The sequence below is a fragment of the Helianthus annuus genome, chromosome 10, assembly GCF_002127325.2.
Source record: "Helianthus annuus cultivar XRQ/B chromosome 10, HanXRQr2.0-SUNRISE, whole genome shotgun sequence".
Lineage (NCBI taxonomy): Eukaryota > Viridiplantae > Streptophyta > Magnoliopsida > Asterales > Asteraceae > Helianthus > Helianthus annuus.
This window is the reverse complement of record NC_035442.2, coordinates 154,883,765-154,955,853: the sequence shown is the minus strand read 5'-3', so window position 1 is coordinate 154,955,853 and position 72,089 is coordinate 154,883,765. Positions and strand designations below refer to the sequence as shown.

General features: G+C 39.5%; 3 protein-coding genes and 2 long non-coding RNA genes across 5 annotated transcripts in view; 3 read left to right on the top strand and 2 right to left on the bottom strand.

Annotated features, from left to right (window-relative positions):
* The window catches only part of LOC118482728 (receptor-like protein kinase ANXUR1), a 1,053-nt gene extending 1,015 nt beyond the window's left edge, over positions 1-38 (top strand). Inside the window, exon 1 of the mRNA XM_035978364.1 lies at positions 1-38. This exon is cut by the window's left edge and continues 1,015 nt beyond it. Within this exon, the coding sequence (XP_035834257.1) occupies positions 1-38 (38 nt within the window).
* A 6,911-nt stretch (positions 39-6,949) lies between these two features.
* On the top strand, positions 6,950-8,381 carry LOC110882953 (probable leucine-rich repeat receptor-like protein kinase IMK3). The gene is made up of 2 exons (XM_035978712.1): positions 6,950-7,436; positions 7,684-8,381. The coding sequence occupies exons 1-2, from the start codon at positions 7,148-7,150 to the stop codon at positions 8,043-8,045; spliced, it is 651 nt and encodes a 216-aa protein (XP_035834605.1). The 5' UTR covers positions 6,950-7,147; the 3' UTR covers positions 8,046-8,381.
* An 8,605-nt stretch (positions 8,382-16,986) lies between these two features.
* LOC110886099 lies at positions 16,987-17,843 on the bottom strand. Its single transcript, XR_002562620.2, has 2 exons — positions 17,723-17,843; positions 16,987-17,559 (listed from the first exon to the last, which is right to left on the bottom strand). It is a non-coding gene; the product is annotated as an uncharacterized LOC110886099 (long non-coding RNA).
* Positions 17,844-46,695: 28,852 nt separating this feature from the next.
* Positions 46,696-49,236, top strand: LOC110882951 (probable leucine-rich repeat receptor-like protein kinase IMK3). Its single transcript, XM_022130831.2, has 3 exons — positions 46,696-47,527; positions 48,044-48,541; positions 49,067-49,236. Exons 1-3 carry the CDS (start codon positions 46,696-46,698, stop codon positions 49,234-49,236), a joined length of 1,500 nt encoding a protein of 499 aa, XP_021986523.2.
* A 1,148-nt stretch (positions 49,237-50,384) lies between these two features.
* On the bottom strand, positions 50,385-51,458 carry LOC110886098. Its single transcript, XR_002562619.2, has 2 exons — positions 51,314-51,458; positions 50,385-50,956 (listed from the first exon to the last, which is right to left on the bottom strand). It is a non-coding gene; the product is annotated as an uncharacterized LOC110886098 (long non-coding RNA).
* Between the last annotated feature and the right edge of the window lie 20,631 nt (positions 51,459-72,089).

Below are 72,089 nucleotides of genomic sequence, written 5' to 3'. Positions count from 1 at the left end.
AAACGGTAATTAGCTACTTCGCTTCTTTTCTTTTCTAAAAAAAATTGATATGGAAATGATAAATCTAACTTTTTAATAAAGAATTCCAATTAGTGACATATGAGTGACGATGTGACATCCTCTTCTTCACTTTTAATATTATATATATAGGGTTAGGATCGTGTGAGAAACACTAAGCTAATTGAGAAACTTGAGAAGCATTCTGGACTACACAGTTTCCCTAAGCTTTTCGTAATATACACGTGTATAGTTTAAAATTGACTATATACATACGTGTAGAATTCAAGATTTGACAATATACATATAGGGGAAGGATCATATGAGAAGAAAATTATTGCAAGAAGAAATAAAAAAGAACGGGCATATTGGTACAATACTATTTTATTTATAACTCATCTCATTAATTCTTCTCTTTTTAATTAATTAGTCAACTAATCATTAATTATCCTACATATAATCTACAAAACCTACACATATCAAAATTTTCCTACATATACCCTACATATTATAGAATTTTATCCTACACACTCGAAATTTATCCTACACACCTCAAAATATATCCTACACAACTCATAATTTATCTTACACAACTAGTAATTTATTGTACACTTTAAATTAAGATGTTTTTTAATTTGAAAAAAATATATATATTTTGAAAATGAGTTACAAATTTAATTTAGTTAGTTATTAAAGGGGAATAATACAAATTAATGATATATGTAAGTTTACCAATATACCCTTATATTAAAATTAAATGCAAATATTAAATGAAGTAAAATGAAGCATTCTTATTGGTTGAAACTTCTTCTTTTTTTCTTTTTACAAAAAAATTATTCTCATTTGAACTCTCCACTATACATATATGTATATAGTCAATTTTAAATTATACATATGTGTATATTACGAAAAAATGTAGGGAAATGTGTGGTACAGTATGTTTCTCAAGTTTCTCAAATAAGGTGGACTTCTATTAGGATCTCTACCCTATATATAGGGTTAAGTTCATTTGTGAACAACCCCCTTTAAAGTAAACTGTGTGAACTAATCCTAGCTCTTAATTATCAATACACAAGTGCAAATCAACGGTCAAGATTTGATCAGGATTTGATGATGAAAATACACTAGTGTATTTTATGATTTGATGATGTAAATCAATGGCCAGGATTTGTTCACTCAGTTCGCAAATACACTAGTGTTCACTCAAGAACCCAACCACATATATTTATATATGTGTGTGTATATATATAGATATGTGACAAGAGTGTGAGAAGTGTAAGAAAGAGACCGATGATTGGTGATGACATATGGTGCTAATTATATTTTTAAATTAAGGGTAATTACTTAAATTCAATTAAATGATTTAGATAATGTGTAACTGTTTTTTGAGAGAATTATGGAAACTATATATTTGATTTTTATGTTCTAATCATGTTCTTCTTTAATATGTGATCATACATCTACTACCTAGTTTTTATTTAATCAGTGATGATGCTATCGTGTTTTAATATAGTATTTTTTGTTAATGGTGTTTTATCCTATTCTTGGGGTTATGTGATGTTTTCTGGTATTCATATGGTTTGGGTTGTCTTCTGGTAGCCTTTGATTTTGCGGTGTTTAACACATGGTTGATTGCTATTTAAATAGGTCTTGATGCGCAAAACTATAGTCCTGTTTTTTAAACACATGTTTTATTTATAATATGATTTCTTTACTACATAATAATTTCTATAATATGTTGGTATCTTATATCATTATTCATATTTCTTAAGATACTATCTATATCAAAGTATTTATTATGTCATTAATATACATAGTAGAATTTAACTATAATCCATTTGTTATACGAAACTTACAATCTATTTTTAAAAATACTTATGGTCTTATCATCATTAATTTTTATTTTTTAGTATTACGGTCTTATCATCAGTATCTTTATTTTCTAAACAATGCTATATAATAAGATGAATTATAGTGACTCAAAAGATGAGTGAAAACTTAGGAAAATATATTTTATAGCTGAAAATGTAACTTTTCTTTTTGTTTCACATTTTATGTAATAAATTATTTCAATGATAATGATTATATAAAAGTTTATTATTTACATTTTTTCGATATTCAACATGTGTAATACACGGATTTATAAGCTAGTTAGTATTTATAGTGACTGTTAAAAAAAAGTATTTATAGTGTGGGGTTGAGATCCTGTACAAACAGTGCTAATTATAAGAACCGTAAGAACAGATCTGAACCATTGTTAATTTAAATCAAGGGTTGATATTGATTATAAATAAAACTCTTATAATTAAAAATTACTACTAACAAATTAGGGGTAATTTTGTAAAATTGCTAGTCATTTGACCATTTTCTATTAAATACAAATTCCACCAAGGTTTTTTAAACTAAAATAACTTTTATATACTTCATTATTTTTTTTAAAAATATATACCATAAAATCAAGTATTTTTTTATCTTTAATATGAGTACCATATTGCTATACCTTTTTGTATTTATAAAAGTGTTTTTTAAAAAAAGTTAACAAAAGGTGTTTTATATTTGTGCTAATAAGGTGCTGATTATGTGTTAATTACAAAATAATACAAACAAACACCAAAAGTAGATATAATCAGCACATCTGGTGTGCTGATAATGGAGAACGATTGAAGATGTTGTGCTAATGTCGTTTATGTTGATAATAGAGAACGATTCGAGGACGATGTGCTGATAATGAAGAACGATTAATGATGTTGTGTTAATTATATAGTGTTGTGCTGATTATATTTTTTGTAATTATTTTTAATTAGTTATAAATAAATATGGTCAAAAAGTCTAAATTACCCCTAAACTAATTTTTTATTGATGGACACTTGTCAATTATGTATTGGTTCTTATGGTTCTTACAAACTTAAGTGTTTGTATTTGATCCCATTCCTTATAGTGTGTTCGTTAGGAAAGTCATTTATAGAAACTAGTTAGTTATTTAAAAAAAAATATATGTGACATATATTTGTGATATATAGCTTGAAAAATATTTTTTTTACACTTTTACGATTAAAGCCAGAAAATTATTTTTTTACACTTTTACGATTAAAAGATCTCCTGAAAAGTATACAAATAACCGATTTTAAAATATTGTTGATAAATCTGAAACAAAATTTGATGTCGATAGTTGTTTTTACGGTTGAATGGTCTTTTCCCCTCTTGTTTATCTCATATTCTACCTACAGTTATTTTTTATTTATTGAAATCTATAACTTTTTATGTAGCTTTATATCCATTGCAATTGTTGGAGTGCCTCAAAGTAAATTATTTTTCAAGTCCGGCATTTCTAATTTTTATTAGAATTATATAATTCATAGCGAATTCTTGTGTTATCATGAAATTCAGAATAAATCGTTTTTAGAATTTGGGTCGGGTTCATTTCAGAACTCTAAATAAACGCAGAACTTTCAGAACTTCAAATAAATAATTATTTTATATATTTATGGTTTTTTTTTATAATTTATTATATGTATTTTTATGATTACATACATGTCAAGAGTAGTTTACATATATGTAATAGTCAAATTATATATATATATATATATATATATATATATATATATATATATATAGGGGAAGGTTCAAATGAAAACCACTAGTTATTGTGAAAACTCGAAAACTAATTAAAAAAAGCCAAAAAAAAATACAAAATTTTTTTTTTTTATTTTTTTTTTTTGCAATCAAAATTTCGCAGGTTTTTTAATATAAAAAAAATTCAAAAATTTTTTTTTTTGTGTAGTGCACATGTGTAATACTGCACATATGTATGTGTACTACACATGTGTATTATTACACATGTGCACTACACAAAATTTTTTTTTTTTGAAAAAAAGTTTTTTTAATATATAAAAACTAGCGATTTTTATAAAAATAATTAAAAAAAAAAATTTGTGTGTTTTTTAGGCTTTTTTTAGTTAGTTTTCGAGTTTTCACAATAAAAGTGGTTTTCATTTGAACCATCTCCTATATATATATATATATATATATATATATATATATGTAATAACTAATTAGATATATGTAAAAACACGTGGTAAGATCAAATAAAAAGTTTATTTTGTCTAAGTAGGATGAGAAAGAATCTTAACCATTCATTTTTCAAATCAATGGCTAAGATGAAAGTGTAGGAGAAAGAATGAGTTCAAGGGGTATCTTGGGAAAATCCTATTTATGGACTTTCTCTCTCCACATGCAAGGCACATGCATATTTTTTGTACTAGATTTTTTTGTACTATATTTTTTGTACTACATTTTTTGTACTACATTTTTTTACTATATTTTTTGTGATAGATTTTTTTGTACTAGATTTTTTTTTGTATTTTAAAAAGACAAAAGGGGTGCCACATGTCATTTTCACTCCTATTTATAAGGATCAAAATGCCCTTGATTCCTACTTTTTAGGAGTACCACATGTCATCATCACAATCTTTCTTAGGCTACTTAGGCAAAATCCACTTTTTAATGGATCCTTCCCCGTAAAAACACTATTTACATGTATGTGTGTAACCATAAAATTACGTATTATTACTGATAACTTTTATTATTTTAATTATTTTTAAGTTATAGAAGTGATGTATACGAGGTTTGTCTAAAAATCTAAAAGCTAACGTTGTCTGTCATAACTCGTATTATTTATTTATTTATTTATTTTTAACATGCGAATAAAATACTAATATAATTAGGTTAAGTAGCTTAGACCGTGGGGTATGGTGGGGCGTGGGTTAGGGGCATGGTGCGACACGTGGACTATGGGGCACCCAAGACCAAAAGTCAATTTCAAAGGGGTATGGTGGGGCGGGGCTAGGATCGCTATGCCCTAGCTAACAAGCCAATAAGAGCCGGCCACATAGGATCGCTAGCATGTCCCACGCCCGGGCTTAAACTCCCGCCCAAAGGGCCACGCCCAAACCCAAGCCCACTCGGGGTAGTGACTTGGACGTTTCTCTCCAACCCACGCCCCATACCCCATAGTCTCATATTAACGATAAATAAAGGTTACGTTTTAAACATGCTGCTGGTGTGTGTACAATTATAATTACTTCCACTTAACACTAAATAACTTACAAATGTTAACCATTTGGATTATATGGATTGAACAAATGAGTTTCGGTTATTGTATAATAACAATAATAATATATAGATGTAGAGGATTATACTTAAATCCCCGTAATGGGCGCCCCAAAGCGGAGACCCATGAGGAACCGGGGTAAATTCTCCTTTCCCTTAGGTTGGAGGGTATGGTTGGAGCCCCCTTGGGCTTTATCAGTCCACACCTAAGTGTCACATAGGAGTCATGTCAGTCTGGGGGCTTTATCACGCCCCCCTTTAACTTGCAGGGTGTGGATGGAGCCTCCGTCATAATTACCTAATTATTTATTTATTTAAATATTTATTTTTTTGAATTAAATGGCAATTTTAAAATAACTAGAAAAAAAAAACAAAACATAATTTCATTAAAAAAAATAAAAACACTACAAAGTCATTAAAAAAAACACAAGGTACTAGAAAAAAAACACAACATATACTAGAAAAAAAAAACTACATATATTTTGCCCGAATTTATGCCTTTCAAGTATTCAAAAAATAAAAACACTAAAAAGTCATTAAAAAAAACACAAGTTACTAGAAAAAAAAAAAAAAACAACATAGTACATACTAGAAAAAAAAAGGGGAAATCACGAAAATAGCCAAGTCAGCGCCGTTTTTTCAATTTTGGCCAACTGACACGGCTCCCCAAGCCTTTACACGAATTCCAACCCGGCTTAAAAGATCTTCCCTCACGCCCAATGACCTTCTGCCACGTGTGCAGCTGCATTTTTTCTGCACCTCTGTCCATTCAGTCCCCTCTCTCTCTCTCTGTCATCTCCCTGTTTATTGTCAACTTCAAAGAAAGTCTGTCATCCACTTTGTTTGACCCAATTCAGTAGAGTTCTTCTTCACCAAGCATCACCACCACCCTCAACGAGCACCACCACCCTGCAACCAACCACCACCCTCACCGAGCACCACCACCCTGACCGAGCACCACCACCACCCTAATTGTATTATACATACAATACAATCCAACCGTCACCCACAACGAGCACCACCACCCTGCAACCAACCACCACCCTCACCGAGCACCACCACCCTGACCGAGCACCACCACCACCTGCCTTCTTCTTAACTTTGGCCATCGCAGCAACCGGTTTCGCCGTCGAAGCCACCTCGTAGTTGGGAGACGGTGATTGCTCCAACAAAAGAAACAGCGATTCGGCGGCTTTCTTGGTGACAAAAAGGAGAGATAGGCTGTTCAAATAGGAGAGAGGGGTATGATCCGTATGAAGACGGTTTCATTGATGAAATAAGAGACAGCGGTGAAGTTGTTTCGCGTGAAAATTTGAACACTCAAGATGAGGTTTTGTGTAGGCAACCGTCTTTAATTGATTGGTCGAATAAAACGATGGAGTTGGTGACCTCTAGTGTAAATTGGGATGAATCGGGTGAGGACGTATTGGTGACAAAAAGGAGAGATAGGCTTTCTTGGTGACAAAAAGAAGGGCAGAAAGAGGTGGGAGGGGTGATAGGCTGTTCAAATAGGAGAGAGAGAGAAAAAGGAAAGAGATGATAGCTGTTCTTGCATTTAATGAAAATAAAAGAGGAGAGAGAAAGGGTAAAGGCTGCAACAGGAATGAGTGGCACTGCACCATGAGAGGTGTCAAAAGGTGAGTGGCAATTGAGAAAAGTTCTCAACTTTTAACTTGAGCCGGGTTGGAATACGTGTAACGGCTTGGGGAGCCGTGTCAGTTGGCCAAAATTGAAAAAACGGCGCTGACTTGGCTATTTTCGTGATTTCCCCAAAAAAAAACCAATGGTAGCATACTGACAAACGTTATTCCAGTAGTGTGCATAGTAGTTCCACTGTTGATTATCTTCATTTTCTTTTTGTTGCTTGTTCTAGAAAAAGGAAAGAGCTAAACCAAAATATGTGGAAGGTGGCGTTGCCATAGCCCAGAAAGAGGCGGCACCCCCACAGGCGGATGCTGCCATAACCCGGGAAGAGGGGGCACTCCCACAGGCGGATGCTGCCAGAAAAACAAAACTGGAACTTGTATACTTTGATGATACAATGCGTTTTTCACTCAAGGATCTTTTGAGGGCATCAGCTGAGTTAATGGGGAAAAGTACTTACGGGAATTATTATAAAGCAATATTGGAAGATGGTGACGAAGTTGCAGTAATGAGAATGGGAGGAGAGTTAGTTAAAAATCAGAGAGAGGTTAAAGATGAATTAACTTTGCTCGGTGAAATTAGGCATCAAAATCTTTTGACAATAAGGGCTTATTATATGAGTAGTGATGAGACACTTTTCGTCTATGATTACATGCCCAAAGGAAGCCTTGCTGCTTTTCTCCATGGTAAGCAAATATGATATTTCTTTGTAAAAGGAGTAAACTAAAGATATTGATACGGCTTTAAAAGGATCTTTAGCATTCTTATTTTTCTCTTTTAATTTTAATCTAGAATTGCTAATTCTTGATAATTGTGTTTTTCACAAGAAGATTAAATAAAACCAGTAACTGCATACCTTCGTTATTTAGTATTATATGTTTGATGATATTTTAAACTCGTATTCAAGAAGTTGATTTTGCCAACTTAATGTAGATCGAAAAAGAACACCGGTAGATTGGTCAACAAGAATGAAAATAGCTAAAGGAGTGGCTAAAGGATTGCTTAGCCTCCACACCCATCACAATATAATCCATGGAAATCTAACATCAAGCAATGTTTTGCTCGATAACAACATTAACCCCAAGATTTCTGATTTCGGGTTCTCAGAGCTCATAACAATTGCTCCAAACTCAAATGTGAGTGCAACAGCCGGGGTTCTTGGCTACCAGGCTCCCGAACTTTCTAAACTTCCGAAAGCTGATACTAAAACTGATATCTACAGTTTGGGTGTGATCATGTTAGAACTCCTAACAGGTAAATCACCAGGAGAGGTGGAATTATCTAAATGGGTGTAGATGACTGTACGAGAAGAGTGGGTTTCTGAGGTTATCGTTCTTGAATTGCTAGGTAGAAATACTTCACTTGAAAAAAAGATGGACAAAATGTTGCAACTGGCTATGGATTGTGTTTCCACATTACCACAGGGTCGACCGGATGTTCACCTGGTTCTTCAGCAGCTAGAAGAGATTAGTTTAGAAACGGCCCCAAGTTCCAGTGATGTTACGTTATTTATTTATGTTTTTAGTATCTAAACTTTGATTTCTAGTTTGAGGGTATTTTTGTTATTTTCTATTATGCAAGGGGTATGATTGTAACTTTCATATCTATTTATGTTAAACGTATGAAGGAATAATACTAACAGATTTGGTGAAATTACCTTTCTCTTTAGCTTCTTTTCCTCTAAATCTGTTCAAACCCTATCAAGGGTATCAGAGCCGTTCCGACTCCTCATCGGAACACCTTGCCGCCGCCGCCATGACCCGCAACCAAGAAGTCGACAACACCCTCAAATCCCACGATAAGGCCATCGCTGATATCCAAACTGCCTTAGCCGCTTTGATGAAACAACAGGAGCAATCATCGAAGCAACAGGAAGAAATCTTGAAGGTTGTCCGTGACAAGGGAGTTCAATCGTCAGGCAGTTCCTTCGGGTCCTTCTCCGGCCCAGATGGTGACTCACGAACATCCAAACCATTCTGTATCGGTAAGATCGACTTCCCTAAATTTTCGGGGGACGATGTTGAGGGGTGGGTCTATCGCTGCGAACATTTTTTTCGATGGATGACACTCCTGATGACTCGAAATTACGTTGTGCTGCGGTTCACTTGGAAGGTGATGCCCTCCAATGGCACCGTGCCTACTTGAAGACCCGTAATGCCACGGTTGCCGAGGTCCCATGGGCGGACTATGTTCGTTCGATCTCTGCCCGTTTTTCTGATGCAATGTTTGAAGACCCTATGGAAGAGATTGCATCTCTCGTTCAACTTACTGATAACGCCAAGGGTCTACAAGAATATAATTCAGGTTTTGATCACTTGCTTAACAAGGTTACCGTTAGCGAACCTTATGCTGTTAGCCTATATTTGAAGGGTTTGAAGCCGGAAATAAAAGGGCCGGTAAAGATGTTCAAGCCTCAAACACTACGTGAGGCGTATGGGTTAGCAAGAATTCAAACTATGAACAACACATGCTTGATGAAACGTTTCAACGCTGTGGAGGATGGGTTGCAACCCGAAGATGTCAAAATAACACCTCCCGTTAATGGTTCAAAACTACCCTTGCTGCCAAGTCCAACAACCGAGCCATCAAGTTCTACACCAGGAATTCTTAGATCGAGGCGTTTGACGAGTGATGAACTTGAGCAAAAAAGGGCAAAGGGGGAATGTTTCTGGTGTACCGAAAGGTTCGTTCCGGGGCACAAGTGTAAGAAAAAACAACTCTACATACTTGAAGTGGTAGATGATGAAAAACAAGCAACGGAAGAGGATGAAGACAAGGTTCCTTGAATCACTTTTTGAGGACAAAAAGTGGGTTAAGGAGGGAGTATTGTTACGTTATTTATTTATGTTTTTAGTATCTAAACTTTGATTTCTAGTTTGAGGGTATTTTTGTTATTTTCTATTATGCAAGGGTTATGATTGTAACTTGCATATCTATTTATGTTAAACGTATGAAGGAATAATACTAACAGATTTGGTGAAATTATCTTTCTCTTTAGCTTCTTTTCCTCTAAATATGTTCAAACCCTATCAAGTGATGATGGAGGTGCTGGACCTTCATTAAGCTAGTGAAAATGGAGGTCAGTGATAGTGGAGATTGTGATTATATCATCCTTGAATCAAGATTTGTTTAGTTGTAAATACAAGTTTGAATATAATTTGTTTATCTATATGGTAATTCTTTAAAATTCGAATTATATCGTATTAAAGACACTTCATTTTGTTGACATGAATGCAACTTGAGGACCCTAAACGCTGGTAGATTGGTCAATAAGTATGCAAATAGTAAAAGGATGTTGGGTTAATTGGGTTTGTTTATGTCAAGGGTCAGTGGGTCAAACCGGTCTGTAGCTTGGCCAGTGGCGGAGCTTGACCAAAAGTTTCGAGGGGGCGTAAAGTAATGGGACCCAAAAAACTTTTTTCCTATCATTATGTTTAGGTTCGGGTCGGATTGGCTATTCGATTCAAATCGGGTCGAATAATAATAGTTCCAAATAAAACAAAGTGTATATTTACCAAACTACCCATCATTTATATACAAAGTTTATAAATATTTAGAATATACAATTTAGGAAAAATAATCTGGGGGGCGATCCTATATAATTTTAAAATTTTCAGACGAAAAATCAGAACCTGTACACTTCTAACCGAAATATTGGGGTGGGCGGGTGCACCCCCGAGCACCCACTATCCTCCGCCTCTGAGCTTGGCGGTCAAGAGACTATTTGGTCCATGGGTTAAAAGGTTTTTTTTTTTTAGCGGTGACTTTCTTTTTGAGTGACCCAATGTCACACCGCCTAATCGGCGGCCCTAGCCAAGTCTGTCCAGACTTACGTTGTCTTAACCGGGCCCGCGCTGGGTTGGCCAGACTTGGTTACGGCGTTCCCCTGAAAACCGTACTGTGACAACCCGTATTCCAGAACTTTTCTTTGTGTTTTAACACAACTTGTATGAACGTTACATGATTTATTGATGTGCTTGATTTCAATGTATGTTACGACGTTGTTATATTATGTGCTACGTGATTTTATGTGAAAGCTATGAGTATAGTTGCATAACACTTGTCCTAATCGCACAAGCCCTTTTGGGCCGTACACCTATCTCTCTCGGCTCACTATACTTGGCCGACTCGAGACCAAGGGCAGCCCATTAATGGGTTCGGCCCACTCCTTATGTGCATACATGAACCTTTAGGGGGTTTAGTTTTCTCATTACTTGCAAATCACTAACACACACATCAACCCTAATCGCCTCTCCCTCTCTCTCGTTTTCCTTTGAACCCAACGACAACTCTCTCTCTCTCGAAGACCTTCTCGGCTCCATCTTGTATTCTGGTTAGTGTCTTGTTAAATTGTTATGAAACATCAAGTTGTGATTGTTATGATCTATGTAATATCTAGGGTGCTATGCTAGTAAAATTATAAATGAAATTGTGCTCGTAAACCTGGAACATGTGTTTGATTTCAAGGTGGATATATGTCATGAAACTGTTAGGGTTGGCTTTGATTAGTTTGATTCGGATTGATAAGCAATAGGTTGCATGATAGTCTTTGAATTCGTTAATCACATGATCCGATCGTATGTTCCGTATGATATTGATTAGTTGTTCTTGAATTGATGATGATTACGGCGATATGAATATGTTTGAATGCTGATTAATGATTGATTTGATTCGGTTTGAAACTGCCAAAACTGTTAGCAAATGTTACGGGATTAATGAGCTGCAAATTAAGGAAATAAGGAAATCAGTTACATCTCCGGTCTCGACACGGGTTGCGAGTCGAGAACCCACAATCTCGACTCGAGACCACATCACCAGCACCCCATCAACACGACTCGAGACCGCGATTGCGAGTCCTGTTGCGACTCGAGACCTGACTTGAGACCACCCAGTCTCGAGTGATAAATGCATAAGTCGAGACCTTCTTAGTTGCGACTCGAGAACACCAAGACTTCTACTCGAGACCGCCTAGTTTCGACTCGAGATCTCTAGTCTCGACTCGAGACCATATACACGTGCACACTGTTTTGGACTTGCATGATGTTACGAGCCCAACTATTTGGGCCGCATACTTGGACTTTGCTTACTTACGTAGATGTTGGATGTGTATGTGCACTGTTGATTAACTGAAGTATTTATACGTGTGTGCCATGATAAATACGTGTATGCAAATGTGTGTAGAAAACCTACGTGCACTACCTAAATACGAACCTGACTTGTATGGTACAACTATGTTAGGACGTGGTTGACCACAATATAGCTTGATTGACCTTTCTGTGTATCTGCCGAGCAAACCAAGGTGAGTTCACACTCTTACCAAGGCATGGGATTCCCGGGGTTGGGAATGGGATTGATTGATTACTTGTACTTTCATCGTTACCGGAATACGTACCACTGACCTCGTTAGGGGAAGGTCACTTATAGATACAGCTAGACTAGTAATACCTGGGAAGCCCCCACTAATCTTCGCACACATGCCTGGAATGGCCGCGATACGAATACTAATCTTCGCACACATGCTTGGAATGGTCGCGATACAAATACTAATCTTCGCAAACATGCCTGGAGGGCCGCGATACAAATATAACTAGTCTAGATTACATGGGAAACCCCCACTAATCTTCGCAAACATGCCTGGAAGGCCGCGATACAAATATATACGATACATGGTTTATAAAACGAACACGTGAATTACGAAACGAATACTATAACTAAACAACCAACTGTGAACTCGCTCAACTTTGTTGTTGACTCGTTGTTACATGCCTTGCAGGTCAATAGGTACTCATGGAGCTTGCACTGGGAGGCGCGGTCGTTGTGGACATGGATCGTGGATACCATGTTAAACATTTACGACATTTCAAACTTAGTACTTACGTTTGGGTTTTCACAATTATACTTACTATGCTTTGTTTTGAACACCTTTCATATTGTTTGGTTGAATTATATTTATGACTTATTATGTTCAATATGATTGATGGCTTGATCCTGGTCATGCCACGCCCCCATGCGGTGGTACTCCGTGTGTGGATTTTGGGGGTGTGACACGTACTGCCTCCACACGAGAAGACTCGCTGAAGTAACAACCGGATGAAAACCGGGGTGTGGCTCAGGATCGAACCCCCCTCGGTGGGTTTGTTACCATCATTGCCCAATATCCACCCCAATATGACACAAGTGAGAATTGAACTTGAGTCTACATTGGAAAACCCAAGTCTTCTACCACTAAGCCACAAGTGAGGGGATGGTTAATAACATATTACTTGCATCTACTAAATTAGTTTCTTTGATTATTTAGTTTTGCTATATTACTTGCTCGAAAAGGTTTTAACCATGCAATTTTGGACGTGAAATCTTTGAGAGCTTTTGCTACAAATTAGTTTCTTTGATTATTTGGTTTTATTAGTATTAATTTTTAATTTAATGTGTGACTTGGTCAATGTGTTGACCGAGTAAGTAGGAGAGTACGTGGATTTCCTCCTTAGCTTTAGGATCAAGTTTATTTTCTTCTTATTTAATGTAAACTAGGATTAAAGAAGTTCGTCGCGTTGCGACAAATTTCTTTTGGTATTTAGTTTGTGTTTACATGTGTTTTGAAATCACTACGAGCGTGTTGCGAACAGAACTGCTGACAAGAATAAAAAGAAAATCTAGAAAAAAACACTAAAAGATAACCGAAAGAAAATCAACAAAAAAAATTGTATGGTAACGATGTTGTTCGTATGAAACCCGTGGTCAGAGATGAGCAAATTGTTCTGGATACCTGTACCAAATTTTCCGAACCGAAAGATCTTAAGTACCAATTTGGTACCGACTTTTGGCGTTCCTGTTACCGCTTCACTACCGTTTTTTTACCTTCATATATAGGTACCGTAACCGGTATTTTCGTTATCAGTACCGATTCTGTATCGGTTGGCACCGAGCTCATCCCTACCCCTGAAACTAAAAAAGAAAAAATTAAAAGTTGAAGAAAATCAACAAAAAAGTTGTACGATACCGTTGTTCGTACGGTAACCGTGGTCAGGGATGAGCAAATGGTACCGGGTAGCCGCACTTAATTTCCCGAACCAAAAGATTTCCAATATCAATTCGGCACCAACTTTTGGCGTTTTCTGTATTAGTGCCGGTTTTTACCTTCATGTAATGATAGCGAACAGGACCGTACCGGTATTTTCGATACTAGTACTGGTTCGATACCGGTTGACACCAAACTTATCCCAACCCCTGATATTAAAAAAAGATTAGAGTTAAAAAGTAAAGAAAATAACTGTTATTATAATATGAAAATAATAAAAGTATTAAAAAACTATATATTATTATAATATTAAAATTACTATTTATTTCAATTCGTTTATTACTATAAAGTAGTAATAGTAATAGTAATACTAATTGAGATAAAGAAGCATGTATATGTATGTAAAACAACTAAACAACATACATACATGTAGATCCTTACACAAAAGAAAAAAAATGGAAAAATAAAAAATTTTAAACACACACATACATCAATAGAAACCTTCATATTTAGATAAAAAGTTGATGGTTTTCAAAGGGAAAATAAGCTGGTATATTAGCACACGTTTGATTTCTTTCAAAAGCAAATTTACACTAAATATTTTCAAAGAAAACAAAGCTAAAAAGATTTACAGGAACTCCAATGGATAACAACATCACCTTCGATTTTTATACAATCTCTGAAATCATGTTTTTACACCAACCCATAAACCCCCACTAGGGTTGGTGCGACGAGACCAACAATGATAGTTACGATTAGTAATCCCTGATGTCGTCATAGTAGGATGTTCAAATAGGGTAGAAGTAGTCGTCAAGGTCGCCGTCACCGTTGCCGGCGAATTGGACAAGGAGATGGGAGGGTTAGGGTCGGTCGATCTATGAATTAGGGTTGTGCAATATGAAGAGTTTGAAACCAAGAAATGGTATTTGTTTTGAGTTTTAATGATAATAAATTTGATACCGGTAACGATACCCGATACCATTTGCTCATTACTTAGTTAGTTACTATTCATTCAAGTTGTTTTATTAAGTGAGTTACTATTCATTCAAGTTGTTTTTTAATATATAGGTAATTCTGCCATTAATGAAGTTCGTTTTTGCGGCAAACAAAAATCCTTAATGTAAATTCTGCCATTAATGAAGTTCGTTTTTGCGGTAAACAAAAATCCATATTTGTAAGAGTGGACGCCATACCACTAGACCAATAAGTCATGGGTGTCGGTACAACTCCTAACTTGTATAAATGTTTATTATGATTTCTCATTGGTCTTATGTAAATCTTTATCACTTAAAATTATATTCTAGTATTCATTAAAAACCCAAAACAGCAAATTACAAAAAAACGGCCGGTAAACGGGCAACAGATAGAGGTGATAATTTTGTCACTAACAACAAAAATTAAAATATATATTGTCTTAAAATGACTTGATAATACTAATATCACCAAAAACAAAAATTAAAATATATGGCAATCATCCTGTCATTACTTGTTTAGGCTATCATAGTTGGAATTAAACATTTTCACAATGTTTTTAAAAACCGGTTTAAACCGGCCGGTTGTACCGGTTAAACTACCTGGTAGTGGTGGAGTGGTTAGGGAAAGACAACATGTTCCTTGTTACCCAGGTTCCATTCCCACTCTCCCCATTATTTTCTGCGGCATCCAGGTGAAGGGCGGATACGGGTGGCGCCAGTTCGTCTTGGATGGAGGCGAGGTTTTACCGATTATTCCACTGTCGTGCTTTCGGGCGGGTGGAGGTCGAGTTTCCGCGCATCTGGGAGAGCCAAGGGGCTAGCGGCGGTCTAGTAGTCAACCTTGGCCACAGTGCCCGGTGTCACGGTGGTCGGCACGTCATTCATTGTCGTTCAAAAAGAAGTTGATATAAAATTTTTAGAAGTATTGTATATAAGCCTTAGATGGAAGAATGCAACTGAAAATGTAAAGTAGAGAATTAAGCTTTGGCTTTGTTTAAAATACAAAATCATATGAATCTCTTACGAGATTCAATAGAGGATAGAAATCATACAATGTAAATGAGGCAAGAAACCTTCCCTGAATATATATGCATCTACTAATAATATATATTGTACCAATAACTAACATATTACTTGCAGGGAAGTCAGGTAAGAATGAAAACACACTGTTTTAAAAAGTATTGAGTTGGTTTGGGTCAAGATAGGTTGTCACCAAAATCGGCTCAGGTTAAAATCTAACCATTTAGAAAACTTTATAATATGACATAAGTTAATAATTAAAGCAACTATATCTAATAACAAAATCAATTACCCACAGGACCTCTGTGCTATAATATTGAGCACAGGCTGATCTCCATGACCTTATGAGACAACAAATCTGCATAGATTCACTGGTGTTCTCGGTACAAAGTACCGATCCCGAAAATCATAAAAAATGGTATTGTTATCGATACCGAAAGTGCTCCGTACGGTACGACATTTGAAGGTAAATCAACTTAAAATACCATCATCATAAAGTGGGTACCGAATTGGTATTGAAAACAGTTCGGTACATTAAATTCGGTACCGTTACGATACCAGTTAGGTTTTCATACCCGTTACCATTTGGTCATCCTTATTCAGTATTCACCACCAATAAAAAAAAAAAGCCTATGAAAGAGTAGCTGATGAGGGCATAAATCATTTTACGTCAGAGCCAAATTTTTGGTATAAAAACGTATAATTGATAGGTTTAGTTAATTTTGATTTTCTGTTATCAATTAAATATACATAAGCGGTTCAACTTAACCACTGCTTCATACTTTGGCTTATATTGTTTGCAAAACCATTAGTGCAATCCTATTTTCATAGTCAAAAACATCAATTGTGGTAATTCTAAACCAAGGACTTCAAATAAGACCACACTAAATATCATATGTTTTTTTCCGCATTGGCACTAAAATTTATTGACATGTGATAGATTTAAAGCATAATCTCCCACAAAGAATATAAGAACCTTTGTGCTTCAAATTAAAAGGAACATTTTGAAAGTAGCATACTCAATAACAATGCAAATCATAATCAAATAACAAATTCGAACAAGTATCTATTCAAATCAGAACCAAATTTATGTTCTGTTAATTCATAAGAATGTATAACTAAATAATAATTTCATAGTCAATTCCCAAAACCAAATGATAAACAGTACAAACTAGCTAACTCTACCATCTTGAAATTGTTGACAAACATCAATATACAAGCTATTACTTGACCAAAATAGATAAAATTTATTTTATTTACAAAGAATTACTTAAACTCGTTTATACAAAACATCAAATTATTTAACTAATAAATACATCTTGTTTTTGATATCATCAACTATGAAGGTAGACTAGCCCATTATTACGGCATATCTTGAGACGTTGTGTCCATGTTAAATAATGGAGTTTAAGTAATGGTTTCGGATTCCGTTAGATGCATACTCGTAAACAAGTATCTTCTCACCATCCTCGTCACAAAATCACCATCCTCGTCACAAAATCCAAGAAGAGAGATAAAGATGTAAAATTCTAAGGAATGTAACGGAAAAGCATCATGATCTCCTTCCAAAACTCAGGGTCTCATTGTTCAAATTCATGATTCAATACGCTTAATAGCAACCCTGTTTCGGCCCTTAGAGTGAGCAGCCTATCCTTCATACACATTTCCAAATCCACGGCTCTAATAACCTTTTTTAACTCTTCCAATTGGATTTTAAGATATTCAAACACTTTCACAACGGAATCCATTACTTGTGGATCATACAAAAATGATAGAACTCGAATCAAGCGTTCCAATCAACTGAAAGTCAAGAATTTGAAAGAAATGCAACGTAAGAATCACACAAAAACGGTTTATGTACGAGAGGAAATGAAAGATAATTATCAAACTTAATTAGAGACCCTTTACACAACTAATGAACCGAAAACAACATCAAAATCGCAAATTAAACATAGTTACGTACCTCTGGTTGATTAGTAAACATAAAATACCAACAAGCTGCCGATTTCAGCAGCGGAGAGAGGTTTGCATAAAGTAGGGTTGCGGCTACTTTTCTGGTTTGCAGCATAGGAGAAATAAAACCTAGATGCTCGTTCTATAATAAAAATAAAGCCTAGAGGCAATGGGCTTCTACCAACAAAAAGAAATCAGTCTTTCTGGGCTGGGTTGGGCTTGGTAACTGGATCAGTGCAAACAGATTTCGGGTATGTTCAGGTAGGGTTTGGGTTTGGTCAACAAAGTAAAGAACCGAATAGGTAGGAACTGATTTCGGGTATGTTGATAGCTACAACTTATATATTGAATTTTGTCCTAGCCAAAAACTACATTAAGTTAATGAGAGATATTTCCATGGCAGTTTATTAGGTCTTTAGCAATGTTTTAAAAACCGGTTCAACCCAGACGGTTGTACCGGTTCAACCCAGCCGGTTGTACTGGTTCAACTCAACCGGTTGTACTGGTTCAACCGTTAGGTAAAACTCGTTAAACTGCCCGATACACCCGGTTGAACTTTTGATACACCCGATTGAACCGTTTGATACACCCGGTTAAACCGCCCGATACATTAATCTTTAGTTATGATTTTTTATGTGAACCAACACCCTCTCTAATTTAAACTAGTTTCACTATTGAAAAAGTGATGGATGGGAGTAAATGTGATGAAGTGAACAAATAAAATACGGACATAAGTTTCTTCTAAAACTTTAATGATTTGCATATATAAGCATCATCAAACTCTACTAGTAATAGAGTTTAACTAGCGATTGCCGCCTACTCACCTAATCTCCCATCATTACCAGGTGTCGCCGAAACTAAATAGCGAGGGAACACCAGATCTCTTTCTTATCCACCGCCAGCTCAATTGTCCATGCTAGAAGATACTAAGTTGATAATGCCAGGTTAGCCTACTTGGTAGAGACTCTTGTCCTTTAAAGGGAGGTTTGGGTTCAATCCCAAACAAAGAGTAGTTTAGAATTAAATTTAGTGTAAATTATGAGTGAGTAAATATTCTAAATCCAAAAAAAGAATGAATAGCAGTGTGTGAAAGCATTTATTGTCTAAAGTCAAACAAAGAACCTACAGGTGTAAGGAGTGGTTAAATAATTGAGAGTGACAGACTAAAAAATCAACCAATCAGAGTGCGTCACGTCAATCAGTGAAAAATGTTTAAACTTTGCTGAAAAGTGTTAGCAATAATTTAGACACTTGCTAAAGTGGTAAACTTTAAAAAAAATGGTGTGATTGGTTGAAAGATTGCATGGACCCCACCCCACCACACACACTCTTCACCGCATCGACAACCCACCACCGATTTGGTAAAGTTTGAGCGGCAAACTAGTGTTGGTGATGATGCACAAATACACATACACACATACACATGCTCTACGGATCTTGTCCCAACTTCATTTTGAAATGCATGTGCAACACCTTCAACGCTTTCTTGTCAGTAGAACAAGTATAGTTATATTTAATTTTTTAATATTAAATGCATTTACTAAGGTAATTAGTCATGTAAACATATATACCAGCACTCTTCATTTAACTTAAGCACACACAGAATACAACAGCTTTTATGTTGGCTCTTACATTATATCTCCTTTTAAGTTTTCAATTTCAGTCGATTAAAACACTTCACTCCCTTTTACTTGATCCACAATAATGGCGTCCTTCATGAAAGAGTTTGAACATCTTAAAATCCATCTTGAAGACTTAAAAACAAGCCACCAACAATTTTGGTAGCAGAGTCATTGGAGTTGGTGGATTTGGGGATGTGTACGAAGGTGAAGTTTCTCACTATAGGGGGAGAAGCAAGGTTGCTATTAAGCATTTGAATAGTGTTAAAATACATGTATAATTTCAGTATAAATGTGCTCCTTATTTATAAAACTTTATATAAGTTGTTTTGTTCGTTAACCATTTCCTTTTAATTTGTTTGTGAGGTTGGGCTCCCTGTGTCTCGGACTCGTTCCTGCTGGGCTTCCGTTCCTTGGGCCTGTAGCCGTTAAAGACAGTTCCTGGTGGGCTTCCTTTCTTTGGGCTTGTAGCTGTTGAGGACAACTCGTGTCTCGCTGGTGTGTTTAGGGTTTAGCCCATATAATGGGCAGATGGTTCCGGCTTTCAATCATTGAAGCATTTCATCCTTCGTGCTCATCATTCTCTACTCTCTTAAAATACCCTATCCTCACAAGTTAGTTCGTGAGTCTAGGGTTGTTTACCTTCTCCCGTATTAGATCATCCAGTTGGAGGTCTTTGTTCACTGTTTGGCTGTTAATCTGTGCCGACTGATTTGTTCTGGTTTTTTGTATCTGATTCATCATAATAAAAGTTTGATTATCAAGTTCTGACATGGTATCAGAGCCCCAAGGTTGATTTAGGGCTCTAGTTCTTCTTCCGCTGCGGTGCAAAGCTCCGGCTTACCTTCTCCTGTCCGATCTAGGGTTTTCATTATCTACGGCGTTCTGTACTCGGATCCCTGTTTCTGGAGTGATTCTGCTCAGAGGAGACGGTGTAGATCTGGGAGTGTGAAACCCTAACTTCTAGGGTTTTGAAGCTTGTGGTTGGTCGCTGTGACGGCGCTACTTCTGAAACCCTAATCTGGGGTTCTCTTCTGTTTGGTAAAGAAGAACCTCGTTGGTCTCTTTTAAGAGCAAACCAACAGGTTTTATCTCCGGCTCTCTGGTCAGTGTATGCAACCCTAAGTGAAGGCTGTATACCTGATCCCTTTGACGTGCACCCACTGTGCGATCGTTCCTTCTCTTTCTCTTTACTTTCTATTGCATCATTGTGTTTTTGTGTCTAGGCATCCTTGATACCGGGCTAGGCTAAAACCGGTTTGATTATTGGGAAACAGAGAGGGTTCACTCTGTTGCATTTGTGTCTGGTCTGTTGTGGTGTGGCTCCCTGGTCATTGTCTGCGGAGGCACCTTTTGAGTGATGAACCTCTGATCGGACCTCTGTCCAGGTTTCGCCTTGAGTCTGTTTGTCTTTCTTGCCTATCCTGGTTGCTTAATTGTACTGGTTGGTTAATTTGTGTTCTTGTCTTGTCTGACCTGTTCTGTGCTTACTGTCTGTTCTATTTTCTGCATTACTGATCTGTCATTATGCCTGATAAAACTGAATCTTCTGTAACGTTGGTTAGCAAGTTACAAGTTAGATGCCAGTGACCCCTTATATCTTCATGCTAGTGATTCAAGTGGTCTCACAATTGTTAGCATAAAACTGAAAGGGACTGAGAACTATGTTGTGTGGTCCAATGCTATGAAACTTGCTCTAATGGCTAAAAACAAACTAGGCTTTATTGATGGAACTTGTAGTAAGTCTAAAGATGATGATGTTCTTGCTAGTCAGTGGGATCGATGTAACTCTATTGTGCTTACTTGGATTTTGAACTCTGTTTCTGATGAACTATATGTTGGCCAAGTCTATTCTAAACTTGCCTCAGAAGTGTGGGATGATTTAAAAGACACATATGATAAAGTTGATGGGTCAGTTGTATTTAGCTTATATCAAAAAATCAACTCTGTTAGTCAAAATGGGTCTAGTGTGTCTGAGTATTACCACAAAATTAATACTATGTGGAAACAATGAGTTCAGTCAATTAATCAAACTTATGCAATTTTTAATGGGGTTAGATGACATTTATCAACCTGTTAGAACCAATCTGTTGACAAGGGATCCTTTACCAACTATCAAAACTGCGTTTTCTATCATCTCTAGAGAGGAATCTCATAGAGGGTCCAACAATGGTTCTAAGGTTCCCAATGTAGGATTTGCAGCTAAATCTAACAATTTCAATGATAACAAGAAAAAATTCAATAAAGGTCCCAACCCAAATTTAAAATGTTCTCATTGCAACAAGATTGGACACACAGTTGATAAATGTTTTGAACTGAATGGTTATCCTCCAAACTATAGATCAAAACCTACTCAAAGCAGCTCTCAGTGGGGTAGGTCAAACAATGCTGCTAGTAGTGGTTCTAGTCCTTCTTTGAATAATACTGTGAATGATAAAAATTCTAGCTTTTTGAACTCCCTGACTGCTGATCAATTTTCTAAGCTGCTAGGTTTGCTAAATGAGAATAAAACTGATGACCCAAATAAGTCAAATGTTGGAGGTAAATGCCTTAATTCCTTCTCTGAATATAAAAATATTTTCTGTTTTAACTCGAAACTTTTCTCTTCTCAAAAACAAAACTGGATTATTGATTCTGGTGCAAACCAGCACATGGTTATGTCCAGTGATAATATGTTTAATCTGGTTGATGTGTCTGAATATAATATTACTGTTAAACATCCCAACGGTACCGATGCTAAAGTTACTCAGATTGGGTGTTTTAGACTTTCTGACTCTGTCATTTTAAAAGATGTGTTTGTTGTTCCTGAATATTGTGTGAACCTTATTTCTGTGTATAAGCTAGCTAAAGACAATAAGCTTAAGGTTGTGTTTGATGAAAACTCTTGCTATATTCAGGATTCATGCTTAAAGAAAACCCTGGTGACTAGTAGGCAAACTGAGGGTTTATATTTCTGTGGTAACTCTCTAAGTTCTAGTTTTTCTTGTCTAAGTATGGCTGAAAAAGCAAAGCTCTCGCATTCCAGGCTGGGTCACCCAGCTGAACAAGTGTTAAAGGTTCTTCAGCTTAAAACTGAGTCCATGTCTAATCCTTGTGATATATGTCACAAGGCCAAACAGCATAGGTCACCCTTCCCTCTCAGTGACCATCAATCGACTAAGGTTGGGGACCTTATTCACTTAGATGTTTGGGGTCCCTACAAGGTCACTAGTGTGGAAGGATACAAATACTTTCTTACTATTGTGGATGATTTCAGCAGATCTGTTTGGGTTTATCTGATGAAATCTAAGTCAGAAGTTTTTGAAAATATAGAGAGTTTTTACAACCTTGTTAAAACTCAGTTTGAAGTCAATATAAAAATGTTTAGGAGTGATAATGGATCTGAGTTCACCAATTCTCAAATGACTGCTTTTGTTAAACTAAAGGCTATCATTCATCAAACCTCCTGCACCTATACTCCATGTAACTCCCCGTGTTTTCGAATGTCAAAGTCAAAGTCAACTTTGACTTTCTTTGACTGTAGATAGTCGATTTTGTGTTTTAGTTGTATTATGTGGAGTAAGTGTTGTAATCAGCAAGAATCGAAGTAATCGAATGTGTTTTAATGCGAACCGATGTACGACTGTGAATGATAGGAAGTAACAATGCGATAAAGTTAACCAATCAGTAATCAACCGATCTAACAATCAATCGAACTCGAGGCTCGAATCATGCGAATTTTGGTATTATTATATGTGTGTGTGCCTTATGTGTTACTTGTGCGTGCTTACTTTATGATTGGTGTGGTATTCAAACAAATCAATCGAAAATCGAATCGAAACTCGAAAAACAATCGAACTCAATCGAAACCGACATCGAAACGTGACTCATAGAAGATTGTATGTTAGATATAGTGGTTGGGATTAAAAGTAATTTGACTAGGAACTCTATCGTATCCGTATCATCGTTCATCGAAATCGAAACGTCGAAAATCGTCGCAAAAATACCCGAAGTGCGTGGCGGATCGAACAGGAAGCATCCTGATCGAACAGGCCAGCCGATCGGCTAGCACCTTGCCAGCCGATCGAGCAGCCCACTCGATCGAAGTTCCCAGCCGATCGGCAGCCACTTTCCTCTTTTGGAAGCCTATAAATAGGGTTGTCATTGTCCTACTTTCCATTTTTGGAAAGCTCTGACCGAACCAGCTATCTTCTTCACCTTTTCTCAGATTTCTCTCCATCCCGGTAAGTTTTCACTCTAATTCTTGTACGATCTTGATCATTACTTGATTCTACACCTTTCTATCTTTCAAAACTTGGATTCTAACCGTGAAATCACCAAGATCTAAGTGTTCTTGGGTGATGTCATCATGGTGTTCTTGAAGAACATCATGTTTTGGCCTCATTCCACTATGATTAGCTTAGATCTAACCGATTTCCACATAAACAAGTTAAGATCCAGCATAGATCTAAACATTTTCATGATGTGAAGGATTGAAAGAAGGATTTCCAACTTTCTTTCAACTCTTTTACACTCAATGCTTTCAAATCAATAGAAACGGAGCTTGAACCGGCTAACCAATCCTTCTAACAGTTAAGGGGTTCAAGATTCGGATTCTGTATACAAGGTTAACCCGATATCGGTTAAACTCTTAACCGACATTCCGAACCGTTCACCGGCCGGACTTGGGTGATTCCTGTTCGAGCCCAGGGAACAAGTAGGGACGAAGGTTATCATAGTTCAACATGTTGTCAAGCTACCTTAAAAGAATGACAAATAAACAAACAACCAAGTGTTAGACGAAAGGCCGACCAGGTCAGAATGCTGGCCGAACGGCTAGGCTGTTCAAATAGCCCAGCCGATCGGACATACCAGCCGATCGACCGGGCCAGCTGATCGGCTAGCACATGGTCCCACATTTCCAAACTTTCGAAGTATAGTATTGACGAAGTAATGTTCAACCAAATGGGTCGCCCGATTGGTAAACATTACTGTTCGGATCATGAGATACTATGCTTCAACACTTGACCATTTTCACAACTCGTTCGTAGTAGAGAATGTCAGCCGATCGAACAGACTGTTCGATCGAAGTGACATTCAGTTGGGGACTAACTTGAAGCTCCTAGCCGATCGAGTGAGCTAGCCGATCGAACGACTTGAAAAGGTAGGAACACTTCAGTGTTCTCAAATACTGCAACAAAAACTTCAAAAGTTCAAATCCTCTTACACAAACACACTAGAGGAAGAAACAATCCACTCGAATGGTTCAGCCGATCGAGCCAACCGGCCGATCGAACAGGACTGTCCGATCGGATATACCAGCCGAACGAACAGGCCGTCCGATCGAACCTGCCGTTCGATCGACCAGCCCATTCGATCCATCCATACTTGTTTACTTTTCCGCGTTACTTATCGTTATGCTATCGAACTATTCAGGATAATCCTACTCTCAGCGCTCCCTTCAATCCACAATCAATCACTGTGAGTATACTCGATCCCTTTTTGCTTTTAGCACTTTTGGGTGTTACATACGTTACCTATCAAATCACAATCAAACACAAACTATTTGAACGCTAACCAAATTGCATGTGCTATTTGACTAAATGAATGTTGTTTATTATGTTTACACGTGGAGTGCTATCTACCTGCCTTAGCAACATAGTACTATAGTTTGGACTCAGCACCCGTTCACACGGGGGTTGTTAAGGACAAATACTTGCATGGATTACGGTGGTAATCATGTATTGCGAACCGTCTCGGACGGTCAACCCGCAGTCGTTGGTACCGATGGTCCCATGTCGATAATTAACATGCATCGCTTTCCTCTGTGTACGTGCCTGGTTATGCGTAAACTATTCGAACTCTATATGCTATTATCAAACTTGTGTGCTCACCTTTACATTTCATGTATTGACTTTATTTTAACGTATGTGACAGGTAATTAGGATGCTTACTTGCTAGGAAAGCGGGGCAATAATAAAGCTTTAGAGCCCATCTAGCAGTTGTAGGTCGTAGCCTACATAGGGGTCTCTAGAAGCAAATAAACTATAGCCATGGAGCCGTTGGAGTTGTTCGATCAAGCATCTATGGCATTAGTTGTCTGTAGATCTTGTCCGGACGAGTCTTAATGACTCTGGGCAGTACTTTTAAACATTTGGTTTGTAATAAATTGAATCTGAGTTGTCGAAGCAGTACTATTTGTTTAGTTGTATTCTATGATAACTTGTTTATTTATTTGGGATACGGTATGGGACGTATCACTTAACTGAATTTATAATAATAGTTGTTGTGGAAACTTCTGGACAATCTGTTTCGCTCAGTGCCGCGCCCCGATGATTCCGCCATCGGTTGGGGTGTGACAGATTGGTATCAGAGCCATAACTATAGGGAATTAGGCGGACACGACCTAGTCCGGGTCGCTGTCTTAGAGACCTAGACTATAGTTAGGAACCATCAGACCCAGTTTATGTGCTTTATTCTGTAATCCTTCACAACCGCTGCACTCGAAGTTTTAACTAACGTTAGGCGATTCAGTCAGGAATAGGTGTGAAAACCGCAAACTCCCGACTAAATTGGCCGACATATGTCGATTTTATTCATTTGTTCATGCTTATCCTATTATTTTCACTTTCATATAATGAGAATTATACCAAATCAGGAGTGAAACCCTTATTTTGATGAAAATTCTTCTTAAATTTACTAAAAACAAGGAAGAAATTGCTAAGCCAAGGGGTGAGACCCTAACCTTAGCAGTTTGTTCTAAACTCTATCTATCTCACCAAGGCTTCGACGGACTCCAACAACCTGAACCCACAAGTATGACCTAGGGAACGCGTGTGGAATGCCCGAGAATCGAGACAGAAACACGACCTCTAGAGTCGAAAGTGATGACAAGTTTACTGTGAATAGTCGAGTTGCCTTGGTTAGTCGATGTCTAGTAGCCGCAGACAATCTATCCCTCGATTTTTATGTGTTTCGATTCTGAGAACCGCAACCGCCTACTCTGATGACTCGTTGATTTTATGTATTTACGTGTGCTTCTCTGTTTAGTGTTTATGTTTGCTTTCTCTGTTTTATGCTTATGTTTTGGGATATTATTCGATTCCTCTATCTAAACAACACACAACTTGTATTGTTATTCTACCCCTAATCGACACCCAGCTACTGCAAATCTAGACGATATCATACTATGTTATGCTATACGACTAAGTTAGGCTATCTGCTAGACGGGATCGCTGTATGACGACACTCGACTTGAAAGGATAGGTTTCTGTTTTCTGATTACATCTGTGATTAAATGTCTATGTGCCTCTGTGCTTCTGTGCTCTATGTAATTTTGTGCTTCTGTGATTCTGTATACTTCTGTGCTCTGTGATTATATGTATCTGTGATTACGTGCCCATATGTTACGTAATATGTGATTCGACGTGATTCTAAGCTTTAGTAGTCTAGACGTGTGAGGTGAGATTCGATTTCGTTGTGTTGAGTCCTGTGACGATGTCTGTTGCAGACAATGTCGTCGTCTGGATCACGTCAACGTCTGACCCACCAAGAAAAGAAAGACCGACGTCTCGCTGCTATCATCTCCAAAACCGTGGCGAAAGCTGTGAGCGAGGTATATGAAAACGCTAGCAAGTCGTCAGAAGAATCCCGAACTGAGATCTCCAAGGATTCAAGAAAGGCTGCTTTCAACTTCAAGCAGTTCAAGGCATGCGGACCAAAAGAGTTCACTGGTGAAGATGGTCCAACAACCATATTTCACTGGTTTGACGCGGTCGAAGTCACTCTGCGCCAAAGCGGATGTCCTAAGCATCTCCGTACTCTCAATGCTACAGGCGTCTTCCAGTCCCGTGCTCTAGACTGGTGGACAGCCGAACGAAACAAGCGCGGAAATGATGCAGCTTACGGGCTATCATGGAAGGAGTTGAAAGCGATCATGATCGAAGAATTCTGCCCTCCTCATGAACGCCAAAAGCTGGAGGACGAGTTCTGGGGAATCAAGCAGAAGGATGGAGACAAAGCTGCTCTCACTGCTCGCTTCAAGCAGCTTAGCATTATCTGTCCTGATCAAGTCAAGACCTCCGATCAAGCCATCAAGAAGTATATCCGAGCCCTACCCGACTGTGTAGCCGACTTTGTCCACGCCGCCAAGCCAGCAACGATTGAAGAAACCTACCTACTCGCCGCTGAAATCAACGATAAGCGAGTCAAGTCTGGTTTCTGGGATAAGCAAACCAAGTCTCTGCATCAAGCTACTGCAACACCCACCGATACACCTGCTCAAGCCTCCAAGTCATCGAGAAGGAAGAAGAAGCACAACAACAACAGCTCCAGCAACAAGAGCTGTGCTGCCGCAACCACTGCTACTCCTCTGCAAGCAGTACCAGCTCAACAGCAGCACCACCAGCGTTCAGCTCCAGTGATCAATGCACCGCCAGCGAAGCGTGCATACACAGGCCCTCACCCACTCTGCTCGACATGTTCATATCATCACCCAGTAGGTCTAGCTTGTCGTTTTTGCGCTCACTGTAATCTTTACGGTCATTTCACTACGAACTGTCGCTATGGTCCTCGTCAAGCTCCAGCTCAAGCTACTGTCAACCAAGCTCTACTCCCTGCCCCTCAAGGCCAACAAGCAGCTCCAGCACCAGCAGTCAATGCTCGAGTTTGCTTTGCATGTGGTGACCCTAACCACTTTGCAAACAGGTTCCCGAACAGGGTGGTTAAACAAGAGCCCCAGCAGCAACAACAGCAGCCTCAGCAACAGCAGCAAGCAGCCCATGCCCGAACCTTCAACATCAATGCCCGTCAGGCTCAGGCGGATAGCAATGTGGTTAATGGTACGTTCCTTGTGAATGGTATTTATGCATCATGTTTGTTTGATACTGGAGCCGATAACTGCTTTGTGTCATTTGAATTCGAGAAGCTCCTTAGTCGTAAGCGCTCATATCTATCCTCGTCATTCGAAGTCGAAGTTGCCACAGGGAGAACTATTGCCGTTGACTCAGTACTCCGTGATTGTACTCTCGAACTCAACAATCACATCTTTCCAATCGACCTTATTCCAATGCAACTCGGAAGTTTTGATGTCATAATCGGCATGGACTTTCTTCGTGAAAACCATGCTGAAGTTGTGTGCTTTGAAAAGATGATTCGATTCTCGCTCGCGAATGGTGATCTCCTATGTGTATACGGTGAAACAACTTCGAAAGGTCTTAAGCTTATGTCATGTATTCAAGCCAGCAAGTATCTCCGCAAGGAATACCGAGCCTTCTTGGCCAACATCGTAGTAGCGGAGAAGGGAAAGAAAAAGAAAGCTGAAGTCAAAGACGTTCCAGTGGTTCGTGAATTTCCTCAGGTGTTCCCTGATGATCTCCCCGAACTACCGCCAAGTCGTGATATCGACTTTCGTATCGATCTCATTCCTGGAGCTAACCCCATTGCCAAAGCCCCGTATCGACTCGCTCCATCCAAAATGCGGGAACTCTCGAATCAACTCCAGGAATTACTCTAAAAAGCCTTTATTCGCCCAAGCACCTCTCCTTGGGCGCGCCAGTCCTTTTCGTCAAAAAGAAGGACGGGTCGTTCCGGATGTGCATCGACTATCGGGAATTGAATAAGCTGACCATCAAGAACCGATACCCTTTGCCCCGAATTGACGATTTGTTTGATCAGCTACAAGGTGCAGCATGTTTCTCTATGATCGATCTACGTTCAGGATTGATGTGTGTAAAATGCAACATATAAATCACATCAATTAAGGCATAAAACTAACCCTTTTTAAGTACTAATGTTGGAAAAAGAGTGTTTTTGTCTTCCTTTTGTATTTTCAGGATGAAATGAGCTCAAAATCACAAAAGAAGCAAAAAGACAACTAATTCTACCATAAATACAAGAAAAGGAACAAAAGTGGACTGCCCGGACCCTCAACGGCACCTCCCAAGGCAAAGGAGAAGAAACAGAGTCTGAACACGCCCGTGTCCAGCGAACACGGGGGCGTGCCCAGGAAGCAGCAGAAAAGACAAACCAGTAGAAGCTTCCATTGCCCACCACGGGGCCGTGTCCAGCGGGCACGGGGGCGTGGTGAAAGTACAGCAGGCGCATTAATTGTAATTCGCAATTACAATTAATGAAGTGAGAGAATGTCAGACGGGCACGGGGCCGTGTCCAGCGGACACGGGGCCGTGTCCAGCCTTCTGTTCAGCCTATAAATAGAGGAGCTTGGCTTCATTCTCTCTCATCCCTTGGCACACCACCTCTCTCACACTTCATCCACCACCCACCACCACCATAACACCATCATCCACCACCATCATCCATTGTCCATCGTAGAGTGTGTGAGTCGTCTCGGGATCCAATATTGATCGTAAGAGTTCTTGACAATCAAGGCCATGTTTGCCTAAGTCTCTTACATCACTTGGTGAAGACAAGTGTTTAGTATAATACTTTTTATTTTTAATCTTTTGCACTTTTTATTTGGTTTTGTATTAATGACTTTAATAACTAGTTACTTATGTTGAAGGTGATCTTTCCTTATCGTTTGTCCGTGGTGTCTTGGCATTATTTTACTGTCTATATAAAATAAAAGATTTTCACCATTCATATCTCCACGGTCTATATGGAGGTATGTTGGCTACCTGGTCGGGGGTTAAGGGAACAGTTTGGTAAGGGTCTTGCCCTTGTTCAGCGTTTAGAGGTCCTGCTTGGGACCTGGGTCAAATTTAGTAGGATCTCCTTCAATACCCATAGGTATTGGATGGCGGGGATCCAAACTCTTTGACCCCCTCATAAGTTAACTACTATTAATACTATAACCCGGCTATTTAGGACTGTATCCCTGCTGACTCAGACTACTTAGCCGAGGGTAACGTCACCGCCAAAAGCGGGGCCTACCACAATTTGCATTAATAACTTAATTCATTATCTTTCAATAATCCGACCCTTTAGGATTGTATCCTTGCTGACTCAAACTACTGGGTTGAGGGTACCGTCGCCTTCAAAAGAGGGGCCTACTACAATAACTAAGATAATCTCTTAAACAAGTGCAAAAGTGCAAAAATAATCAAAGGTTATACTAATACACGTGTCGGATCCAAGTGATTCATCTTGTCTATCTGTTTTTATTTTATTTTTATTTTCAGCATTTAGTTAGTTTTTATTTTTCTTAGTTTAAAACATTTTTCTCACTTTTTGATTTGATTAGACGTTGAGGATAAACCGGTATTAAAAGCTCTTGTGTCCTTGGACGACCTCGGTATCTTACCAACACTATACTACGTCCACAATGGGTGCACTTGCCCATATGTGTGTTTAGTGTTAGTGAATATCGTGTTTTATAAATTTAAAACTTGGCTAAAAGTGTAAAAAGGGGCTTAAATACTCATAAAAAATATAACACACTTCACGCACATCAAGGATACCATCAGTTGCGGATTCAAAAGACTGCTTTTCGAACCCGTTATGGCCATTACGAATTTGTTGTTATGCCCTTTGGTCTAACCAACGCACCCGCGGTTTTCATGGATCTGATGAATCGCGTGTGTAAGCCATACCTTGACCGTTTCGTCATCGTGTTCATCGACGATGTCTTGATTTATTCCAAATCGAAGGACGAACACGCGCAACATCTGCGTTTGGTTCTCGAGTTACTCCAGGGGAACCAACTCTATGCCAAGTTCTCCAAGTGCGAATTCTGGTTGGAGGAGGTTCAGTTTCTGGGTCACATAGTGAATAGTCGAGGTATCCATGTCGATCCTGCGAAGATTGAAGCTGTCAAAAGCTGGATTACGCCTAAGAACCCGTCAGAAGTTCGTTCTTTTCTCGGACTAGCGGGCTATTATCGACGATTTATCGAAGGATTCTCCAAGATCGCTGTGCCGCTTACCGCTCTTACCCATAAGGACAAGCCTTTTGTGTGGGGAAAAGCACAAGAGACTGCCTTTCAAACCCTCAAGCATATGTTGTGCAACGCGCCGATTCTTACACTGCCCGACGGAAGCGACAACTTCATTGTCTACTGTGATGCCTCTAACCTTGGTCTCGGCTGTGTTCTCATGCAGCGAGACAAGGTTATAGCCTACGCATCTCGTCAGCTCAAGATCCACGAGAATGACTATACAACCCATAACCTCGAGCTAGGCGCGGTTGTCTTTGCATTGAAGATTTGGCGATGCTACCTGTATGGCACTAAGTGTACAATCTACACTGATCACAGGAGTTTACAACACATCTTTAATAAGAGAGAGCTTAATATGCGTCAACGCCGATGGGTAGAACTTCTCAACGATTACGACTGTGAGATTCGTTATCACCCAGGCAAAGCAAATGTGGTTGCTGACGCTCTCAGCAGAAAGAGTTATGTGCTCAGTACTCGAAACATCCAAGCACTGCACAACCTCGAAACCCTTATCCGCGAAGCCCAACATGCTTGCTTTAACGAGCGTACATTGAAGAAAGAAAGGATCTACCACGATGGAGCTCAGTTAGTAAGCAAATCAGATGGGATATTCTATTATCTGGACCGAATTTGGATCCCTAAGCGGACCGATTTGCGAAAGATTATCATGAACGAAGCCCACAAGTCCCGATATTCTATTCATCCCGGTGCAGATAAGATGTACCAGGACCTGCGTTATAAGTACTGGTGGCCGGGGATGAAAAGGGATATCGCTCTGTACGTTGGAAGCTGTTTAACTTGTGCAAGAGTCAAGGCCGAACATCAAAGACCTTCTGGTTTACTCGAACAACCGCCGATACCTATATGGAAGTGGGAGAGTATAGCTATGGATTTCATAACGAAGCTCCCGCCCACACCATCAGGTCACGACGGTATTTGGGTCATAGTGGATCGTCTCACGAAGTCAGCCCACTTTTTGCCGATACGAGAAGGCTACAAGGTGGAACGACTAGCCCAAATCTACACCGACGAGATCATCCGTAATCATGGTACGCCTCGTGATATCATTTCAGATCGCGACGCTCGGTTCACTTCGCGATTGCGGGAAACGTTTCAAGCGGCCCTTGGTACGTCGCTTAATCTAAGTACTTCCACCCTCAAACCGACGGACAGACTGAAAGAACGATCCGTACTCTTGAAGACATGCTCCGAGCGTGTGTTATAGATTTTGGTGGTAGTTGGAACAAACACCTGCCATTGGTGGAGTTCTCGTACAATAACAGCTATCATGCCAGCATCCAAATGGCACCTTTCGAGGCTTTGTATGGTAGAAGATGTCGATCGCCTATTGTGTGGCACGAGATCGGTCACTCGCAACTAACCGGTCCCGAGATTCTACAAGAAACGACTGACAAAATCCACTAGATAAGAGACAACTTGGTAAAAGCTCGGAACAGACAGAAAAGGTACGCCGATAAAAGACGCAAGCCCCTTGAATTTGAAGTTGATGACTACGTACTCCTAAAGGTATCGCCTTGGAAGGATGTAGTCCGATTCGACAAGAAAGGGAAACTCGCGCCTCGATATGTTGGACCTTTTAGGATTCTGGAAAGAATCGAAAAAGTCGCCTACAGACTCGAATTACCAGAGGAACTCAGTAACGTCCACCCGACTTTCCATGTCTCTAACCTCCGAAAATGCCTCGCTGATCATGATCTAATCGTACCACTTGACGATCTTCAGGTCAACGAAACGTTACACTTCGTGGAAAAGCCTGTCGAAATCATGGATCGCCAAACCAAGCAGCTCAGGCGCTCTCGCATCCCGATCGTGAAGGTCCGATGGGAAGGCAAACGAGGCGCGGAGTTCACTTGGGAACTCGTAAGCGACATGAAGGCCAAGTACCCGCAGTTGTTTAAATAAATAGATCTGAAGCATCAAATTGGTAAATCACGGTGTCGTGTAGCCTTCGAGCCTAATTTCGGGACGAAATTCCCTAAACAAGGGGAGGCTGTAACACCCTGTGTTTTCGAATGTCAAAGTCAAAGTCAAAGTCCAAGTCAACTTTGACTTTCTTTGACTGTAGATAGTCGATTTTGTGTTTTAGTTGTATTATGTGGAGTAAGTGTTGTAATCAGCAAGAATCGAAGTAATCGAATGTGTTTTAATGCGAACCGATGTACGACTGTGAATGATAGGAAGTAACAATGCGATAAAGTTAACCAATCAGTAATCAACCGATCTAACAATCAATCGAACTCGAGGCTCGAATCATGCGAATTTTGGTATTATTATATGTGTGTGTGTGCCTTATGTGTTACTTGTGCGTGCTTACTTTATGATTAGTGTGGTATTCAAATAAATCAATCGAAAATCGAATCGAAACTCGAAAAGCAATCGAACTCAATCGAAACCGACATCGAAACATGACTCATAGAAGATTGTGTGTTAGATATAGTGGTTGGGATTAAAAGTAATTTGACTAGGAACTCTATCGTATCCGTATCATCGTTCATCGAAATCGAAACGTCGAAAATCGTCGCAAAAATACCCGAAGTGCGTGGCGGATCGAACAGGAAGCATCCTGATCGAACAGGCCAGCCGATCGGCTAGCACCTTGCCAGCCGATCGAGCAGCCCACTCGATCGGAATTCCCAGCCGATCGGCTGCCACTTTCCTCTTTTGGAAGCCTATAAATAGGGCTGTCATTGTCATACTTTCCATTTTTGGAAAGCTCTGACCGAACCAGCTATCTTCTTCACCTTTTCTCAGATTTCTCTCCATCCCGGTAAGTTTTCACTCTAATTCTTGTACGATCTTGATCATTACTTGATTCTACACCTTTCTATCTTTCAAAACTTGGATTCTAACCGTGAAATCACCAAGATCTAAGTGTTCTTGGGTGATGTCATCATGGTGTTCTTGAAGAACATCATGTTTTGGCCTCATTCCACTATGATTAGCTTAGATCTAACCGATTTCCACATAAACAAGTTAAGATCCAGCATAGATCTAAACATTTTCATGATGTGAAGGATTGAAAGAAGGATTTCCAACTTTCTTTCAACTCTTTTACACTCAATGCTTTCAAATCCATAGAAACGGAGCTTGAACCGACTAACCAATCCTTCTAACAGTTAAGGGGTTCAAGATTCGGATTCTGTATACAAGGTTAACCCGATATCGGTTAAACTCTTAACTGACATTCCGAACCGTTCACCGGCCGGACTTGGGTGATTCCTGTTCGAGCCCAGGGAACAAGTAGGGACGAAGGTTATCATAGTTCAACACGTTGTCAAGCTACCTTAAAAGAATGACAAATAAACAAACAACCAAGTGTTAGACGAAAGGCCGACCAGGTCAGAATGCTGGCCGAACGGCTAGGCTGTTCAAATAGCCCAGCCGATCGGACATACCAGCCGATCGACCGGGCCAGCCGATCGGCTAGCACATGGTCCCACATTTCCAAACTTTCGAAGTATAGTATTGACGAAGTAATGTTCAACCAAATGGGTCGCCCGATTGGTAAACATTACTGTTCGGATCATGAGATACTATGCTTCAACACTTGACCATTTTCACAACTCGTTCGTAGTAGAGAATGTCAGCCGATCGAACAGACTGTTCGATCGAAGTGACATTCAGTTGGGGACTAACTTGAAGCTCCTAGCCGATCGAGTGAGCTAGCCGATCGAGTGAGCTAGCCGATCGAACGAACCGTTCGATCGAACGACTTGAAAAGGTAGGAACACTTCAGTGTTCTAAAATACTGCAACAAAAACTTCAAAAGTTCAAATCCTCTTACACAAACACACTAGAGGAAGAAACAATCCACTCGAATGGTTCAGCCGATCGAGCCAACCGGCCGATCGAACAGGACTGTCCGATCGGATATACCAGTCGAACGAACAGGCCGTCCGATCGAACCTGCCGTTCGATCGACCAGCCCATTCGATCCATCCATACTTGTTTACTTTTCCGCGTTACTTATCGTTATGCTATCGAACTATTCAGGCTAATCCTACTCTTAGCGCTCCCTTCAATCCACAATCAATCACTGTGAGTATACTCGATCCCTTTTTGCTTTTAGCACTTTTGGGTGTTACATACATTACCTATCAAATCACAATCAAACATAAACTATTTGAACGCTAACCAAATTGCATGTGCTATTTGACTAAATGAATGCTGTTTATTATGTTTACACGTGGAGTGCTATCTACCTGCCTTAGCAACATAGTACTATAGTTTGGACTCAGCACCCGTTCACACGGGGGTTGTTAAGGACAAATACTTGCATGGATTACGGTGGTAATCATGTATTGCGCACCATCTCGGATGGTCAACCCGCAGTCGTTGGTACCGATGGTCCCATGTCGATAATTAACATGCATCGTTTTCCTCTGTGTACGTGCCCGGTTATGCGTAAACTATTCGAACTCTATATGCTATTATCAAACTTGTGTGCTCACCTTTACATTTCATGTATTGACTTTATTTTAACGTATGTGACAGGTAATTAGGATGCTTACTTGCTAGGAAAGCGGGGCAATAATAAAGCTTTAGAGCCCATCTAGCAGTTGTAGGTCGTAGCCTACGTAGGGGTCTCTAGAAGCAAATAAACTATAGCCATGGAGCCGTTGGAGTTGTTCGATCAAGCATTTATGGCATTAGTTGTCTGTAGATCTTGTCCGGACGAGTCTTAATGACTCTGGGCAGTACTTTTAAACATTTGGTTTGTAATAAATTGAATCTGAGTTGTCGAAACAGTACTATTTGTTTAGTTGTATTCTATGATAACTTGTTTATTTATTTGGGATACGGTATGGGACGTATCACTTAACTGAATTTGTAATAATAGTTGTTGTGGAAACTTCTGGACAATCTGTTTCGCTCAGTGTCGCGCCCCGATGATTCCGCCATCGGTTGGGGTGTGACACTCCACAACAAAATGGTATTGTGGAGAGAAAACACAGACACCTGTTGAATATTGCTAGAGCTTTGCTATTTCAATCCAATGTTCCTCTTAGGTTCTGGTCTGAATGTGTTCTGACAGCATCTTACTTAATTAACAGGCTTCCTTCTTCTGTGTTACATGGCTGTTCTCCTTATGAAAAATTGTTTGGTTTCAAACCTTCTCTTGATCACTTGAAAAACTTTGGTTGTCTTTGCTACTTCACTGTTTTAAACAATCCTGATAAACTTGAAGAAAGAGCTGAAAAATGTGTATTTATGGGATACTCCAATCTTAAAAAGGGATATAAGGTGTGGAGTCTAGAACAGAAAAAATTCATTTTCTCCAGAGATGTTAGTTTCCATGAAACCACATTTCCTTTCAAAAATGAATCTCATGCTATTCTAGAAGGTCCAAATAACTTAAACCAATTAATTTTTTTGACAACTATGAATTTTCAAGTGACCTAAATCCCAATGATGAAGAGAAGGTCACCACTGACTCACCTACCATGACACAGCAACACAGTGATGAGATTGAATCACCTATGGATAGTGATACTCAGCAATCATCAGGGACTGATGGTTCATCTGAGAGTAATGAGTCCCTAAGGAATGAAACTGGTCCTGTGAGGGCTGAGTCTAATAGTGTTAATGACGAGTCAAACCTTCCTGAGGGTACCATCCCTACTAGAAGGTCCTCTAGATCCTCAACTGCCCCAAAAAGATTTAAGGACTTTATTGTTGGAAATGCTAGATATAACTATGATAAGTATGTTGATTATTCTAGTCTGCCAAAAGAAAATGTGTGCTTTGCTGCTAATATTAATAAACTTGTTGAGCCTTGTACTTATAAAGATGCTATTAAAGATAAACGGTGGGTAGACGCTATGAATGATGAATTATCTGCCTTGTATAGGAATAACACGTGGGATATCGTTGACTTACCTAATGGGAAAAAACCTATTGGGTGTAAATGGGTCTATAAAGTAAAATACAAATCAACAGGGGAAATTGATAGGTTTAAGGCTAGACTTGTTGCGAAGGGATTTAATCAACGGGAGGGAATAGATTTTGAGGAAACCTTTTCTCCCGTTGTTAAAATGGTCACTGTAAGGTGTGTCATTAGTATGTCTGTTCAGAATAACTGGCCGTTATATCAACTTGACGTAAACAATGCTTTTCTATATGGCAACCTCAGAGAAGAAGTCTATATGTCGTTACCTGATGGTCTAAGTGTTGAAAAACAAGGTAAAGTGTGTAAGTTAAACAAGTCTTTATACGGTCTGAAACAAGCTCCACGTATGTGGAATGAAAGACTGGTTCAGGTGCTGGTTAAAATTGGCTTTAATCAGTCCAAATGTGATCATTCCCTGTTTATTAAATCTGTTAATTCTGTGCTTATCGTTCTTCTTGTTTATGTTGACGATATTGTGTTAACCGGAAACAATGACGATGAAATAAATAAGGTTAAACATCTTTTGAAAACTGAATTTTTAATAAAGGATCTCGGTTTATTAAATTTTTTTTTTTTTGGGAATTGAAGTGATAAAAACTGTTGATGGTGTGTGTCTTACTCAAAGAAAATATTGTATGGATCTCTTAAATGAATATGGGATGAGTGGAAGCAAACCTTCTAGCTGTCCCATGGAGCAAAATCATGTTTTGACTAACCTAACGAAGAAAGAGTCACAGATTGTTGACGTAACTCAATACCAAACACTGATAGGTAAACTCATTTACCTATCTCACACTAGTCCTGATATTTCCTACTCTGTGCAGTATTTATCCCAATTCATGCATAAGCCTACAGAGGCTCATACTCAAATTGCTTTCAAGGTACTACGATATCTGATGTGCGTGAAGTGTAGTATATTTTAGATGTATATTTAAGCCCTTTTTACACTTTTAGCCAAGTTTTAAATTTATAAAACACGATACTCACTAACACTAAACACACATATGGGCAAGTGCACCCATCGTGGACGTAGTATAGTGTTGGTAAGATACCGAGGTCGTCCAAGGACACAAGAGCTTTTAATACCGGTTTATCCTCAACGTCTAATCAAATCAAAAGGTTAGAAAAATATTTTAAACTAAAAAAAATAAAAACTAACTAAATGCTGAAAATAAAAATAAAATAAAAACAGATAGACAAGATGAATCACTTGGATCCGACACGTGTATTAGTATAACCTTTGATTATTTTCGCACTTTTGCACTGGTTTATGAGATTATCTTAGTTATTGTAGTAGGCCCCTCTTTTGAAGGCGACGTTACCCTCAACCCAGTAGTTTGAGTCAGCAAGGATACAATCCTAAAGGGTCGGATTATTGAAAGATAATGAATTAAGTTATTAATGCAAATTGTGGTAGGCCCCGCTTCTGGCGGTGACGTTACCCTCGGCTAAGTAGTCTGAGTCAGCAGGGATACAGTCCTAAATAGCCGGGTTACAGTATTAATAGTAGTTAACTTATGAGGGGGTCAAAGAGTTTGGATCCCCGCCATCCAATACCTATGGGCATTGAAGGAGATCCTACTAAATTTGACCCAGGTCCCAAGCAGGACCTCTAAACGCTGAACAAGGGCAAGACCCTTACCAAACCGTTCCCTTAACCCCCGACCAGGTAGCCAACATACCTCCATATAGACCGTGGAGATATGAATGGTGAAAATCTTTTATTTTATATAGACAGTAAAATAATGCCAAGACACCACGGACAAACGATAAGGAAAGATCACCTTCAACATAAGTAACTAGTTATTAAAGTCATTAATACAAAACCAAATAAAAAGTGCAAAAGATTAAAAATAAAAAGTATTATACTAAACACTTGTCTTCACCAAGTGATGTAAGAGACTTAGGCAAACATGGCCTTGATTGTCAAGAACTCTTACGATCAATCTTGGATCCCGAGACGACTCACACACTCTACGATGGACAATGGATGATGGTGGTGGATGATGGTGTTATGGTGGTGGTGGGTGGTGGATGAGGTGTGAGAGAGGTGGTGTGCCAAGGGATGAGAGAGAATGAAGCCAAGCTCCTCTATTTATAGGCTGAACAGAGGGCTGGACACGGCCCCGTGTCCGCTGGACACGGCCCCGTGCCCGCCTGACACTCTCTCTCCTCATTAATTGTAATTGCGAATTACAATTAATGCGCCTGCTGTACTTTCACCACGCCCCCGTGCTCGCTGGACACGGCCCCGTGGTGGGCAATGGAAGCTTCTACTGGTTTGTCTTTTCTGCTGCTTCCTGGGCACGCCCCCGTGTTCGCTGGACACGGGGCGTGTTCAGACTCTGTTTCTTTCTTTTTGCTTTGGGAGGTGCCGTTGAGGGTCCGGGCAGTCTACTTTTGTTCCTTTTCTTGTATTTATGGTAGAATTAGTGGTCTTTTTGCTTCTTTTGTGATTTTGAGCTCATTTCATCCTGAAAATACAAAAGGAAGACAAAAACACTCTTTTTCCAACATTAGTACTTAAAAAGGGTTAGTTTTATGCCTTAATTGATGTGTTTTATATGTTGCATTTTACACACATCAAATACCCCCACACTTGAACTTTTGCTTGTCCTCAAGCAAAACTCTTTAAATGTGGCTTACACTCCCAAATGGAATAGGTAGAAGAGAAGTTTTTTTTTTTTTTTTTTTTTTTTTTTTTTTTTTTTTTTTTTAGCTTGTCCTAGAGTGTCGGGAATCCAAGGTTTTTATAGGCTTTATTTTTATTTATTTACAATCCTATTCGTTATGATTTATTTTGAACTTTTCATAAGATAAATTACTTATTGGGCATAGCATGCCTTATTAAAATTCCATTTATATACAAGTTCACATACCTCACGGGAGATCACTCAACACTCGGCCGAAGGTGTATATTTTAGTGAATCACTCGAGAGCGGCACGGAACTTACGTCTTTCCATAGGCTTGCCAAACAATCAATCCTCCTCCTTTTTAACTTTTTACCTTTGTAAATATCAAGAGGACTTTTTGGGTGAAGGTTTGGGTTTAAAGGTGGGTGGTTGGTTAGTGGTTAGTAAAAAGGGCGAAAATCGTAGCAAGTGTCGGTTTTCGTAAAATACCTTGTTTTTAGTGACCTATTATTTTTGAAGTATTTCTCAAACAAGCTTTTTATAGCCTTTGTTTGTTTTTGACTTCATCATCATTTTTTTTTGTCACATAAAAAGGTGAGTTTACGAAAAAGCGAACTTGTTACTAAAAAAAAATAAATAAAAAAAGTTTTTGGTGGGTAAAAAGGGGTTTTGGGGTAATGAAATGAAAGGTTTAGGCTCAAAAGGGTTTTCTTAGGGGGATTTTGGGTAGGTAAAAAAAATGAAAAATAATGGTTTTGAAAGAAAAATGGTTAGTCCTAATGCCTCCATCATTTACTTACTTGGGTTTAAGTTGGTAAGGACCGGGAATGTATCGTCGTGGCAAGTTCTAGATTTGTAAGGACCGAGCGGCTATTCACACAAGAAACGAAAAATGAGCATTTAATCTAAATATGTGTATTTTTTATGCTCAATAAAGGCTCAAAACTCACTTTTGTGGGAATGAGTTTTTAATGTGACCAAGCATATATAATCGAATTTTAAACTAGACTTGTTATGCCGTTTCATAATTTTCTTATGTTGGTTCTTTTTTTTTTATCACGACGCTATCGGTTGTAAACTTGTAAAAATATAACCTTTTTAGAACTTGTTATTCCCAACTTAAACTAAGAGAAGTAAAAAAAAATGAAAAAAATGAAAAAGTTTTTGAAAAAATTTGGGGTGTTTAGCGGTTCCAATAGAGTTTTGTGTAAGGCTTGTGTTTAGGATTTTGCAAAATTTCAAGGTTTTAGCATCCCCCCCACACTTAAGTTACACATTGTCCTCAATGTGTCCAAAAATAAAGTTTTTGGTTGATTAGAATGTATAAAAGTGTGTTAAAAAGCAAAGATTTTTGTTACTGGCATCCTGGACACGGCCCCGTGGTCAAGTGCCAGTAACAAAAATTACAGAATTGAAACAGAAGCCTGGACACGGGGGCGTGTCCGCTGAACACGGCCCGTGTCCAGTTACCTGAACTGGGTGATTTTTCTGCAGGGGCTCAGCACGGGGCCGTGTTGGTTGGGCACGGCCCGTGTTGAGCCTTCTGTGATGGAGATTTTTGTCGGGTTGCTCTGTTCTTCGTGCATGGTTCCATTTTTTCTCGTTCCCTTTTTCATCCATTACCACCATGAGTGTGTTTTATTCTCAAAACAACCATCAATCATAAAAACCATCATAACATTGCAAATCATAGAGAGACATTACATAAAGATAAAAGTTATATAGATATTAAACTTATGGAGTTCTAGCCCTACGTTTTATTTTAATTTAGCAAAATTTCCAAGAAGATACTAGTCTTGGTTAGATAAGGCTTTGTAGAATTCCTCCTTTCGAGTGCGGTTCTCCTCATATGTCGGCAAGCCACTCCTCTACCTCCCTTGGAAGGAGAAAAGAGGGTTCGCTTGCATTGGTTTGAGGAGTTTCAACTTCCGCTGGAACTTCTTGTGGGTTTTCCATAGGAGGTTCTGTGGGAAAGTCTCCCCACCCGGTAGGGTTGTTAACACCGAGTGCTAAGTTCCAGTCTTGTTGTGGGAGGACTGGTTCCATAGGGGGTGCTACCAAAATGTTTAACCTTTGGTGCAAAAGGTTAATTTCTTGGAAGCTGCTTTCAAGTCCCATTGTAAGATCGTTAATACGGTCAATAAGGACCTCCTCCACTGACGTCATTTCGTCGAGAGCTTCCCTTAGCGCTATCACGTAGTGTACAAGTGTAGCTTCAACGGAAGGCCTCCTTCCCCTTCGGCTGTTTGAGGAATGAACGGATGATGTTTCGCTGTTTTCACTCGCCATTCTACGAAAAATAAACCAAAAGCAGTTTATATGACGAAACAGTTTCTGGACACGGCCCCGTGCTCATTGAGCACGGCCCCGTGTTCATCTTTCTGCAGAATTTTGGAGCAAGGAATCTTGGGTTTTTAAGTTATTTTCTGAGTTTATGCAAGCCTTTTGACAGTAAATAACTTTAAACAGTGTTACATAACATGTTTTTACCAAGATTCTATGATCAAAACTCATTGTTCCCTACCACAAAGATTGAAAATTCAAACTTTTCATGGTAGTTCTTGAAGAAAGATGAAGAAGAAGGAAATGTCTAGAAGAGGAAAGGACAAGATGGGTTGTTGGAAACTTCTTTTAGACTTACCTAGGATTGTTTGAGAGAAGATTCCTTCAAATCTCTGTCCCCAAGTTGGTCCAAATGTGCAGGATTTTTGGCTGCATTTATAGAAAATGACAGCCTGCTGAACACGGCCCCGTGTCCGCTAGACACGGCCCCGTGTGCAGATGAAATTCTGACACAGTTTGTCCGTATTCTGACGTTCTGATAGAGGGGAATCTTTTGATGGACACGGGGGCGTGTTGGCCGGGCACGGCCCCGTGTCAGAAAGCTGTCTTATGAAGTTTTGTCTTTACTAAGGAGCTAATCTATATCGGGTGGCTCTTGACTTGTTGGAACAACCCCATAGTGCCTAAGATACCTTAATTGTCCTATACTAAGGCGAGAACGCAAGAGGTTGTCGGTGAGGGTAATTCCTATTTTCATTCTAGGTGGACAAGTCCAACCCTTTCCCGGGCTCTCGTTAAAGAAGGTGTATGCCGAATCGCTCAGGTCTATGTATGCATCGAACGAAGTCGATGGGGAGTCCTTCACGGCACAATCGGCACAGGGACGACTATCGTCCGCGTCTTTTCTAGGTAAGAAGGTATTTTCGGGAGCAACGAGGTTGTCGGAATGCGGTTCCAACATTTCCTCATGGTCATCATCTTGAGATGGATCTAAAAAATCCTTCCTAAGTTCTTTTGACCAATTGAGAAGTAGTTCTTCTAGTTGAAATAGCTCGTCAAGGAGCATTTCTCCTAGAATATCTGGCTGGGCGCATTCGAGGGAGAAATAGTGCTTATTTTTACTTTCGCCTCTCTTAAGGTTACAAGGAATCGGTGGGTCTATATAGTGGGGCCTATAAGTGAGGAAAAAACATTTTAATTCCTCATGTTCGCCTCCACATATTCGACACCACAAACCATAAGAGTGCCGAAAGTAAAAAGAATTACTATCACTCATGTTTGTGTCAGAAATTACTAACCGCTGGGATCTAACGGTTCTGTTTTCAGTAACTGAACCTTGGGCACGGGGGCGTGTTGAGTGGACACGGCCCCGTGTTCAGCCTACTGTCTGACTTAAAACAGGATTGCCAGTTCCAATGATTGAGCACGGGGCGTGTTCAGCAGGCACGGCCCCGTGTTGAGCTCTGCAGAAGCTAAAAATCTAAGAAAAAAAATCCTAAAAATTAAAGAAAAATAAAAATATGATTAGGCCGTTGATTCCTAACTTTCTTAAAATCCTTGTGTCCCCGGCAGCGGCGCCAAAAACTTGATGTGCGTGAAGTGTAGTATATTTTAGATGTATATTTAAGCCATTTTTACACTTTTAGCCAAGTTTTAAATTTATAAAACACGATACTCACTAACACTAAACACACATATGGGCAAGTGCACCCATCGTGGACGTAGTATAGTGTTGGTAAGATACCGAGGTCGTCCAAGGACACAAGAGCTTTTAATACCGGTTTATCCTCAACGTCTAATCAAATCAAAAGGTTAGAAAAATATTTTAAACTAAAAAAAATAAAAACTAACTAAATGCTGAAAATAAAAATAAAATAAAAACAGATAGACAAGATGAATCACTTGGATCCGACACGTGTATTAGTATAACCTTTGATTATTTTCGCACTTTTGCACTGGTTTAAGAGATTATCTTAGTTATTGTAGTAGGCCCCTCTTTTGAAGGCGACGTTACCCTCAACCCAGTAGTTTGAGTCAGCAAGGATACAATCCTAAAGGGTCGGATTATTGAAAGATAATGAATTAAGTTATTAATGCAAATTGTGGTAGGCCCCGCTTCTGGCGGTGACGTTACCCTCGGCTAAGTAGTCTGAGTCAGCAGAGATACAGTCTTAAATAGCCGGGTTATAGTATTAATAGTAGTTAACTTATGAGGGGGTCAAAGAGTTTGGATCCCCGCCATCCAATACCTATGGGCATTGAAGGAGATCCTACTAAATTTGACCCAGGTCCCAAGCAGGACCTCTAAACGCTGAACAAGGGCAAGACCCTTACCAAACCGTTCCCTTAACCCCCGACCAGGTAGCCAACATACCTCCATATAGACCGTGGAGATATGAATGGTGAAAATTTTTTATTTTATATAGACAGTAAAATAATGCCAAGACACCACGGACAAACGATAAGGAAAGATCACCTTCAACATAAGTAACTAGTTATTAAAGTCATTAATACAAAACCAAATAAAAAGTGCAAAAGATTAAAAATAAAAAGTATTATACTAAACACTTGTCTTCACCAAGTGATGTAAGAGACTTAGGCAAACATGGCCTTGATTGTCAAGAACTCTTACGATCAATCTTGGATCCCGAGACGACTCACACACTCTACGATGGACAATGGATGATGGTGGTGGATGATGGTGTTATGGTGGTGGTGGGTGGTGGATGAGGTGTGAGAGAGGTGGTGTGCCAAGGGATGAGAGAGAATGAAGCCAAGCTCCTCTATTTATAGGCTGAACAGAGGGCTGGACACGGCCCCGTGTCCGCTGGACACAGCCCCGTGCCCGCCTGACACTCTCTCTCCTCATTAATTGTAATTGCGAATTACAATTAATGCGCCTGCTGTACTTTCACCACGCCCCCGTGCTCGCTGGACACGGCCCCGTGGTGGGCAATGGAAGCTTCTACTGGTTTGTCTTTTCTGCTGCTTCCTGGGCACGCCCCCGTGTTCGCTGGACACGGGGCGTGTTCAGACTCTGTTTCTTTCTTTTTGCTTTGGGAGGTGCCGTTGAGGGTCCGGGCAGTCTACTTTTGTTCCTTTTCTTGTATTTATGGTAGAATTAGTGGTCTTTTTGCTTCTTTTGTGATTTTGAGCTCATTTCATCCTGAAAATACAAAAGGAAGACAAAAACACTCTTTTTCCAACATTAGTACTTAAAAAGGGTTAGTTTTATGCCTTAATTGATGTGTTTTATATGTTGCATTTTACACACATCAATATCTTAAAGGTGCTCCTGGTACTGGGATTATGTTTAAAAGGAGCCATGTTTTTCAGCTAACCGCCTTTGCAGACTCAGACTGGGCTAAATGTGTGGACAGCCGAAGATCTGTTACAGGTTTCTGCATATTCCTTGGTGAATCCTTGATATCATGGAAAAGTAAAAAACAAAGTGTTGTTTCAAGGTCTTCTGCCGAGGCAGAATACAGATCCATGTGTAGTGCCACATGTGAAGTGTTGTGGCTTCTAAATGTTTTGAGAGAACTCCAAGTTGACGTGAATATTCCAGTTCAGCTAAAATGTGATAACACTACAGCCCTGTCCATTGCTGCCAATCCTGTCTTTCACGACAGAACCAAACATTTCGAAGTTGACTTGTTCTTTTTAAGGGAGAAAATTGCTTCAGGGTTGATCAAAACATATGGAGTTAAAACTGAACATCAGCTGGCTGATATATTCACCAAAGGCTTGCTGCCAAAGGCCCATTCTGACATGTGTAAGTCATTAGGCCTCTCCAACCTTTTTGCACATTTACACTGAGGGGGGATGTTAAAATACATGTATAATTCTAGTATAAATGTTCTCCTTATTTATAAAACTTTATATAAGTTGTTTTGTTCGTTAACCATTTCCTTTTAATTTGTTTGTGAGGTTGGGCACCTTGTGTCTCGGACTCGTTCCTGCTGGGCTTCCGTTCCTTGGGCCTGTAGCCGTTAAAGACAGTCTTTCCTTGGGCTTGTAGCCGTTGAGGACAGCTGGTGTCTCGCTGGTGTGTTTAGGGTTTAGCCCATATAATGGGAAGATGGTTCCGGCTTTCAATCATTGAAGCATTTCATCCTTCGTGCTCATCATTCTCTACTCTCTTAAAATACCATATCCTCACAAGTTAATTCGTGAGTCTAGGGTTGTTTACCTTCTCCTGTATTAGATCATCCAGTTGGAGATATTTGTTCACTGTTTGGCTGTTAATCTGTGCCGACTGATTTGTTCTGGTTTTTTGTATTTGATTCATCATAATAAAAGTTTGATTATCAAGTTCTGACAAATAGTAATTGTGGGCAAGGATACTCTGAGTTCTTAAAGGAGATTGTGATGCTTTCTCATTGCAAACATAAGAATCTGATCTATCTTCTCAGATTTTGTGACGAGGATGGTGAGAAGATCCTTGTGTATGAGCATGCATCTAATGGAAGCCTCGATCGTCATTTAAGCTCCCCTGCTCTCACGTCACGTGGACAGATCGTATCAAGATATGCCTTGATGCTGCGAAGGGGTTAGCCCACCTTCACGATCCCAAGGACACTCACCAAAGAGTTATCCATAAAGATATAAAAAGTGGCAACATCCTGCTAGATGACAACTGAAACGCTAAACTTTCTGATATGGGATTTTCAAAAATAGGACCTGCTAATCAGAAGCACACGTATGTGATCACCAATGCTGCAGGTACCCTTGGCTACTGTGATCCCCAATATATGAAGACGTGCTCCCTAACCAAAGAATCAGACATATACTCTTTTGGTGTCGTCTTATTTGAAGTCCTCTGTGGGAGATTATGCTACACCAACCCGTTAGAGATTTTAGTGCCTAAATGGAAAAAAAACTACGAAGATAACAAGTTACGCCAAATTATCTTTAAAGATCTCACGCCACATATGGACCCAACTTCGTTGAAAACTTTTTCAGACATTGCATTCCAGTGTTCGCACGACTCTCGTGAACGACGCCCAACAACGTCTTTTCTTGTGAAAAAGCTTGAGATTGCACTTCAGTTTCAAGAGCGTCATGATATGAATATGACTAATGTTCCCACTTCTCACAAATCCAGACGCGTTGATGAATTGAGCGTACCTCTCTCCAATGGCAAAGGGGTGCTCTTTCTTAACACGGGCAAAGTGGTAATTAGCTACTTTGATAGTACAATGCCTTTCACAGTCGTTGATCTTTTTTGCGCAAAAGTAGAGACAATGGGGACAAGCATATATGGGAGTGATTATAAGGCAACATTAGAAAATGGTTTTGAAGTTGCAGTAAAAAGACTGAGAATAAAGGTTACTAAAAGTGATACAGAATTTGAAGCTGAATTAGAATTTATTGGGAAAGTTAGGCATCCGAATCTTTTAGCAACGAGGGCTTGTTATTTGGATCCAAATGGAGATAAAATTCTCGTTTTTGATTACATGCGCAAAGGAAGTCGTGCTGCTTTTCTCCATGGTAAGTGGTAACTAGCCCCCATGTTCTTCCGTTATTATTTTATTATTCTTCTTTTTTCAAACAAACAAGAATAAAAAAAAAACATTGTTCTCTCTTTTCGTAAGCGCTAAACAACCAGCCCGGTTGGCCAGTTCGCTACTCCTGAATCGTATTCATTTGGGCTGACTGGTTATGATGGTGACTAGGTGAATGTGGACTATTATGCTAGAATTGTTAATTTTGTTTTCCAATATATCATTGCTTATGTACCTTCATGTTTTGTTAATACATCAAATCCACACCCAAAGATAACGTACAGTACTTCCATAATTTACTTTACGTTAACTATTACCTCAATTGGTTTTTAAACGGGTTAGTTTAGACCAGTCCAACTAGTAAATAATGTGGCTGCGGTAACGCTATGAAAATATTGCATAAAACCGGTAACTAGGTTATTTAATCCTATAGGTTTGATAATTCTTTAACTTTGTGATTATTTTGTACTCAAGATACTTGCTTTTGCCGACTTGAATGCAGCTCAAGGACCCAAACAACGGGTAGATTGGCCAACAAGAATGCAAATAACAAAAGGAGTGGCTAGAGGTTTGCAAAGCCTCCACACCCATCACAATATAATCCATGGAAATCTAACATCAAGCAACGTTTTGCTTGATGAGAACATTAACCCCAAGATTTCTGATTTTGGGCTGTCACGACTCATGACTACCGATGAACACTCACATATGGTTTCAACAGCCTATAATCTTGGCTACCAGGCCCCCGAGGTTACAACACTCAACAAAGCTAATACAAAAGCCGATGTCTACAGTTTGGGAATGATAATGTTAGAACTCCTAACTGGCAAATCACCAGGAGAGGTTCAAGATTTACCACAATGGGTGGTTTTGACGGCGAAAAAAGAGTGGACTAGTAAGGTTTTTGATCATGAATTGATGGAAGATGATACAGTTGGTGATGATGAGTTGTTGAATAGTTTGAAACTGGCTATGCGATGTGTTCATCCATTACCACAGGGTCGATCGAATGTTCACCTGGTTCTTTAGCAGCTAGAAGAGATTAGTTGATGATGGTGGTGCTAGACCTTCATTAAGCTAGTGAAAATGGAGGTAAGTGATAGTGGAGATTATGATTCTATCATCCTTGAATCAAGATTTGTTTCGTTGTAAATACAAGTTTGCATATAATTTATTTATCTATATGGTAATTCTTTAAAATTCGAATCATTTCGTGTTAAAGACACTTCATTTTGTTGACATGAATGCAACTGGAGGACCCGAAACGCAGGTATATTGGTGAATAAGTATGCAAATAGTAAAAGGAGTGGCTAGAGGTTTGCATAGCCTCCACAATATAGTCCACAGAAGTTTCACAACGAACAATATTCTGGGTGTGATAATATTAGAGCTCCTAATCGAGAAATCACCAGAGAGGCGATTAATGGTCTATACTTACCACAATGGGTGGCTTTTATTGTGGAAGGAGAATGAACCCCTAATGAGATTTTCTTTAATAATGAATTGATAAAAGATGCTTATGCAGTTGGTCACGACGAGTTATTGAATAGTTTGACACTGTTTTTGAAATGTATGTATATATCACCATGGGATCAGTCGGATGTTCAGCTCGTTCTTCAGAAGTTGGAAGAGATTAAACCAGACTCCACCACAAGTTCCAGAGATGATGGTGACGTCGGATCTTCATTAAGCTAGTGAAACCAGAGGTTAGGGCCTTAGGGGTTGTGGAGATTATAATCCTATTACTCTTGAATTAAGATCTATTTTGTTGTAAATTTAAGTGTGAATTTAATTTGATTTTACGAATAAGGGTTTTTTTTTTTTTTTTTTTTTTTTTTTTTTTGGAAAATAGTCAAATGACAATAGTTAATATAATTTTTTTAAATGTAATGTATATAAGTCTTAGATGGAAGCCTATAAGACCATGTGTAGTGGTAGTGGGTTATAATGCCCCCACCATGGGGCATTATCCGACACGTGGCGTCCTAGTCAGCGTTGGGGCATTATAGCAAAAGTGGCGTAGTGAGGCATTATGCCAATAACCCCCATTCAATCATTAAAAAAAAAAGAGGAAACAAATGGATTGGCTGGTCAAACACAAGCACATACAAAAAGTAGGTTGTCAGACTCCCATTGGCCACATTAAGTAAACTTCAGCGTTTTAAAAATCACGCCCACTTCCATTTTATTTGAAAATAACGCCCCAAAACGCCGGGTGTAATGGGGTGGGGGGCGTTTTGGGGCGTTTTTTTTCAATTTTTTTTTAAAAAAACGCCCCACTACGGGTGGTCTAAGTATGAGGCAATAAGTATGATACGGTCTACCTCAAAGCGGAAGCCTATGAAAGATGAGAAAAAAATTTATGATTGATACGTTAAATATACAAAGAAAAAGGTTCAACTTAATCTATGCTTAACGTTTTGGCTTGAATTACCTGAAAAGCACATTAGTGTATTCCTCTTTTACAAAATCTTAACCATTCATTGCACTGAACTTTTCTGAATTCTTATGTTCGTGTTCTTTTTTACAAATTTGCACTAAAATCTAATCGTTTATAAAATCATAATATCCCACAAAGTACCTTGAATATGACCACACTAAAAGTTTATAAAATCCTTTTGGTTATCACATTGATAAGAAGCTTTCGAAAGCACCATATTCAATAACAATGTAAATCATAATCAAATAACAATTTCTAATAAATATTCATTTAAATCATAACAAAATGTCAACTCATTAATACATGAAACGTATACCTAAAATGCAATTTCATAACCAATTCAACCAAAACGGCAAAACCAAATGATAATCAAGACATACAAGCTAACTAATTGATGAAAACATTAAAAAAGAAGTTTTCACTAGACGTAAATTATTAAAATTTATTTTATGTACTAAGAGATAACATTTTTTATACAACACCTTTGATACTCTTTAACCAATAATTGCATCTTGTTTTTTACACAAACAAATACGAAGGTAGGCTAGCCCGCTTGCGACATATCTTGAGACGTTGTGTCCATGTAGCAATAGTGGAGTTTAACAGACTGTTTCGGATTGCATTAGATGAATACTTGTACAAGGATCTTCTCATATTCCTCATCACAAAATCCGCATTTTTCATCACAAAATCCACATTTCTCATCACAAAATCCGACAAGAGAGATCACGACGTCAGATTCCTAGAGATGTAACGGGAAAGCATAATGATCTCCTTCCAAAACTCAGGGTGAAATCGCTTAAATTAATGAATTTAATACGCTCAATAGCAACCATGTTTCGCCCTTTAGAGTGTCATACACATTTCCAAATCCACAACTTTAATAACTTTGTAACCAAACATCTTAGGTGGCTTTTTTAACTCTTCCAAATGAATTTTAAGATGTTCAAACACTTTCACAACAAACGCCATTACCTGTAGATCAAATAAAATTCAGAGAGAGCTCGAATCAAGCGTTCCAATCAACTGAAAGTGAAGAATTTAAAAGAAAATGTAATGTGAGAATCACACAAAAAACGGGCTATGAAATGAAAGATGGTTAACATAATATATATTTCAAAATGTTTTGTGAGTCAATCTATAAAAAACTGTGGGTGAAAAAATCATTTAGGTTTCATGTCGCGTTTGAAAAGATCAAAACAATTAGTAGTAAAAGAAACTTCATCTGATCAATCCGTTTTTTTCCCGAATTTACAACAACAATTTCTACCTATTTATACAACGAATGAACCAAAAAAACATTAAAATAGCAAAATAAACATAGTTACGAACCTCTGGTTGATTAGTAAGCATAAAAAACAGCTAGCAGCCGATTTCAACAGCGGATAGAGGCTGGCTTGCATAGGGTAGGGCAGCGGCGATTTTTCTAGTTTGCAGCGTAGCAGAAATATAACCTAGATGCTCGTCCTCTGTGTGCAATATGCAACCCAAATGCAATGGGCTTTTATCCAACAAAAAAATATTCTTTCTTTTTGGGCTGGGCTTAAGAGGTGGATGTGAACAGGAAAAAGAAAATAAGAAAAAAGGATGCGGGTCCTGATGCATATCCAAACCGGGCTGACTGCTGAGAACCAAAATCAAGTTCTAACCCAACCTGAAATCGATGTTGTATTAGTAAACCGAAAAAGATAAAGGGGACAATAAGAAATTAAGATTGGATTAGTAAAGGTTTATTAATTTACAACATGTGAAAAACTGAGACCACTACTGGTTATTTTTGAAGTTGGGATCGTTGCCGGCCAAAATAGTTTGAATCATTAAAATCAATTATTCCTAATATTTATTGCTATAACTTTAATCGTTGTTTAAAAAAATAGTTTACATTATCATTTGTCCCCAAGATGCGACACGTTTTTCAAAGCTCGAAAATGGCACCTGAATTCTCAGGGGCCGACTCTGATAAGATGGCTTGTGATTCAAGATACTCTTCAACCACATTATACACATGTAAGTCGCATGGCCCTTGGACGCGATTGTATTATATGTGAAAACAAGTTTAAAATTAAATGATTTGAGGATTTGAAAACATACAAACCAGTGTTGTCACACCCCAACCGATGGCGGAAACATCGGAGTGAAACGAAAACGAGACTACAAGAGACTTCATAACACAATTTTTGACAATAATTAAATAATGGACTTCATTTCGTTTCTAAAAGTCAATTACAAAGGTTGAAATCAAATAAAACAACGTGATATACAATACGTTCAATACAAGAATACAACAAACAAGTACAAATTGATACAACACAATAAAACTTAAGACGTCTAAGTGTGTATCTAAGCATCATCACTACTTCAATTTCAAAGCGTCGTCATCTTCAACCTGTAACATGTTTAAAATAAAGTTCAATGCAAAAGCAAAGGCGAGTATACAGGTTTGTTTATACGTAGCAAAAAAAGATAGGTTTCAAACAATTCCATGTGGCAAGCTCTTGATACAAGACAAACAATAAAATCGGCATGTGTTGAACATATCAAACCAATGATGAACACAATATGCTCATGACATAACCTCAAGTCTACGGGCGGTGCGTTAATCCTATAGCGCTATATATGTCACGAATAGGCTCGTACGAAGTTAATGATAAGCCTAACACAAGATGTCATAAACCCAAGTTTAAAGTATCAAGTAATCAAATAAGCATGCGTGTATGAGTAATGGTTGTGCAATATGAATAAAGTTTGTGTGTAAGTTTATAAATAACATGTTACACCCCGAAAAGTGGTAAACGAAAAGGGGTTCAAGTATACTCACAGTTTTGCGTATGGTAATGCTAAACCGATAGCGGGATTGATGGAATATTGAGATTACCAACTTTGTGCATGAAGATTCCTAGGAGTGATTACCCTAACCATGAAATATGTAAACGTTCTAATTATTGGTAAGTTAAATAATTAATTCTTTAGACATGGTATTTTATCTAAATATGACCCGTTAATATATAACGAAAAGATTGTAACAAAATTTGGTTAATCATTTAATAGATGTATAAGTGTAATTCAAAGAGGAATGAATTAATATTCATATGAGTGTTGCATGTATTTTTACTGATTTACTAAATGGAAAAGATATTAAAACAAAGAAAATCATTGTTTCATTGATTTCGTTGGTTTTGAAAATAGGAATAATACTGTGTGTTTTGTTATTGATTTCTAGGAATCATATATAGAGATTACATAGTACAGCTGGCCTACTCTATGTATGGAAAATATAATCACAATTATAACATAATAATTTACATATACTAATACTCCCCCGCAGTCTTAACGGGAGGATCACGGATGTTGAGACTGGACCGAAAATCATCGAATAGAACTTTTGGTAGACCTTTAGTGAAAATGTCGGCTATTTGATACCTCGATGGAACGTGTAGGACACGAACTTCACCTTTAGCCACTTTCTCTCGGACAAAGTGAATATCCATTTCGATATGTTTAGTACGTTGATGTTGAACGGGGTTACCCGTTAAGTAAATGGTACTAACATTATCGCAGTATACAAGTGTGGCATACGTCGGAGGATGATGTAACTCAAGAAGTAGATTTCGAAGCCAACAGATTTCTGATACAACGTTAGCAACCCCCCTATATTCCGCTTCGGCACTTGATCTAGACAACGTGGGTTGACGTTTTGAAGACCATGAAATGAGATTATCGCCCATGTATACACAATAACCTGATGTCGAACGTCTTGTGTCGGGGCACCCACCCCAATCCGCATCAGTGTAGGAGATTAAAGATGGGGCTCGGTACGGGTATAGATGTAGCCCGAAAGCAATAGTGCCTTTTATGTAACGTAAAATCCGTTTCAATGCATGCATATGAGAGGTAGTCGGTGCATGCATATGAAGACATACTTGTTGAACGGCATAAGAAATGTCGGGTCGGGTGAAAGTTAGGTATTGCAAGGCGCCCGCAAGACTGCGATATTCTGTGATGTTGTCCAATGGTGTACCGGTTTTGGTGCTTAACTTCTGTTGGGTATCGACTGGTGTTGCGGCTGGATTACAATCCGCGAGTCCGGCTCGTTCAAGAATTTCCAGGGCATATTTTTCTTGTGAAAGAAATAGGGAACCAACAGTGTGTGTGACCGAAACCCCAAGAAAGTAGCTAATGGGACCTAGGTCTTTCATAGCAAACTCACTAGATAGAAGGTGCATGAATCGTTCTCGGAGGGCATTGGTGGATGTAACCAATAAAATGTCATCGACATAAAGGAGAATGAAGGCCATGTGAGTTTCTTCCTTGAAGATGAACAAAGAATGGTCACATTGACTGTGACGAAACCCCATTGTAGAAACGTAATCGGCAAAACGTTGATACCATGCTCGTGGGGCTTGTTTGAGTCCATAAAGGGATTTCTTCAACAAGCAAACATGGTTCGGATATTTCGAATCCCGAAATCCCACTGGTTGATGCATGTAAACCGTTTCACCAAGGTTCCCGTGTAAAAAGGCGTTTTTGACGTCTAGTTGATGTACAGGCCAAGACTTGGATATTGCGATTGAAAGAACTGTCCTTATAGTGGCCGGTTTAACAACCGGACTAAAAGTCTCTCCACAATCCACACCCACTTGTTGTGACCGACCATCACATACAAGGCGCGCTTTGTAACGCTCAAGAGTACCATCGGCCCGCTTTTTATGTCGGAAAATCCACATGCTTCGAACGATGTTCATATCCGGATGTTTTGGTACTAAATCCCAAGTCTTGTTATCAATAAGTGCTCGAAACTCATCGAGCATGGCATTTTTCCAGTCCGGATTGGAAAGGGCTTCGATTGGGGATTTCGGTATAGGAGAGATAGAATGCGAAACGTGAAGATTGAACGGTTGTTTCGGTTTGTAGATGCCGGACATTGATCGAGTGGTGACCGAACGAGTCGATGGTGTAGGTGGTGGTGGTGGTGGTGGTGGTGGAGGTGGTGGTGGTACGATAGGCGAAGCAACAGAGGGAGTGACGTTGTTGTGTGGGATGGTGTGGGAGGTGGAATGTGGATGTGGTGGGGATATGACAGAAGGGGTAGCATTCAGATGTGAGGGTGAGGATGGAGTGGTTTGGGACGTTGGTGTGTTCTGTGGGATGGAGAATGGTGGGTTTAATAAAGATGGAGAAAAGGAAGTTGCATGGTGCATGGGAGGGTGGGATGTATGGGATGGTGAGGATGTGTTTCTTGGTACAGCTGAGGTGGGTGTGGGAGTTTGTGAGGGTGAAATAGGTGGTGAAGTGGGGTCGTTGTAAGTGGGTGGGTACCAAGTAGATGGGTGGTTTTCATTTGTTAGAAAGTCATAGGGAGAAGGTGTGGTAGAGGATGGGTTAGATAGGTTGGCAAAAGGGAATGTAGTTTCGTCAAAAATTACATCCCTTGAAATGGTAATTTGTTTGGTTCGTAGATTGTAGCATTTATACCCGCGGTGATTTGACGGATAACCGAGGAAGACGCAAGGAGTCGACCTATCGGCTAATTTATGGATCGTAGAGGACGGAAAAAGTGGGTAACAAAGACACCCAAATACGCGTAGGTGATCATATGTTGGGATACGTTTGTACAGTTGGAGAGTGGGAGTGGAGTTGTGTAAGACTTTGGTGGGTAGGATGTTAAGAAGGTAAGTGGCGTGTTCAAGAGCATGGTGCCAAAAATTTAGAGGAACCGATGCGTTTGACAAAATGGTGCGCATGATGTTATTAATGGAGCGTATTTTTCGCTCCGCCTTGCCGTTTTGGGACGAGGTGTAGGGACAAGAAAAACGAAATGTCATGCCATTATTTTGACAAAACTGGTGGAAGGAATTGTTATTGTATTCACGCCCATTGTCACATTGAAAGCATTTGATGGAAGTGCGAAATTGGGTTGTGATAAATTTGTGGAACTCCGTAAATTTAGAAAAAACTTGTGATTTATTAGCAATTGCATAAGTCCACAAAAAATTGGTTTTGTCGTCTAAGAAGAGAACGTAGTAACGACATCCGTTAGACGATAATATCGGCGACGTCCATAAATCACTGTGAACTATGTCAAATGGCATATAAGTGCAATTATTTGAATCACGAAACGGAAATCTAATTTGTTTTCCAAACACACAAGATTGACAAATAGAAGAGTTCTTAATAGAATTTGAAAGCAAATGTAAACAAGGTTTTAAAGAACGCAAAATATTAATGCCGGGATGTCCAAGACGTTGGTGCCAAGTATCTTGTGACACGGCCAAGAAGGTAGATGCGGGTGAGACTTGAACTTGATTTCTTGAAGGGAAGGTGAGTGGGTATAGATCACCAGTACTATCACATCGGAGGAGGGATGTCCGGGTTTGGAGGTCCTTCACATCAAAACCAACAGGGTCAAATTCAATAGAAACATTGTTGTCGATTGTAAACCGACGAACAGATATTAGATTTTTGACGAGGTTAGGCGCATAAAGAATGTTATTTAATTTGAAATTTGGAAAAGGATATGGGAGGGTGTGATTTCCAATAGCGTGGACTGGAATTTTAGTGCCATCCCCGACGATAATGTTTCTTGATGAGACCTTATTAAAAGAAGAAGTGAGATTAGTGGAGTTATTAGTCATTATACCTGTGGCACCGGTGTCCATATACCAGGTCTGATCCGGAGGGTGAAGTGAAAGCGTGTTGAAGGCTTGGTCTAACTCAGTTGGAGTGCAGGTAGCTTCTGATGCAGCATATGCTTGGTGAGGTCGCGGCCCAAGAAGACCGGGTTGGGTATTAGGAGTTGGACTGCTGTAAGCGGGCCTGGTTGAAGGAGCCGTGGGGTAGGGGCAGGGAGGAGCGGGCCATGTGTAGTAGTTTGGGCCGGCCCATTGTTGGAATCGCTGAGGCTGTTGAGGACTACTGTTTTGAGCAGCCCATTGTTGGGCATTCCATTGAGCAGGCGAGTAGGGCTGAGGAGGCCAATTTCTGCCGCGACCGCGCCCACGGCCACGTCCCCTGCCGCGACCGCCACGAATGGCGGGTTGTGGTGCCGATTGCGAAGGGGTTTGGTTCGAGATAGTCTGTTTATGAGAAGCTTGTAGAGCCGTGTCATTAGAGGCACGATTAGCTTTAGTTGTTTCTTCAAGACAGAGTTGCGACCGTGCTTCGTAGAAGGTCGGAAGAGGTTTGGTGTTTTGAAGGATGGATGCGATACCTCCGTAGGCTTCATTCAATCCGGATAATAGTTGAATAACCAATCGTTGTTCAGAGACAGGGGAACCGACATTGGCTAACTGGTCGGATAGAATTTTAACTTCTTGGCAGTAGGCGGACATGGAGGTAAAAGATTCAAGTTTAACATTAGCAAACTTCCTCTCCAAGTGAACGGCACGGGTAGTCTGATTGTCATGGAAAATGCTCTTGAGGGCTGCCCAGGCATAACAAGCAGTTGAATCTGGACGAATTATTGTAGAAAGAAGATCATTCGAGATGGTGCCATAGATCCACTGAAGGACTATGGCATCGAGACGGTTCCATATGTCTGCGTTGCTTGAGGTAGCGTTTTCCTTATCTTTGTCTGTTTCTTTTGTGGCAGCGGATGGGGCCTCCTTTGTGAGATGATCGATGACGTCATAGGCGCGACAATGTATTTTGAAGAGTTCTGCCCATGACGCATATTGGCTATTTTCCATCTCTAGAGTTATGGGAAATTGTGCTTTGATGTTTGTGACTGTGATGGCTGGATATGTCTTGGGATCCATGGGAAGAGATAGAGTGAAAGGGAATAGAAGGATAAAAGAAAATAATGGTGTGAGAGGGATGGAGGCAATAGAAGGTTCGTAGGTCAGAGAGAGAGGAGGCTCTCTGATACCATGAAAATAGGAATAATACTGTGTGTTTTGTTATTGATTTCTAGGAATCATATATAGAGATTACATAGTACAGCTGGCCTACTCTATGTATGGAAAATATAATCACAATTATAACATAATAATTTACATATACTAATAGGTTTGTTAAAACAAAAACAAAAAAGGGAAATGCAACTAGTTTATAGAAGTAATACATGTAACAAAAGAGATGTATATCAGAACTACTCATGGCTGAGAAGTCAGACATAATTTCTTAGTGTTCTAATATGAGAGAAAATAAATAAATTATACAATAGTATCATAGATATATATTTTGACTTTGGAAAATAGGGCAACACTACCGAAAGAATAAATATATATTAGAAAAGTTGTTACATCAAAACTTCATCTTCTTCATATGCGTGCTTATTACAAGTTGCATAACAAAATTTTGTTTCTTGTGAGTTCCATGATTTGTTATAGTTTCTAAATTATTTTGTGACTTAAATAAATAAATATGTCTAATGTATAAGAAATAAAATAGCATGGGTTTTTTATTTTCATTTCATTTGAGAACCATCTCACAGTTCATCTCCTTCCTTTAACCAAAACCAATTGAACACCCAAACATACCCATGTATACAGTTTATTGTTTTCTAATTGAACACCCACGCCCCGCTTGCGGTATGCTCATATAATGTATATATGTGTGGGCGCTTGGGGGCTAAAGTGAAAGTGCACTAATTTTAACGTTATTTTACTAATTTCATGAAAATAACGTTAAAAGAGGGGGATGGTTAATCATGCATCATGTGGTGGCGTTGATAGCCGAAAGACAAGGGGGTACATGCACTAATCGGCGTTTGTCTCAATTGCTGAGTGTTATGTGCCTTATGTCCAAGGCTTGATACAAAACTACTATCGAGCCGGGGGTCTCATTGGAAGCAGCCTCTCTATTCCTACGAGGTAGTGGTAAGGCTGTCTACATCTCACCCTCCTCAGACCCTACCTTAGCTTTGCTATTGGTGGGATATACTGAGTATGATGATAGTTGTTATTGTTTTCTGATCACAACTACTCGAAACAAATAAAGAAATGAATGGAACGATGGGTAGAGGGTGTTCCGAAATACGTAAAAAAACACGAGTTCCGATCGTGCTCCGACGACGTCTTCAGACTCCGACGACGAACAAGGTGAAGCGATCCCGTTGTAAGTCTTCGGTGAGTTCCGAATTCTCTAGCGACTCGGTTTCTCCGGTGGTCGCAGGTGATATCGAAATAGGTTCGAGTTAATCGTGATTGCCGTTACTCGAGACAGAAACAAAACGAAATAATAAAAAAAAGATAGACAGAGGGTATACTGAACAAGGCGAGTCGCGTTCCGTTGTAAACTCCGGCGAATGCTCCGAGTCCCGACGTGTTCGTATCACTGAAACAAAAGCAGTGGTTCACGTCATGTACTTCGGATGTCTTCGGCGGCGTCCTTGTATCTCCGCCGAACACTTCGACTTCGGTGGGTCTTCAGATTCCGTCGCGTTTAAGTTCTTTAGCATGTAACAAGAGAGTGGTATACGAGATTGGGTGTGAAGATCCAAAAATCAGATCTACGGGCCGGAGCCTATAAATGGAGGGTTTGGATCTTGTAGGAGAGCTGGAACCTTCACCTGCAAAACAGTAGACCGTTAGGCTCGTTGCAGAGATGGGAGGGCCCCTCTGCGACCACCCTCCGGTGTGAGGGTAAGTATTGGTAGAGATAAAATAGAGAGAGAATAAGGACGAAGGTTCAGAAAATCGTCCTTGGCAGTGTACTTGAACTGGGTATTTATAATGGTCAACTGAGATGACGTCATTCGTCCAGACGCACTTGAATGGAGGTTCGTCCTTGGAGATATGCAGTGCGGACATCTTTAGAGTGTCCGTCCAGGTGTGGTTCAGTTCGTCCTTATGGGTCATGTCCGTACTCGGATGTGTATCTTCAAGTCCCCAGTTTATTAAGTTCTGGCAAGGACTTGATAAAATGTGTGTATAAAGTTCTCTTGACCGAATGACGTGGCGTTTGGTGAGTGGATCTGTCGTGGCGCGGGTGATGTAAGCGATATGGCTGTCAGTCACCATCGAGTGATTGTTATGAAACCCTTCTTTGGGAATCGTGACCGTCTCCTGATGGGACGGTTTTTGATTTGACACTCCTTAACCGCCTTACTTCCTTATAAAAACTCCTCTCACCATTTCATTTTTACCTTTTATAGTTTTACTCTTCTCTTCTCTCGCCTGTTATCCTCCTAGTTCAATTATCTTCTTCTTCTTCTTCTTTAAAAAAGGTGCGTTCCTTTTTTCTGGTTGTTTGGTACTATGGCTCCTGGTAAGGATAATCTCTCAGAGAGTGTGAGCATACTCACCCAACGGCAGTTGGATAAGTTCATTCGAGAGTATCGGATCCCTTTAGATATTCATCTGACCCTTCCCTCTAAAGATGAAACCATATACCCTTTTCGTCAGGGTAAGTTCCCCTTTTATACCCGCGTCTGTAATTTTGCGAATTATAGGGTTCCGTTCTCAAGGTTTTTAATTAGGGTACTTCAATTTTTCCGGGTTCACATCTGTCAAGTGAATCCTTTCGGCCTTAGTCGCATAAATCATTTTGAGGTTTCTTGTAGAGCCCAAGATCAGAGGCCGGATTTAGAGGTCTTCTGGTATTTACACCTTTGCTCACCGGAAAGGTATCCCTCCTCCCTCCGGAGACGAACGATCTAGCTTGAAAAATTGGAAAGATCATTTTTTATGGCTGGACGATCGTTGTCTTCCGGTGGAGATGGTGTGGCGCTTTAAAGACCAAACAATGTCTTTCGACCTGGGGGAAGACTTTGTTTTTAACAAAGAACTGGCCCGTGCCCTGATCGAGCATAAGTCCCCAACCCGTCCCCTTTCCGAGCATCTTCTTTTGTTGGGTCGGGTTTGTTTTTCTTGGGGCTAAGGGGATAGGGATTGGCCGGTTATCCGCACAAAGCGTGAACGTAAGTCTCCGGCCCTTTACCTCCCCCTTCGGCACTTTTCTTTCTTTTCTTTCTGACTTTGCTTTTCTCTTCTGAAATGCAAGAGCCGAAATGTCTCTGAGGGATGCTCTGAAGGTTCCAAACTTCAATGTCCTGGATTTTGACCTGGACGAACAGTTGGAAGGCGAAGTTCCTCTTATGCAACAGGTGGCTTTGGCGGCTCAGGAAATACGTCCCCTAACTAGTCAAGGTACATCTGAACCATCTGCTGCCGGTGCTACTTCCTCCATACCGAAGCCTACGAAAGGTGCTGCAGGGTCCTCCGGATCTCAAGCTGGGAAGGGATCTATTCTGGATGATGTTGATAGTGATCCGGAAGTGCGGAGCTTGGACGAGGCTTTACAATATCGACCCTCCTCTGGTTCTTTAAAGGGTAAAGGTGTTACATCTGATGTTGAGCCAAATGGTATTGTTCATAAGAGGAAGAATGAGGCTTTGCAGATCCCCTTCCCATGCCGAAGACGAAGAAAAACAAGAAGGGTTCTTCCCACTCTAGTAGTGATGTGATGATTGAATTAGATGAACACCTTTCTGGTGGGAAATCATCTAGGGAGGAGGCTGTCCGGGCTCGTTCTGCGCCTACCCCTACTTTTTCTGGCGGTTTTCTTCCTGTTAACGAAGTAGAGAGCATGGAGGTAGAGAATCCGATAATTACGAGTAAAGGGAAAGGAAAGGCTCATGGGGAACCGAAGATGGTGACCTTTTCAGGTACGATTTTGGACTCATCTCTGGGTCCGGACTTTTTTATTGATAACGAGGAAGACCAAGTATCCTCTCTTCCTCCATCTGGGTTCGGACCTGAGTTGATGTCCTTTTTTCGATATGCAGATGTATTCTCGGATGACATGGAGATTGATCCCGCGACGGCTGACGAAAAGTTTGTTCTGGAATGGGATATCCGGAATAAAGATTCGGTGATGGATGAGCTTGTTGCCAAGACGTTTCTTTTCAACATCAATACTCCGTTGGACCATGCTCGGAGCCGAAAGATGAAAAACCAGGATTTGGGTGCAATGGTCCTGTCCAACCAAGCTCAATCCAACATTTATGTGACGGAGCTTTACCGTAGGTGGGTTGAGGCGGAGTCGGTGAGGGAAAACCTAGAGAAGGAAACTCTTTCCTTGAAACGCAAGATTCAGAGAACTCCAGATGTTGAAAAGAAAATTGCCCAGCTTACTCAGGATCTTCAGGCCCAGAAGAAGAAGGTTAAATCCTTAACTATTTAGAATCAATCATCCTAGGCAGCGGCTGCCTCTGCTGCGGAGGAGCGGGATAAAATTTTAGCGGAGTTGCGGAGCTTTGCTGATTCTTCCAAGAAGAAGGATGAGGAGCACAAAGAGGTTTTAGCCAAGATGGAAGAATCTGTTACGAACGCTCGTTCGGCTTATGAAAAATGATGGCAGGTTCCTACCTTACTTGATTTAATTCTTTACATCTTTGATTTTTTCTAACATATTGGTCAGAGCGGGATGTACTTAAAACAGGGGAGGCCGACCTGAATGCTCGGATTGAACAAATGAAAGGGCATCATAAAGCCGAAATCCAGGAAATCAAGTTGGAGAATGCTGGTTTATCAGCGAAGGTTGAGGATTTGCAGGCAACTAAAGCGTGGCTTTTATCCGAGGGGGCGCAGCTGCTGGCGAAGAACGTTCACCGAGGACCGGAGATTGTAACACCCCGAAAATACAAATTCTTATATTACAAATATGTTGAAAATAAATAAGTGAAACAAACTAACTAGGAATGACACTAACCTAGTTAGATGATGACTTATGGGTAGTTAAGGAGTTAAAACAAAATAAAAACGAAAGTTGAGGGGCCAAAAGTGTTTAAATTGAAACTAATATTAATAAAACAAAAAAATTAAAAACTCAAACACACTCGTGTGTGCTGAGATCGAACCAGACAAGAGGGAGGGGGCGACCAGGCTCTTCAAAACCCTAATTTCCACAAAACTCCTAAATTGAATGTTTAAATCTGATCCAAAACGAAATCCGAGCTGAGATTAGTGATCCCCATTGCAAGGGGGTTATAAGGAAAGGAAGCCGGAGCTTCGAGCGGACAAGCCGGTGTTGATGCACGATTAAAGGGTGTGCTTTGAAGGTATGTAACTTAACTCATTACATTAAGTGAATTGTTGTTAAATTATGTATAGTCACATTGTAGTATAAAAGTTGTGTTGATTATAGCGATCATGATCGCTACTTAAATTCATAGGATTAGAGTTAGCAAGAAACCGCTTGGTAGTCATCATATTGGAGGATTCCATAAGATGAGCCAACGGGTCGAATAATGGTGAATTAACTAGTAATGAGTTGATTTAATAAGTTAACATGGGCGGTAACAATCACAAAAGCATGAAGCCATAAGTTTGGTAGTGAAGTGCCGGTGATAATAAGCCCCGGAAGTTTGGTTAAAAAGCACCTTATGTTACTATTAAAGAAGTAGCAAAATAAGGGTAATTATAATGGGTCGAATAATTGCATAAGTGATCTTAGTCGTTCGTTCCGCAAACCAAATTTTCGGTTCTGCAATCATTGTAGGTACGTCCGTAATGAATTTACAGAAGTATAGGAAAAAGAATCACCTAAAACGGACTTACGAGTCAAAAGTTATGGTTAATTGAAGTTGAAAATCTGAATTTCCGGAGTTGGTAGCAAATGCAGGTCACAAACCTTCATCTGCTGGAAAATCGTTTCCCCCGCGCCACACGGCAGGATCATTTTGATCCGCCGCGACACGCGGAAGCTGCCGTGGTACGTGACAGAATAAGCAGATCCTGCCGCGACACGTGGCAGGACAAATTTTGAAATTTTGTTTTGTTTTTCATGTTTTGATGCTAGAACTTGTTTATACGCACTATATTAACTTCAAAACTAATACTTTAAGTGGTTTTGACCATTAGGTGACATTGGGGACTTTTCGGATGGCGATCAAGAAATTTTGAAGAACCGAACATGCACTTTTGAAGCTTCCGCATTAACTTAACTTTGATAGACAATGTTGTGATGTAAACACTTTGCTAAACATGTTATGAATATTAAACTAGTCGGTAGTTGACTAGTGTATGGCCACTTTAGAACTTTGTTTTTGGTAACCTATGTTTATTGAAAGCACTTTTATATTAAATCCTTTAACTATTATTAAATTGAGTAGTAATTAGATGAGTGTTACAAGTTGGTAATCAGAGCTTAAGGTTGTCAACAAAGTGTTCGGTTCAAGCTTGATCGATCGTCCGGTAAGAATTAATTTATTACTTTAGTAGATTTTATCTTATGTAAGAAATGAGATGTGAATTAATGTGCACGGGAAGAGTGTTTTAACTCACTCAAACCCGGAAAGTGCACCAAAAAGTGAACGGTTAAAGCAAGTTATGAACTTGGCAAAACCAAAGCAAATAAAGATATGTTATAAATGAAATGTTTAACGTTTAATGTAAACATTTCAGTTTCAAGATGTCGGAAAGAAACGATGATGATCCGGTGCCGATAAGCACCGAACAAATGAAAGAGATAATTGCCGAAGAAGTGGGGAAGGCAATTGAAGGTAGTCTATTCGGGTTTATAGACAAAATTCAAAACACGGTGTTATCACTTGTCGAAGAACGAGTCAAAAGGTTGGAAGATAGTGTCAACCTTATGAAAGAGAATCGGGAGAACGTAAGGGATGTTCGTACAAAGAGTTTATGGCGTGTAAACTGCCAATCTACAACGGGGAGGTTGACCCAATAATATGCCAGAGATGGTTAAGTGATGGAGAGTGTGAAAACCGTGTGCTAACTTATCTTATAATATGCGTTTTATTGTGTTTTACGTGATTATGTGCATTAAATGTGTTAACTGCGAAAGTTTGTGATGTTACAGGTTAATCGTGTAATTCGGTGAAGTTTGGAACGCTTAGTGATGAAACGGAGCTACCGGGGATGATAAACAATGCAAAAGATATTATTCGGTAGGTGTTCGGGTCGAAGAGATAGGTTAAATATATGAGAAACACGAGATAATGAAGTCCAGTGGCTTGTACGTCATTTATTGAAAGAAAAAAATAGCAAAGAAAGTTCCAGCAGCTTGATAACGTAACCTACGGTTCCGATGCGTAGTCTACAGTCAGAAAGTCCCAAGAAGTCAGCAAGTTTGCACCGTAAGCTACGGTCAAGATACCATAGCCTACGGTGGAAGTAATCTGGGCAGCGTCAAGTGGGCCTCCATATTCAGCCGATAGAGGGGCCTGTTGGACTCTTTTATTTGGGCCGCTAACAAGGAAGCAACAAAATCACGGTTTGGGGGTGGCAGAACTCACGTGCATATTACAGGGCTTATATCAAACATATATACACACACATAGGAATTGGGCCGACATATCATAAGGAGTCATGTGGACTTTTTTTGGCGGCACATGTGGTTATTAATTGAAGTCAACAACAGCATGATCACGCATTGACTAGGAGGAAGAAATTTATCAACTTCAATTATCCTAGGATTGAAGTGGGCGGCACATGCAAGAACAAAAGGGAACAAATGATATCAGCTTATTATCATCTCACGCATACATCACAGATCGAGAGGGGGCCGGTGAAACAAAGTGAGGGACATCATCATTAGTTCTTAGTATTTTTGGAGGTGAACAATAAGTGACGGAACCTTACATCATCATCTCGCTTTTTGGACTTGTGGGCCGACATAGGGACTTTTGTTGACTCTTTGGATTGGGCCGATGTATTGGGGAGGCTGCCAAAGGAAAACACACGCATACTTTTGTAGTGGGCCGACATATGCATATAGTGGCGGTTTACTTCTTCTTGGGCTCACGTGAACAGAAAACAACGGGGAATCCTATCATCAAATCTTGGAGGGTTTTGATTTTTATTATTAATAATACCATCAACACATCATCACTTTGGGGGATCCTCGTAATCGTCAATCTTTGACGGAGGAGACTTCTTGCATGCAGCCGGCTAATATCATTCAACCAACATGAGCGGCTAATTCCTTCGTGGTTTCCTCCGGATGGAGGGTTTTTGTAAGTTGGATAATTTTATATGTTTGTGACAATCGTTTAATTCGGTGATCTAAGCATTCGATGCTTTTCACTGTTGATTTGATTTATTGGTTGTAAACAATTGCATTTATTTAAACCTTAATTTCTAAGCATTCAGTTCCCGAGAGTTCTAGTAATTGGGATATATTTGACATGGGGTTAGGGTTTGTAATTGTAATTGATAATCATTCGATAACCTCCCGTTATGTATTGACCGGGTACTTAGTCGTTGGTTATCACAATTGGTTAATTAGATTCAACACTTATGTCTATGTAAGTGTTTCGATTAAACACATAACTGAATCTAGCTGCAACACCTGAAATCTGGAGGAACCATTGTTTCTCTATTGATTTAAACTTCACTTTTAGTTCGTAATTTTTAGATAATCAATCAAATCCAACAATTGAGTTTTACTTTTTAATAGTAGTTAATCAAAAACTAAGCATTATACACTTTCCACAATCCTCCTCTGGTTCGATATCCGACTTACCCTATCTACTGGTTTAGTTGGTTTTTGCATGTCCATAACGACAGACATCAAAATGGCGCCGTTGCCGGGGAGGCGTGCGCAAAGTGTTTAGTGTTAAGTTATAGTTAAAAAATTAAAAACCAAAAATAGTGTCAGTTTTGTTTTGTTTTGTTTTGTTCAGATTTATGCGTGGTGCTTGTGTTTTTATGTTTGTGCAGGATGAAGATCTGACAATATTATGCGGCTCTTCTAGATGCATTTTGTGTAGGGAACCACTTCACCCGTGTATCGGTTGCCACGAGGCCCGATTTAGACGGGAAAGAGCGAAATTGGCAGAACCACCGATGCCTTGCTATGATAATCCTTCCCCTCCACCATATTTCTATGACTCTGATACAACGGTGGAGGATGATTATTACTCGGATGGATATGATCGGGACGAGGATGCTTATTATGAGCCAAGGACGGATGGACGATGTTTCTGTTGCGCTCGTTGTCATACTTCTTATGATGAGGATGTGTGCGCAGTGTATTTGGAAAATCCAGAGTATTGGAATAAAAAAATGATGGATGCATACATCTCAAAACCGTATCAGGGATACCGACAGTATCATCCCGACGATTATTATAAGCCCGAGGGTGTGTATGCTTATCAGACCGAGGAGGAGAAAAAACTTGCTATGTTGGAAGCGAGTTTGTCCAAACTCGAGCAATATTTATCAGCACCCAACCTTTCCGATGAAGATCGAATCAGCTGCCTAGTTTCCAAGTGTCAGAAGTTAAAAATGAAGATAGAAATAGAAGAGCGTCTCTCACCATTAGCTGTTGATATTAGAGATTATTCTCACATGGAGGAGGAGGTTGTGGAGGATAATACCACACCAATGAATCCTTTATCTGATGAAGAGTCACTGGTGGATCAGATGGTGTGTGAGGATGATAAGGCAGAGCAGCTTGATGAGATGAATGTGTGTACCGAACCTCTTCCCATATCAGTCATTCCAATTAACAAGTGTGGGGAAGAGGGTTCGAGGAAGAAGATGAGAAGGGTGAAACAACAAGACATCGGTGTATATCTTGTGAAGTGGATTAGCGAAACCCGCATGTGCAGTCTGAACATGCCAATTATATTGACAAACCTATGGAGATGGCATGTAAAATTCCGAGCATTCATTGGAAATACAGTGGGTAAGTGTGCATTGAGACCACCGTAGCGTATATCAGGTACGGTCTGGCTGAAGACCTTTAAACTTAGCGCTCTCGGGAGGCAGCCCGAGGATGTAGAGTATTGTATTTTGGTTTGGTTTCATTTTGGTGTGTTTGTGTTTTGACAGGTTTATACAATTCTATCTTCACGGATGCAATGAGTCAAGTATGGGGATGTTTGGCAACATCCCTAGTGAGATCTCAAAGAATCCATGAGGGGCGTATGTTCCGGTTAGATCGCAACAGTTACACCACCACAGACACTCACTTGTTTTCCGATCAGGTGCATGTGTTTATCTATCTTGTGTTTATTTGTTTTCGTGTTTTTGGTGGTGTGAAATTTTTGTGTTGGGATTGGTTTTATGTGTCGAGTCGTCTAGGTGTTAGCCGTTCATGGTTTGTAGGTGGTATCTCTCGAGTTTAGATTATAAATTGCACCATACATTGGGGACAATGTATCCCAAGTGTGGGGATGCGGTAACTCGAGAGAGGGTTGGTAAGATTGTTGATCTTAAATGCTTGAATTGGTTGAAATTGGAAATAATTGAAAAATTGAAAAATTTTTAAAATTTTTTGTTTTTCAATTATGCTTGAACTACATGAAAACCAACATTTTCAATTGCTAAAGGGTTCCTGCTGATATTAAACTAACTTAGATCCCTAGTCATGGTTGTCCCTTTAAGTTTCATGAGACTATTTCTGACATGTTTTTTAGAAAATAGTTGAGAAGAGATGCCTAACTAGGGGTAACATGCTTTAGAAATTACACATGCTATATGTCGGTAACCCATATTCCTTTTTTTCGGTGAGATATTTGAGCCTACTAGATTGTTAGTTAAATTGCAATAATTGTTCAATTGTTGAGTGTAGGCCATATGTTGCTTTGTGTTAGAACTTGTGTGGTTTGATACATGCCGAGACTGTGGTTTAGCGTTTACACATAAATGATAAAGGCATTAGGATCCCTTTCATTGTGTTATTTGTTGAATGTTTATCCACCCACCTTAGTAAACCATATTGAGCCTTTTACACTTCGTTTGATACACCTTGCTTGACCCGTTTGCTTACCAACCATGAATGATAAGTACATGTTAGATGTTTGTTGAAAAGGAAAAGAAAAAACGAAATGAAAAAAAAAGAAAAAAGAAAGAAAACCAAGAAAAAAAAATCATTGTTATGTTCGTGTTATATAAGTGGGTCGAAAATAACCCATGTGTTAGTATTATTGTGAATAAGTTGTCATGGTTTGGTATGTTCGTTTGTGTTCGCCATATAAACATAAAAAATCCAAAAATATTTCCTTATCTTTACCCTTAACCCAAAACCCAAAAGTCCTTTTGATATGTGTTACGTTATTTGACACAGTGGAGGTGTGATTGCTATAGAAGCTTATGATTGCAAGGTAATATATTTGGTTTTGAGCGAATTATACACTAGCACATTACACGCTAGTTTTGATAAAACCGAGAGGAGTGATTATTGTGAGGGGCGTGTGGCATGTGTGTAGTATCATAAACATGTTAGTTTTAGTTAGGCAAGTCTAAATTGTTTTAAATGCGTATCATTTGTTTGTCAGATTGTCAATCTCGATTGTGTCAGTCTATGGGACGGGTATGACTTGGGACCTTAATTTGTTGATTTGGTAAGGGATTTGATGGTGATTTGTTAATAAGGTGAGTAATGTTTGTAATGGTTGCTTGAGGACAATCAATGTTAAGTGTGGGGATGTGATGCAGAGTGTGAAAACCGTGTGCTAACTTATCTTATAATATGCGTTTTATTGTGTTTTACGTGATTATGTGCGTTGAATGTGTTAACTACGAAAGTTTGTGATGTTACAGGTTAATCGTGTAATTCGGTGAAGTTTGGAACGCTTAGTGATGAAACGGAGCTACCGGGGATGATAAACAATGCAAAAGATATTATTCGGTAGGTGTTCGGGTCGAAGAGATAGGTTAAATATATGAGAAACACGAGATAATGAAGTCCAGTGGCTTGTACGTCATTTATTGAAAGAAAGAAATAGCAAAGAAAGTTCCAGCAGCTTGATAACGTAACCTACGGTTCCGATGCGTAGTCTACAGTCAGAAAGTCCCAAGAAGTCAGCAAGTTTGCACCGTAAGCTACGGTCAAGATACCATAGCCTACGGTGGAAGTAATCTGGGCAGCGTCAAGTGGGCCTCCATATTCAGCCGATAGAGGGGCCTGTTGGACTCTTTTATTTGGGCCGCTAACAAGGAAGCAACAAAATCACGGTTTGGGGGTGGCAGAACTCACGTGCATATTGCAGGGCTTATATCAAACATATATACACACACAGAGGAATTGGGCCGACATATCATAAGGAGTCATGTGGACTTTTTTTGGCGGCACATGTGGTTATTAATTGAAGTTAACAACATCATCATCACGCATTGACTAGGAGGAAGAAATTTATCAACTTCAATTATCCTAGGATTGAAGTGGGCGGCACATGCAAGAACAAAAGGGAACAAATGATATCAGCTTATTATCATCTCACGCATACATCACAGATCGAGAGGGGGCCGATGAAACAAAGTGAGGGACATCATCATTAGTTCTTAGTATTTTTGGAGGTGAACAATAAGTGACGGCACCTTACATCATCATCACGCTTTTTGGACTTGTGGGCCGACATAGGGACTTTTGTTGACTCTTTGGATTGGGCCGATGTATTGGGGAGGCTGCCAAAGGAAAACACACGTATACTTTTGTAGTGGGCCGACATATGCATATAGTGGCGGTTTGCTTCTTCTTGGGCTCACGTGAACAGAAAACAACGGGGAATCCTATCATCACATCTTGGAGGGTTTTGATTTTTATTATTAATAATACCATCAACACATCATCACTTTGGGGGATCCTCGTCATCGTCAATCTTTGACGGAGGAGACTTCTTGCATGCAGCCGGCTAATATCATTCAACCAACATGAGTGGCTAATTCCTTCGTGGTTTCCTCCGGATGGAGGGTTTTTGTAAGTTGGATAATTTTATGTGTTTGTGACAATCGTTTAATTCGGTGATCTAAGCATTCGATGCTTTTCACTGTTGATTTGATTTATTGGTTGTAAGCAATTGCATTTATTTAAACCTTAATTTCTAAGCATTCAGTTCTCGAGAGTTCTAGTAATTGGGATATATTTGACATGGGTTAGGGTTTGTAATTGTAATTGATAATCATTCGATAACCTCCCGTTATGTATTGACCGGAGTACTTAGTCGTTGGTTATCACAATTGGTTAATTAGATTCAACACTTATGTCTATGTAAGTGTTTCGATTAAACACATAACTGAATCTAGCTGCAACACCTGAAATCTGGAGGAACCATTGTTTCTCTATTGATTTAAACTTCACTTTTAGTTCGTAATTTTTAGATAATCAATCAAATCCAACAATTGAGTTTTACTTTTTAATAGTAGTTAATCAAAAACTAAGCATTATACACTTTCCACAATCCTCCTCTGGTTCGATATCCGACTTACCCTATCTACTGGTTTAGTTGGTTTTTGCATGTCCATAACGACAGACATCATTAAGCGATGTTGAAGGAGTGTTTGAAAGGACCCGTTGTGACGTAAGTGACTTTGTTGCTTACGGAACGGGTCAGTTGAGGGGTCAAGCCAAGGATTGGTGGGACAATAAAAAGAAGGAAATAGGAGCCGAAGCGGCGAGGGTTATGACTTGGGATGAGTTTAAGGTGCCGTTCCTTAAAAACCATAGTCCCAAAGCGGTTATTAACAGGATCAAGGAAGAATTCATCCAGCTGAGGCAAAAGGGTGAAGCAATCGATAAGATCACGGGCATCTTCATGGATAAGCTGAGATTCTTTGACGAGTTGGTCACCACTGAAGAGCAGAAGATATACTACTATTACAACATGCTGAGTGCTGAATACCGGGAGTTCATGACTCCATCAAAATACGAAACCCTCACGGAGATTATCAACACCGCTAGAGAGCGGGAAATCGAATTGAAGAAACAGATTGAGAGGGGCGAGCGAAGGGCACGGGATGTTAATCCAAGCCCTACAAAGAAAGCTCGAACTGCGGAATCGGGAAAGAAGGTGGATGCAAAAGGTGGGTCGCCAAGTTGTAAAGTGTGTGGGAAAGGGCACAAGGGAGAGTGCTGGTTCAAAGACAAACCGTGCCCCATATGTAGTAAAACGGGGCACACGATGTCTCTATGCCCGGGTAAAGTCTCGGTTTGCTACAAATGTTATCAGCCCGGCCACAAAAAGTCAGAATGCCCAGACTTAGTTGGAAGGAGAGACATTAAAGAATCTCCAGCAGAAGCTCCTAAGGCGAAGGCTAGGTCCTTCCAACTTACCGCGGCTGAAGCGAAAACAGAACCCGATGTGGTCTCAGGTATATTCACAATTAACTCAATTCCTGCACGTGTATTGTTTGATACGGGTGCGAATAAATCCTTCATTTTACATGGATTTATTCGACATCCTTCAGTTGTATTGAAGAAA

Bases quoted from the DNA above. Each gene is read 5' to 3' on its own strand.
- LOC110882951 (XM_022130831.2), top strand. From the start codon at position 46,696: ATGGGATTTTCAAAAATAGGACCTGCTAATCAGAAGCACACGTATGTG. The intron at 47,528-48,043 runs GTAAGTGGTAAC...ACTTGAATGCAG, and splicing joins TCGTGCTGCTTTTCTCCATG to CTCAAGGACCCAAACAACGG. The intron at 48,542-49,066 runs GTCGATCGAATG...ATGCTTATGCAG, and splicing joins TGTTCATCCATTACCACAGG to TTGGTCACGACGAGTTATTG.
- LOC110882953 (XM_035978712.1), top strand. From the start codon at position 7,148: ATGCGTTTTTCACTCAAGGATCTTTTGAGGGCATCAGCTGAGTTAATG. The intron at 7,437-7,683 runs GTAAGCAAATAT...AACTTAATGTAG, and splicing joins CCTTGCTGCTTTTCTCCATG to ATCGAAAAAGAACACCGGTA.